We start from the raw sequence: 59314 nt of genomic DNA, 5'->3' as shown, positions 1-59314 counted from the left end.
CTGGCCCTTTGCACGGTAAGCCTTTACTTCCTTTGAATTTCCACCATCCCAGATCTTCACGAGTGTGTTCAAAGGGCCTTTGCACATAGGAGAGGCAGCTCAGCCTCGTGCAAAGAAATGTGGACCGAAACTAAGAAACCGTGTGCCTTTTCCAGACGAGCAAGGATCAAAAAAACATCAGACATCGCGACGTGCTGGTGGCAGGGGGAGGCGGGCAGTGCCGGGACTGCGAGCCGGTGCATCCTCCTTGGAAGACGACGTGGAAGTCACAGACTTTAAAATGCGAGCCCCCTCTGACTCAAACATTCCTCTTCCAGACCCGTCCCAAGCTACTCTTGCTCACGCAAAGGGGTGTTGCCATAGCCGTTTATAACAGCAAGACTAGAAACTACTTAAGTGCACCTCCACAGAGGGCTGGCCAAGTAAGTTAATTGCGGGCACATCACAGAGGGATACAAGAGAGCCGTTAAGAAAATGCGTGTGGACACGAAACGATGTCGAACAGATGACAAAGTCACAAAGCAACAGACACGGCAGGGCGGGTAGTGTGTGCTGTGTGTAAGGAAGCACAGGGTATGCGCACAGGGACACACGGGCAGGGGCGATCTCTGGAAAGAGTCAAACAAGAAACGGGAAACTCCAGGAGTCTTTGGAGAAGGGCAGTGGGTTTGGGCCTCAGGGGGGACTCTGCGGTATGTTTTGGACTTGCGTGAAGTCTTACAGGCTGCATGTGTCACTCTCCCGAGAGGAGTTAAAATGTCCTCGTTAGCGTCTTAAAAATACTGTAAGATGGAGAACCGTCCACCACTGTGAAAGACAGAAGTCGCCCCACCTCGCAGACTCGGAAGCCATCTACACCAGCCAGGACTCTGTATATACAATCAGTGACAAATGCCCCCCACCCCGCTCCCCCCAGGAAAGTGCAGGAATGCGTGCCTGGCCCCCATACTGAGTCTCCCTGGACCAGTTTCCTCATCAGTAAAATGAGGAAGTTGACCTAAGTCACCCCTTAAGTCGGCTCCCGTCACGCAAAGTATCTATGATTTTCCATTTACACGGATTTTATGTTCCTAAGAGTCGGTGAAAGAATAACGCGACGGGCTCTAGTGTGTTCTCTAAAGCATATCCGAATGCTCTTAAGCCATCCATTCAAAATAATTTTACACTGAAGCATCCTTTAAATATATTCAGAGCACAGAATTTATTGAACAGAATACGGAGACAGCTAGTACAAAAGTTTATGCCTCGGCCGGACAGGTCTCATCAGGCTGACACGGAACATGTAAGAACATGCTATGAATGGCTCCTTCGATCAGGGCACTGCAGAAATACATCTCCTTCCCTCCGGGAAACGTAAAGTCAGCCATAAAACCATGAATTTATTACATATCAGATAACCAAAATGTACGATGGGAAAGAGGCCTTTCCTGCACAAACTTTTAAAATGGATTCTATGTCAAAACAGGAAATAACAACTTAAAATACAGAAAAGAAACGTTAAGAACACGAAAGCATTCTAAGACGTCGCTTAAAATACTCGATTCCCAAGACGTTCCCGTACATCGAAGTCAGGGCAAAAACACACACCACACACTGCGGAGAGAAAGACGTAAGGCAGACCAGGGACGGCATGTGCCATCGAAATGACTCTTTGCTCACAGAGGAGAGGGGAAGGTGAAGGGGACCTTTAAACAGACCACTCTGAGTTTCTCATAGGAAGTTTCAAACGGCAGCAGTTTATAAATTCTTTAAGAAAGGAAATGCGAGCCGCAGAAACCAGAGCCAAATGCATCTTGCCGTCTTGCGTGCATACAGAAGCTTGCAGCACCTTACCGAGGCTGCTTACAAATGGAACACACAAAAACAAATCGCTCCCATTGATTACTTCCTCCGCATCTCCTACAGTATCTAACACACAGAAGGTAAACGGGTAAGTGTTTGCCAGATGAGTGACTGTTGGAAGCGGGCGGCTCTTGTACACATGGTCTCAGTGTCGCAGACAATAAATTCTGACCTTTGAATCCAAGTAAAAGAGTCAATGGGAAAAAATATCCTTCTATGAATGCCGCGGGAGAGGGTAACAGCTGAGTGTAGTTTACTTCTAAGATAACAAAAGAAAGATGGGAATGCAGGCATCCGGCTCTTAAAAAAAGAACCAGACCTTGTTCGTATCACATGGAAAACCACGGAGACGACGTTGAGAAACATGCATGCTAATCTACATTCGTTTTTAAATCACAAAAAGCGATGCATCCTTGTTAGCACTGAGCTGTAATGAAACCGTGCTGAGATATCTGCTGTGTCTACCCTAGCCGGTGTGCACTGAAGGGAAACGCGAAGTCAAAGGCAACCTGTTTGGCTGCGGCCGGCCAAGGCGTTGGGTGGGAGTCAAATGAAAGGCTGGGGCGGCAGCCGGGCCTGCAGAGGCCGGGCTGGGCTCCTGCCGCTCATCAGGATGCAGTGGGTGTCCGTCAGTCCTGCACCCACGTCCATTAGCCAAATGATTAAATATACGTCAACCCTGTGCTATAATAAAGTAATTCTAATAGGGCATTGTCACAGGATCAATGTTTCCTGGTTTAAAAATAAACATCAGCATTTATCTAGCAGCAGAAAACTATTATCCCAGGGTACTGTTTTATTCAACTGACATCTTTTAATCAAAGCAATCCATATTGTGGCAACATTCCAAGGTATCGTAATTGCAAATATCTACGGCAAGTTAGGTAATAGCTGTATTTTGGTTGCTGGCTTTTTCTGCCTCTTCTACAGAGTCGATGCAGACATTCTGTGATGAATTAATTCCATTAGGGAAAACATCGGAAGTGACTGTATGACTCGAGACCACGTCTCACCTGCCTCCACGGGTTCCCTTCTAACTATCAGACGCAACCGTTCGTGTGCGTTCGTGTCTCCTAGATGTTTCTGTAATGAAAGCGAGTAAAACGAAACCTTGTTTTTCAGTGGCACCGATGTAGCTGAACACCCCCACGGAGGGAGGTCTGGATCCCCCCCGGCAAGGGGCGGGAGGCCTCGTGCACCTCAGTTAACACCCGGGGAGTCGGAGTCCCGTGGACTAGGGGTGCGGCGGACGGGACTCGGGCGCAGGGGTGAGCGGGCTGGGGGGGGGGGTCTCGCTGGAGACGCATGCTCACAGCCTTCCGGGCCTGCCTCTGGGCTGCTGCCCCCCGATCAGGGTCTGCTGTGACTCGCTCCCTTCTGTGACTTCCCGGAGAAGGGCAGCGCTGATTCGGGGAGAGGTCTGAGCCTGGCAGCTCGGTGGTTTTCAAACCCCGGCGGGCCACTTCCGGGATACCAATTTTAATGAACTGCCCTCGCTCCGCATTTAATTTACAAGTTATGTAAAGCCTCCGCAGAAAAGCATCCTCGCCACTGCCTCGCCGAGACAGACTGGCAATTTTCTTTCTACGGCCCCCCAATTCATTCCCCAGGAGCATCAGGCAGAGATCTTCAGGCGATGAGAAAATGGAAACACGCGCATTTCTGCACCGCCTGAAGTGTGTTTAGTTTCAAAAGGAAAAATGAAACGCATCTCGGCGAGGCTCGCTTCATCTTCAGAATGAGCGCACAAGCTATGGAGGCGAACACATCGAGGTGCGCGGCCGGTCGGGGCGGCCGGGGCAGGAGAGCTCGCTCACCAGCCTTACACACGACTGCTCCGAGTGGGACCTGCTCAGAGGCACCCTTGGTGCCAAATGAGAGGATCTAAGCACTTGCTCGATTCAACCTCTCGGAGGTTCCATTTCCTCGTGTGCGCAAAAGAGTCCCCGTGCCCCCTGGGTCACAGCAGTCGGGAGGATTCGGCTCAGTGACGGAATGTACCGGCAACACTCGGCACGGCACGGAGGGAGCGTCGCAACGGTGGCAACTTTCTCTAAAAGGCCCCTATCAAAGCGGCTCTGCGGAAGGCTAAAAAAAAAGGGGAGGGGGAAGCCACCTACAAATCCGATCGGGCCAGGGCCACCCTGAGGGACCCCACTTTACGTGCGGCACGTGTGGTCTCCGAGCTGCCCTTCGGGTACCAGAGAGTAATCGCAGGCCGCGTCAGATCTGTGCACGGGGACCAGGGACATCCGTCCACTGTTCGGGGGCTTTCTAAATACAAGTCCATTTCTGCTGATCTTTGGAAGCATTCGCTTCCAGCCAGCGGCACACACACCCAAGCTTAACCGAGACAGGGCTCCCCAGAGTGCTCCTGACAACTCCAGAGTTTGAGTCGGTCCGCCTCCAGCCGGATGGACTCAACAGAAAGGGGCCGGGGAGGCCGCCCTAGAGCACAGGCCGCGCGAGACGCCCTCAGTGAGCTGCCATCGCCAGCAGGGGGCGCAGCGGCCTCTTCACCTGAGAAGGGCTGGGAGAGGGGCGTTACTGAAGGGTTCAAGGTGACTGACGCCCAGGTCCCATCTCTCTCGTTTTTTCCGTTTCAAACCAAGAATTCCACAAACCGTAACCAGAAACTTGTAAATGGTCCAGTTCTTTAGAGAAAGGGACTGAAAATGACAAACGCTGTTGTATTTTGGCATGGATTCTGAGTTTGCAAATATAAAGATTTGTGAGTGCAAAAAATATAGGCACCATTTGAAAAATGTTAAGCTACTTACATATGGTACATATGCTACACACACACACGCACACGCGCGCGCGCGCGCACACACACACACACGAGTTTGTTTTCAAATTAATTTGAAAGGCTATTTAGCTCTGAGCCATCACTGCATTCAGTTATATCTGACTCAACACAGCCTGCAAGTCCGCGCTGATATCTTTCGATAGCAATTCTGTTCCTGGGATTTGTTTGAAAGCGTTTAGGTTTTCACGGATCACTGGAGGTTCCTCATTTTTCCCCCTTCTGTGTTATGTAGGTATAAGCCGTCTCTCTAGGCATAAACTGTCCACTGGTAAAAATCAATTTTGATTTTATCAGTATTTATTACTGCTGGTGCCAGCAATTTAGAAGACTAGGGAGGGAAACGAAACATGCAAACTAGGAGAAAGAAAAAAATTAAAGCCAGGTCCTCATACCTACAAATAACACAGCCTGCTGTCTTCAAGAGGTATTTTGGTACTGTGCGGAGAGAGCTTAAATTATCAATTTAAAAATTCAATCAATAAAAATTTAGAGGACTCTCTTATTGCTTACATTGCTTATGTATTTGTGGGCTTGGTGGCAGGTCCCTACGAGGGCACCGCTCCCAGAGGGGCTGGAAAGTGGTGCCCGAGGGCAGGCGGGGGGGGGGGAGGGGTGGCTTCCTTCCGGGCTGGCACCCTGGCCGGCATCAGCCCTGCCCGCGCCAGGCCAGTTTGTTCTGATTACCTCCTCTTGGGGCAGGACAGACCCACGTCAGGGGAACACACATCCACCTCTTTGCCTTTCCTCTCATTCCTTCTCTTCTGTCATTCTCATCTGAGCAAAAGACACTCAAAAGGTGCGTACTCCTCCAGGTTCAAGATCTTGACTGTCTGTGGCTCCCGCAACAGTCCCAGACCCTTGGCAGTGCTTGCCCCCCACACACTCACCCTCGCCTGACACGCCCTTCACCGACTGCACGGTTCCATGACATCCAGTCTGCCCACCATCACCCTCCGTCTCTCCCCGGGGAGTTCCCTTCTTCTGCTCAGAAAGTTCCATAAACTAACATGCGCTCACCAAATCTTAACCTCCAAAGAAGAGAGATTTTATAGGATGATTAGTCAGAAAGAAGACAACTCTGGATCTCAAATTCAGATTTTCAGCTGTGAGCAAAATGCCCTCAACTTTGAGAAGCTGAATGCCGGCTCCTACATATACATGAGACACTAAATCGCTTTGCAAGACCCAAAACAGAACGGATATCCGAGGCACTCTTTTCAAGAACTCACTCGCCCCAGGATAGGCACGGGCAGACTCCAGCCTCACCGGCCAAATCCCACCAGCCGTTCTTGTGAGTGAGGTTTTGTGGGAACGCACAGCCACGCCCTTCGAGAACAAGTCTGCAGCTCTCTGCTCTAGAGAAACGGGAACAGCTGGAGACCCTGCTGGTCACTTCCCGTCAAGGCCATCGGGTGCTGCCAGCCACGAAGAGTGGTTCGCTGCAGCTCCCACACCTGGACTGGAGTCTGCTTACAGAAAATTCATGGCAGAAAGCGTCTCATTCTGTTCCAGAAGCCCCCAGATCCGCAAGCACGAGAGAAGACTGGACACTAACTTCTACTTGGGTGGCCCTCCACGTCGGGCGCTCTCAACACGGTCTGACCGACAGGTGTGTGGCTGAGAAGCAGGGCCACTCCGTGTTCACCGTGAGCACTCGGGACGCACAGAACTTCTCGTGAAGACAGAAGCTACTTACTTACTCAGCCTACAGGCATCCAGCTGCCAGGCTTTAGGTCCCTGACCAGACCCCCAGAGCCACAGCCAAGGCCCTTGTGCCCCAGCCAAGTTCAGGAGCAATGTGACTCAAGTGAATGACTTCTAACGACCTTCTTCCTTTTGATGGATCTGTCTTTTCAAACCCACCCACTCCCTGGAGCCGCACTCAGCCTGCCGTTCACTAATCTTTCCTGCCTGGCTCCTTGACCCAAAGGAGAGTTCTTTTCCTACTGAAGGGCAAGGTAATGGAAGGGCGAGGGTGACCAGTTGCTTAAGATTTTCAACAGTTTTATTTTTATACTTTCAGTTGAAGCCAACGCCACACACACACACACACACACACACACACACACGTATATAGCTATATCTATATTTAAATCATTAAACATGTATTTTCATTGATAGGGCTCATTTTAAAGCCAACCTTCCAATAACAAAATAATAACGAGGATCATAAAAATAATAATTTCCCCTCTACAGCAAAGGTGACAAAATGACAAAAGAACTCTTAATTCTGGGGCTTTATTTTAATTTTTTTTCTTTTTAAGATGCTACATAGTCGAACAGAATTGGATTGGTCTTTTATGGCATAAAATTAATTTACAGTCAAACTCCCAATAACTACTTGACGACTATCTGAAGAGCCTGTGGCCCCTCTCCCCGCCCCCACCCAGCTGGCTCCCTCTCCGCCACCACCCTGCCGCCCCATCTCGGGCCAGGGCCACACGGGAAAGGTCAGGACCAGACTCGGGGCGCACGTGCTGGAAGTGTAAGTGGTGGCTGAGGGACAACGAAGGAACAAGAAAGAACGTCAGCTACTCTTCTCCATCAGAAAGGGTGACAGAGTTGACCGCTGATACTAAGAAAAATTCCCTCTCGATGACGACTGTCGTTCGTCTACACAGAGAAACACTTCGTGGCAGCTGTTCCCAACGTTCACAGCACCCCCACCTGCATCGACGCGCAGAGCCCAGAGCCTCGGGGTGGGGGAGGAGCCCGCAGCCCTCCGGCAGCACAGGTGTGATTTGGAGGCCACAGCATTAATCATGATCTCGTGGCAATAAGGAAACATGAGAGGAAATACATTAAATAAGTTAAATATGCGTTACACATCTCTGAAGAACAATTCCATCTCACTACATGAACCAACAGTAATTCAGCTTGGTCCCTTTAAGAGAACAAAGCATTGACTTTAATTTCCAAAGTGGTGGGTCAGTGGGTCACCGTCCGCCTCCCGCTCCCGACGGGCAGATCTGACGCTGCCACAGCACAATTCTTCTGGCTTCTGACCCTGTTCGTCAGTCCCAGGGAACCGACGGCCAGGGCAGAACGTGGAGAAGCAGCCCGGGGAGTGAGGGGGCGGGTGGGGGGTTGCTCTGGGGAGGGGACGGCCCTCCCCACCCCCACCGCACCGGGCTCCGGCTCCCCTGAGGGCCAGCACCAACCGGCAGGAAGACTGTCTCGTTCTAAGAGAGGTAATCAGTCCAGCCACACGTACCAAGGCTACAATGTTTAAAATGACACTTCCAACATGCCATTATGGTTTAATCACGGTTTCCCTTGTCATTCACAAAGATCATTATGTTCCCCCGATCACTTACTATACATTTTTAACTTTCTAAAAGATTGTTACGTTATAATTTGTGTGTGTGTGTGTGTGTGTGTGTGTGTGTGTGTGTGTGTATGTGTGTGTGTATGTGCACGCGTGCGCACGCGTGGGGAGGGGGTAATTTAAAGGCAAGACCTGTGAGATGTCATCATACATTAACTTCTTTTGACACATGGTTATGATAAATTCAAACCCCACAGAATGGCGGGCCCGTCAACGCAGTGTGCCACCCTCCGCCTGCCGCGTCTACAAGGCGATCTTCCCTATGATCACACCGACAATGAAGAACAAAACCACGAGAGCAAGGAGCCGGGCGCTGAGGCCCTCCTCCTTCCCAGCTGTGGCTGACACGGGGACGGGGCTGTGGCTCTGCACCGTCTTCCTCATGCGAAGTCCGTCTTCTTCCTACGGAAGCAAATGCACATTTTCAAAGACAACCCAAGGCCCCAGAAGCAGACGTCAGCTGTACAGTTTAGCAGAGCAGGGTGGGCTTTTAAGCACAGACTTGGATCACGTGGTGTGGTCCAGCCTCCTCACTTCTCAAAGGGAGAAACTGAATCCCACAGAGAAGAAGGCACTGGCTTGAGGCCAGGGAGAAAACGCTGCCAGCAGCCGGCCCCTCTTTCCTTCTGCCCACCTACACGAGGCTGCCAGTGCACCTTTTTATACCACACATCTAAAGCAGGGCCTCGGTTCCCCATGACTTACAGAGAAAAAGCTCCCGACGGGGTCCGCCAGGCACATGTGAGACCTGGGACCACCCACCGTCCTGGCCGCGTCTCCGGGCCACCCTTCTACACCCGACTCCAACCCTCTCTGTCCTTCTTCCTCTGATGAGCAGTCTTCCCTGCTCAGGGCATCAAAGTGTGAACGACAGGCATTTCCCGAAGCACAAATCTAAAAAAATCACAAGAAGCTACACAGGTAGGGGGCCCACAAGTTTTCCAGTGCAGAGCTCTGTAGTTGATGAGTTACATGGAGACTGCTGGATAGAAAACAATGGTACCTGGAATACTATTAAAATGTGACACAGTTTGATCAATGCATCTCAAATATTTTCGACTTAAAGCAAGGAATTCCCGCCAAAGGAGCAACATCCTTTTTCACATCTCTACAGACATTCGGCCACACTTTTCCCTCAACTACATAGATATGCACAGAATAGAAACCCTTTCTTTCTTCGCTGATCCCAAGGCCCAGTGCACATTCCTCAACAGGGCATGCGTCTCTCTACATGGTCCCGGGCGTGCCTCCGGCTAACGACCCCGTCTGCTCATCCCCAGACTCGTAGGTCCTGGAGACAACAGGCAGCCAGCCCGCCAAGCTGACTCTCCAGGCACTTGGGCCCATCTCTGTGGGACCACTCATCGGTCGGGTCTCCGGGACCCGTGTCTGTGTCTCCCCAGCGACCCCGGTCAACGGGGAGCTCCTCCACGGCAAGGACAGCTCACGTATGCGCCCGCAGTGCCAGGTGCAAGGGAGGGCCTCGAGAGGCGTGTTGGCCAAATGAAAGAGTGAAAGGACACAAAACAAGAAATCAGTGTTTGGCAGGGATAAAGAATCTTCTAACGTCAAGACTGGTCTGCTAGTATTGTGAACATGTTCTGCTCACGGGCACGGCCAACACCACGGCACAGTGATGAATGAGCGGCGTCGTTCGATTAACTTGAAAAAAAAAAAAAATGGGCACAGCAAACTACAGCATTCATTTTCCTGGGTTTATATAGAAGCTATTTCCACCTATTTATCACTTTAAACGTTTCTGAAGAGAAGTACACTCAAGGAGAAGCTTCAGGCAGATCTTAGATTTTTCGCCAAAAAGCAAAGTGTCAGCTTCATAATTTACTCCATACTAAAAGTTACTGAATGAGGCAAAGCAAGATTACTGCAAAGAAAGAAGATGATGCCACTTTCCAGACACTGTCAGTTCTCCTGTATCCACTACACTGTCAGCATGAAAGAAGGAAAAGTCAGCTGAACTGAATTTCTCGTGTGCATCTGGTGCCATGGTAGTTAAAGAGCGACAGTCCAGGGCCTGGTGGGGCAGCAGGACCGAGAAGAAGACAACAGGCCGGCCTCATACTTAAGCTGCAACAGAAGTTCCTAGGATCAGATGTTCAGAAACCTCTTCAAGACCCAAGACCCCGTCTGAAACACACATACTCTTAAAGCTGGAAGGGGCCTCAGACACGTTCTGTGAGTGGAGGCCCAGGAGACGCCGTGACCACCACAGATTCAGAGCGGGTCAAGTGTAAGCAGTCACTACCACAACACGCGAGGGCTCCGGGGCCAAATGAGGGACGCCCCGCCCCCCCCTCCCCCACCCGTGCAGCCTGACCCTCTAACGCCAGTGCCGACCCCTCCGTCAGCATCCGCCCACCGGAGACTCGGGGGCCTCCTTCTGTGGGCTCCACCTGTCTGCCGTGACAACTTCCTGTCTCCGAGCTCCTCACCACATTAGTAGTTTGTTGAGACCCTACTGCCCAGACCCACCTAGAATCTCCAAAATCCAGAATGACGCCTGTGTTAGAGTACAGGTCAGTATTTACCCTCCTAAAAAAGGACTCTCATCCAGTGGGGATGGAGTAGGATTTGAAAATGTGAAGTCAGGATACCCACTGCGGTTTTGTTTTTAATCTCAGAATTGATCTTCAATTTATACTAGTGGGAAGATGACAGAGGCTTTGTTTCTCAACACGAGGACAGGAGTCTGCAGGCTGAAGCGGGAGAATGGGAAAGATGGGGACTCTGGGGCACACAGCCCGGGTTCTCATCTCACTGACCGTGTGATCTCAGGCAAGTCACTTAACCTCTCTGTTCCTCAGTTTCCTCATCTGTAAAGTGGGGATGATGATAATCCCTACACTTCACCAAAGGCTTTAGAAGATCCAATAAATTATAACACACAAAGTACAAGGGAACAAGAATTTGAATAGCTGAGAAACTTCTGCTCAAGGGACGCTGGTTAATTAGAGGGCAGGGGGTTGTTCAGAGCTCTTTTGAGAACCTGATGAAAGCCACAGACCTCTCTCCCTGAGGAAAGAATGTGCAAATACAAAACAACTCTACAAATTCAGGGATTCATCAACTTCACCACCCAAGATCACAGGAGGAAAGCCCTTGTTTTCTGCAGATTGTCAGGAATAAAATACCACTGGGGCACCTGGCTGGCTCAGTCGGTACAGCATGCGACTCTTGGTCTTGGGGTGGTTGAGTTCGAGCCCCATGTTGGGTGTGGAGATTACTTAAAAGACTTATAAACTCTTTAAAAAAACAAGAAAGAAAAGAAAAGGAAAGGAAAGGAAAGGAAAGGAAAGGAAAGGAAAGAAAAGAGAAAAGAAAAGAAAAAAACAAGAAAAGACAAGAAAAAAGAAGAAAAAGCCATTACCTTGAATTGCTTGTTCTCCTCCCGCAGCCTCTGAACTTCACCTTGCAGCCTCTTACACTCCTCCATGACCTTCTTAACCTCAGTGTCATCCAAAGAGGAGCTCAGAGCTTTAGACACCGTTGGTGTTTCTGTCTTTGATGCGGTTGTGGGTATGATTTTATTTATTTCTACATCATGCTGTTCAGAAATAAATGAAAGCCCAAGTGTCACCAACTATGTAATAAAGGACTTTTTTATGCAAAGTAAAGTAGTTCTCAGCAAACACCACACGTGGTAGTGTTTCATCCACACTGTAAAATGTCACATTTATTTTAAAAACGGATCACTTTATCTAGTATCTTAATAATCTAAAGCAACGGGGCCCCAGAAATTATGGATAAGGGCAAATAATGAAGTTCGGCTGAGACTAATACTTCAAAGAAAGAGAAAAAGGGCCGTGCATACCGCACTAGCAAATCCCCGCCATGCAAACAGTAGCATATTGTAATCGTACAAGCTCAGGAGTTACTAGCCACGAGTTACTGTCACCAGGAAGCCCTGAACATCCCCAGGATGGGCTGGGACGGGGGAGGGGGGACGGGGGAGGCCAAGGAGAACGTGACCCCGAGGGCGATTTATGTCACGAACTCAGAACTCTGAAGCTGCGTTGCAGGTGAAACAAGCTCAGCGTCTGTGATATTTCAATCCAGGGACGTGCGCGTCCCCCACGTCCCGGCCAAGACGGTCACGACGGCCTCTGGAGAGTGCCCGGGGCGGGGATGTTCAGGTGTGCTGGGGAAAATAGAACAGGCAGGGACCAGCGTGCTGAGGGCTCCGTGAGGCCCCCGGAAAACGACTAGCTCTCCCTATCGCACCCTCGGGCTCGACCCCTCGTCTTCCAGAGGAGAGGAGGGGTTCCTGCCAGGGCGCCCCCCACCCCCGCCTCCACAAAGCTGGCTCGGCACAGGGCCGGGAGCCGAACAGCGATGCCGACCTTACCGGGATGTGCAGCGGGAAGAGAAAAAAGCAAAAACAAAACAGCCCACTACCCATCCGAGAAACAGGATAACGACAGCGGTCAGTCACTGAGCAGGAAGAAAATACTAGGCAGTGGTGACACATTATCAACAGCATCCCTGGACGCTGCTGTGGACGATGTTAACAATGTGAGCGCTTCGATTTCCCAACTCCAGCTATTAACAGCCAGGGTAGTTGAATATTCTGTGTGTTTCAAACAGTGCTTTTAATACAATTGAAGCTTTTCTGACTAGGTTGAAGGAAGGAAGGTCCAAATCAGCACTTCGGATACAGTCTTCTCTCTTCAACTGGCCACAGGCAAGGGCCATGACAGGCTTGTCCCTTGGCTTCCCAGAGAAAAGCCAGTCGACAGCTTGGAGGAAGCCGGTCCTTTCGGCGACCCCCTCCGGCAACACGAGGTGGGGGAGGGGGGGTGACTCCCAATGGAGGCGATGATTCCGCCCCCACCCATGCACAACGGGCAATGTCTGGAGACACCTTTGGTTGTCACACGAGAGGGGGGACTGTTCGTATCTAGTGAGCAGAGGCCAGGGGTGCTGCTGAACAGCCTACAAGGGCCAGGATGGGCCCCCAGCAGAGAATGACCCAGCCCCGATGTTAATAGTGCTGAGGTTGAGAAACCCTAAAGAGGCAGGAGGGGGAAGGGGAAAGAGCGGACGGACAGGGAGACCCGCGACGGAGGTCTGTGGAACAGAACCCGAGAGCCTGTCCGTCAAGCACCATGATCAACGGCAAATTATTCCCTGTTTCAGACTCACCCACTGTTTTACAGCAACCTATAACTTTGCCAAGTCAAAGAAGCGCTTTAGGATTTAGGACATTCCAACAGCCAACAGGCTGCACTTTTTAAGAAAAAAAAAATTGTTTCAATTAGGTGTCTTTCTGCAAGCCTCTCAAAGGCTGATTTCCTGGAGGCCCGCTTACTTGTTGACTTCAGCTTATTTTTTTCATCACACGTCAGAGGAAGGAAAATAATTTGCCAACTTAAATCTTGGTTTTGTAGGAGATGGTATGCAAATATGTATCAGCTTGCAACATTCAATTATTGTTAACCATAAACATACTTACTGGTTTATCATTTTCTGCTGGCAATTCAAACACACATCTAAGTTTTGAATCCATAAGGTCTTCCGGTTTTGCCTCCTTCCACTAAAACAATTTAAATTTAATAATCAAGATATTACAAAGCTGCCGGAGGAATAATTTTCTTCCTATAACTGACAATTTCAGAAAAACACTCTTAATGAGAAAGCCCTGATGTATATCAAATAAAGAACTTACGTCTGTAGAGATTTCAGTAGCTTTAACGACAAGACTAAACACACTAGCTTTCCCGAATACTTATCACGCTTCACAAGCCCAGTCCCGCCGCCTGATCCCTCCACACCAACCAATGTCCTCCCTGCTGCTAGTCTATGGGAAGCACATGGAACAGAGACGACTGACCATCACCGGAGGAAGAGGAATTGTCTAAATTATGTCCGAAGGACCAGAGGCAACTTTGGCTCTCCTTAGGAAAATAAAACGGACTTTGCGGGATACGCCCTTCTTAGAGAGAGGAAACGTACACTACCTGGGAGTGGATTCAGAACCACACTGCCCACTACCAATGGGGCACAGCTAGCAAGCCAGTGTCCGGGTGGCCCCCCCACTCCCTCCAGCCTGCTGGCGGGAACAACTTGCCGGCTAAATCAGATCCATGCTCTGGGATGATGTGCTCCTGGCTCAATCCCCCTCCTTCTGGCAGTGAGGACAGGAATCCCAGGGCATGCTGAGAAGTGCAGACCAGCACGGCAGGAAGTTTACAATACTCCCCCCTCCCCCGGGACCATGCAGGAGGCAGCCAGAGCAACCGTGGTCGCAAGAGCCAGGAACGCGCCAAACATCAGAGCGGCCAGATGCATCGGGGCAGGTCCATTCAGTGGAACCGCACGCCATTCAAATGCTACCAAAGAGTGTTTGCTTGCACCGAACGCTAAGTGAAGAAGCTAGAAACAAGATCTGAAGTTTGTTCCTCTGTACGCACACACGAGCACACGTGTGTGTGCGTGTGTGTGCATGCGTGTGTCAAAAGAGCATCAAGCAAGGATCACCGCTGGACGCTACAACCACCGGGTGAGGGCGAGACTGCTGGCGAGCAGGACGTTCACATGGTCTCCAAGTACCTGATTACTCAAGGGTATCACAGATTACCTATTCCCCAAGGGGCAACTGCGCTTGGACCGGGGAACGTTGGCAGTCACCTCACCATCGTAACCAAGGGAGGGACGAGCCAGTACTCCGTGCCTTCTGGCACGGTGCATACAGGACGTTACTTACGGCATATTCTTGCCAAAACGCATTTAACCTGAATGTGATCGTGAGGAAATAACCGAACAAGTCCAGAATGTGGGGCGTACAACAAGCTAACTGGCCTGGACTCTAAAAACTGCAAAGCCACGAAAACAAAAAAGGTTGAGAGTACTCTACTAGACTAACAACAACTCAAGGCCAGTCTGGAGTAACTGGAAAATGCTGCATCAGGGTCTTTCTGCTAGATAATGTGACTGAATGAACGCCAATTTTCTCAGCCAGGGGGACAGTGCTGTGGCTACGCCAGAGCACTGTCCCTGCCCTGAAGCACGCACGACCGAAGAGTCGTGAAGCCTGCGTCTTACAACCAAGCGGTTCAGCGAAAAAAAGTCTACAACAGAAATGAAGCAAATGTGGCCAAGTGTTAGGTGGTAAATCTAGGCAAAGTTTATGTGAGTAGTCACGATATAATTTTTTCTACTTCCTGTACATCAAACCACACACAAAAAAATAGTTTAAAGAAATGGCACAAGGCTCTCAAAAACAGTGGTTAGGTCGAGCATAAACAAATCTTTTAGTTTTAGTTACTTTTGGTTTTATTTTTGCTTACGTGTGTATTTCCACAGCTTCCTACAATGGACATTCCCTAGAAGAATTTTTAACTCTTATAAAAATCATCCTAAAGGGAGCGAAACGGGGGCCTGGCCTACGACGGCCCTCAGACACGGCAACTCTGGACTCCGTGCCCGGTGTCGGAGACACACAGCACGCTGGGTCCCACGGCAACGGAGTCACTTGGGTTTTTAGCCCCCTTTTACAGGTGACCAGACCCTAGGGAGAGTTAATGAAAACTGCCCGCAGCCACAACGGTAGGAAAAGGCAGGACTCAGCTCCACACCACAGACGCCCAAGCCCACGCTCTGGTCTCTGAGCCATGCAGCCAAAGCCAAGCAGAACGCACTCTTGGGAGTCCCCAGTGTCCCATCTGCCGTGTATCTCCTCGCTCACACAAATCAACGTGAAGTGACACATCACGTTGTGGGAAACAGAAGAGAAAGTAGCAAATGCCCCAATAATCATTCTTAGGAAAAGGGGAAGATCGCCTATTATCACCGATCTCTCTCGAACCTCAAAGTATCTGGCTTCCCCTTTATTTCCTGCCCCAAACGTGAACATCCACCGAGATGGCCAGTAATGCTTTTCTAAGACTGACCGAAAAGGCCGAGCGGTGACACTGGGACGAGGCGGGAAGCTGTGCATAAAAAGCCCTCGGCACAGAGTTTTGAAAGAGAAAAACCACAGTGCCGTGTGAGCCACCGCAGTCTCACGTCTGCAGGCACACCTCAGGCGACCAGTCTCCTAGCCTGGGCCGGCGAGCTGGAAAGTGATGGAAACGTTGAGAGAACCCTGCCCTTCTCTCCCATCCGTGAGGACTGGCCAGTCCGGCCTAGCTGGGGCGGTGGCCCAGGAGGTTATCCACACATGATTCCCGTGGCATCAGAATGCCTGCTGATTCATTTAAATGTGTAAGGAGCCTATTTTCAGGAGAATTCCCATTATAATCTTTTTCCAGAAAAACCAATAATATAGTATCACTTATTTGTTTTATAAAAACAAAGCCATCTTATTTTTACCAAAATTAGAGACAGTTTAACACGTATTGAAGCAGAGAAAAATAAAATGAGGGAAACGAGGGAGGCAGGGGGGAAATCCATGCTTACCAGAAACAAGCAAAAACTAAACCCTTAAGCATCGAAGGACATTTAGCATCCCACTCTCTCACGTCCCTCTGGGTTCTCGGGGGAGTGATGGGGAGGACACGGTAAGAAACATCCCGTATAATGAGAGGTATCCTTTTCTGTGGGGGATGGGAGGGGAGACACAAAAAGGGGAGGGAATCCTCAAACATTTAAGATACCATCCATCAGAGCAAGGAAGTGCTGAAGCTAACGGATATGAAAGTCAGAAGAGTATTCTGGAAAGTTACATAAAATGTGAAAATCAAAGTTTGAGAAAAACCACAAAGGTAGTCAAAGTACAAACCTCCTTGAAAACAACACTCCCCGTTAAAAACAATGTTGACACATTTTGAAATGCATGCACCCAAACTTCTGTACCTAATCATTTTCTTTTAATTACTAAAAAAAAAAAAACAACAAACAAGTAAGAAGCATTCAGTACTTACTACTGCTTCCATATCAGAAGTGTCAGTTGGAGCAAACATAGACTGAACCATAAACTTGTGTTTACTTTTCTCATTGGGATCATAATCGAAAGGCTGTAACATCACTGGGAAAGAAAATATTTCATTAGGAGGGTCAGAGCTTGGTTATCAGCAGCCATTTGTCACGTTCAAACTCGTATTCTGGTCGTACAGCAGCTTACCAGGGCTCTCGCCCGAGCCTCCTAACGCCCAGGTGAGGTTAAGCAGGGCAAGACGACCAGCGTCTTCTCGGCTTTTCAGGGCTCAAGCCTGAGGTCCAGAAAGGCCGGGGGCCTTGCCCCACGCCAGACAGCAGGTGGTGGCAGAGCTGACTGGGGCGGAGGATTCAGGCCCCCCGATCCCCAGCCGCCCTTTCACCACCGTGCGCCTGACGCCACGTCTGCCACAGCCCTGGCGGGACAGGTAAACCGGGCGGAAACAGCACTTGCCGGGTGTGCTCCAGAGAACACGCCCAAACAATCTCTTCAGGAAGTAAAACGATAATCCGAGACATTTAAGTGACTGTTTAGTTTTAGCTTTTCTCTGTCCCATTTCCCATATAAGACATTCAAGGGAGTGCTTCAAATACGATTTTGCCTATAGGACGTTAGGAAATGTTCACAGCCTGCACACTCTCAGCGAGGGGAAAACACCACCTGGGTACAGCCCACATTTTCTCCCCAAACCTGGAGGGGCCTCCCAGAAAGGCTCCCTTGGCTAAGTCACGCCCACTGCACTGAGGAGGCCCCTTCCCGTTCCCACTGGCTTCCTTAGAACCCACCCTCGTTAAATGGTGGCAGCTTTATTTTTGTTTTAATTTTTCTTTTATGTTTATTTTTGAGAGACAGGGAGACAGAGAGACAGAACGTGAGCGAGGGAGGGAGACGCAGAATCCCAAACAGGCTCTGACAGCACAGAGCCCGACGCGGGGCTCGAACCCATGAGCCGTGAGATCATGAGCAGAGACGAAGTCAGATGCTTAACCGACAGAGCCACCCAGGCACCCCAAATAGTAGCTGCTTTAAAATACGGCATCTGCTACAAGGCTCTGGCCAAAGCACACACCTGGCTAAGTTCTCTGACACACAACGTCTTCACACGCAGGAAAAGGCGTCCCGACCATGCTAAGAGCCGACGTGGACTCGGCATCTCCCACGTGCAGGAACCGGGCTGTACTTCAGGTCTACTATTAGCTCATTTAGTCTTTGCGAGGTAGGTACTGCTCCGGAAGTTATTTTAATGCCCGTTGCAGGCGAAAAAACCGAAGCACAGAAAGGTTAACCGACTCGCCCGAGGTCACAGCGCGAAGGAGCGGATGCTCAGAGCGGGCGGGCATCCGCCAGCAACCGAGTCCCCGCCCACTAAGGGCTCAAGCCGCGTCGTTCTCCACCCGCACCTCTGCCGCGCAACGCTCCCCAGTGTCCTCCTGCCTCTGAGCCCCCCTCTAAACCGCCCCTGCAGCCCGAGAGGGGGCCCGCGTCCTCCACCCTAGCTTACAAATGATGAGCAACACACGGAAGCGACTTCCTCAAAGCCACGGTGCCAGGAAGCGGCCCAACTTCTCCGAGGAGCCAAGTGCAAGCCAGCACCCCCTTCGGCCACACCGGTCGCTCCAACATGAGGCAGACGCACACTCTGCACCCCAGGAGCACCGCCACGGACCTCGCGAAGGACCGCGATGGACAGGAGAAACGCAAACAGCTCGGCCATTCAGGCTGCGGAGGCAGAGTCCCCTCCCTCTTGGGGACACAGAAAGTCCACTGCAGTCTGACAGCACGGCACGTTCAAACGCTTCCGTACGGGCGGTCACCCGGGCGGTCCCGTGGCCTGCATCACCCATCTGAGTGCTCTGAGCGACAGGAGGCGTTACCGGGAAACTTCTTCAGGACAAAAATCGATAAACGTGCAAACCTTTTTAAAAGTCAGGGCTTATGCACACACGACATCAAGTCTAGAGCCAACAAAGTTGTCCCGAGTACCCCAAATTCAGCATGACCATCAGCGGGGAGAACAAAAGGTCACTTAAAACACAGGCCACTGAGGTGTAGGCGCACGGTTCCCTCCCGAAAGAGCAGTCCTCACTGGTGGCTTTGGGCCCGGATGCAGCTAACTCCCACCCTGGCACCACTGAGCCGGCAAGAGCTCTCCTGAGGACAGACCTGGGGGGTCAGTCCACACGTGGGCTTGACATTTAACCTAAGGGACAAGTGACCAGACCAACGGGTCAACAGCACAGACTCTTCTTTTCAAAGTTCAGTTCCCATCATGCTTTTTCCACCCCCAAGACCACAATGAGGAAAACCCACATTATAAACTAAGGAGCCAATGTCTCCACAGGTACCGTCATCCTTCTTGGACGGGGGCTGTCAACCTTTTTTGAAGCTGGGTCAGTCTGCAAACTACTGTCAGATGTTCATTGTTAAAAAGTAATGTGAATCAGGTTTTGAGAATTTACGGTTTCACTTGGCTGTGACAATGTCATGCTTTGCTATTCTGTCAGGACAGGAAGGGAGAGAACTGTGTCCTAGACCACACTCAGATTTCCAGCAGCTCACAGGCTCCAGGAGCAAAAACTGCCTCGCCCTTGAGACGGCACTTTCTCAGCTGTGAACGGCCCCCCATCGTCCTCCACCGTGGAGACCGATGAGGCTGAACCAGAATGATCTGTAAAGAGCCCCCAGTGCTCAGGAGACGACAGCAATCAGAAGACACTGCTCACCTCAGAGAAGCTGGCCTTTTAGTTCAAGCTACGGTGGATCACATGTACACAACGGACAGACGGGTCCAGAGAACCTGAGAATGCCCTTCCACCCACAAACAGCCTCAGAGAGACCTGCTGTTCCCTTTCCTTCTTGTCCCCAATCCTGGAAACAGGGCAAGTGAGAAGTAAGAGCCAAGAGACCCACATGTGGATTCTAGGCCTGCGCTAGGGCAAGACTGACCTTTCCACCTCCCCGCCCCCACCGCTCCGGTGGCGTCACAAGGTCCCAGGAAGGAAAGAAAGACGGCCGCGCCGGTGCCTACTCCCTACCAGGCACCGCAGAAGGCACGCTTTCATTACTTCTCCCATTTGGTCCTCGCGACAACCCACCCAACAAGCCCGTGCTTCCCCCCAGACAAGGGCTGAGAAAGGCTGACTGGTCTCCCTCGGACCCCACGGCCGGCATGCCAACACTGGCCTCGCTTCCAGAGTCAGATTCCACACCCGGCTGCTCAAAGCACTTCCACAGACCGAAGCCCCCCCCCCCCCCCCCACCACCACCACCCAACCCAAGAGGTGATCCAGCAGGTCAACGGCGTGGTCGTGGTAATCCCAAGACGTTCGTCCCCGTGCCGGTGCGGGGATGCTGAGATCCGCAGGGCCGGCCGGCCAAAAAGCAGAGCAGAAGCAGCACGGGGCGGGGTCTCCGTGTCAGGTGTCCTGCACACCGGCAGGGTTTTTTAAAGGCCATTTTCACTTATTAATATCCTGGACGAAGCCATAACCATCACTAATTTTACTAAACCTCGACCCCTGACGACACATCCGAACACTCGGCGCAATGAAATGCGAATGCGCGCACGGCACCTGCTGTCCCAGGAAAGCGGCTGTACAACTGTCTGGGTCGTGAGCAGAGCTAGGACTTTCTCACGGAACACCACTTTCTCGAAAGAACAATCGACAGAAAAGCCACGGCCACGCAGACCTGGCTGGACGGCAGACATCGTCTCGAAAACGAAGCGTGCCTGTCCCTTCAAGGAAAACGACTTTCAATAGCTGGTGCCAACGAGAAAATCCAAGCTTTGTACCAAAGATGAGGCTCTTGGAAAGCTGGTATCTGCCATCAAGAGCTCAGTTTCCCAAATACTTCAAGACTTTTCTGATGAGATCAGCAACTTTTTGATGCTGTGTCATGAAGTATGTCAGCATTTGGAAGATCTGCATGACTCTGCTGATATTCGGCATTCAAAAGCCCATTCCAAGTGCAAGGAGAGACCAACACATTTTAGTGAAGCAAAGTTCAAGTAGCTCACTGACATGGCTTCAGATGCCACACTATACCAAACTTGAAGAAAAGTGCCCCTTGTCAAGTTTTGGTGTAGTATTAAAAGCACAATGTCCAGAATTATCTGGAAAGGCTGCTGAAGATACTCCTCCCTTCCTGAACCACACATGTGTGTAAAGTGGTTTCTCTTCACATACATTCGCCAGAACAACACGCTGTAACACACTAACTGCAAAAGCAGATGGGAGAGTTCAGCCCGCCCTCTACCGAGCCAGACATGAAGGAGAGTTACAAAACATGCCGGATAATGCCAGGCTTTTCACTAAATTTTTGAAGTTATTTTTCATTGAAAATGTCACTGTTGGCATGTAAGTGACTTACTAATGTTATTAAATGAATGAGTACGCTTAAAATGTCTCACTTCAATGTATAATATGATAAATACTGATACAACCCACAAATGAAAGTTCTTTGGGTCTTCAGTTCCTAGGAGTATAAAAGAGTCTTGAGACCAAAAGGCTGAGTGCCATTATTCCTAACAAGCTGCCTCACGTGCCCCTCCAGCAGGAAAATGATCTGGCTAAATCATTCCAGTGAGGCACCGGCAGCTTTGTGTCGTGCCTCTTGGGAGAAAGTGCGGTTTAAAAGAGAGAAGCAACCCGGGTGCCTGGCTGGCTCAGCGGGCGGAGCATGCGAGTCCTGATCTCCAGGTTGTGAGTTCGAGCCCCAGGCTGGGTGTAGAGATTACTTAAAAGTAAATACATACAAGAGAAAGTCACTTCACACAAACCGAGCCGTGAGCTCCAGCACGTACCCAGGCCTTGGGTGAAGACAGGAGCGCCCACGCGAGCACACCCACCACGGGAAGGGGTCCGGGGCCCCCCGTGCTCCGCTAACCAAACCTCCTCGCGGCTGCTCGCTCCACCTCTGCGGAAGGGTGCGGAGATCCCCTGCCACCCTCAGACGTCACAGACGTCACCAGCACAACCGCAGGCCTAGAGAACATCCTACCTCCCAGGCTGCCACGGTGCGGTCTGAAAGAAGCGCTACGAGGTATCCCTGACGTTCGGACCCGAGTTCAACACGAACGAGACAACAAACGCAGCGGGGACAGGCGGTGAGCAAATCACCTCGAAAGAGCACAGGGAGACAGCCGCAGGTGGCAGGCCAGATGACCCCTCCGAAGGGTGGGACTCGTGAAATGGAAACACACGTGCCCCACGCGCTAGCGAGGCCAGCGAGCTGGAAGCGCGACACCGTGAGTGAAAACCACGGCCTGCTGGCGGGCCTCCAGGAGACTCGGGGTCCAAGCGGCGCTCAGCCCCTCCCCCCCGGCAACGGTCCCCCTTCCACCTGCCACCGACCAGCTCTCCTTTCCTCGTGGGTTCGCAATCAGCAGCTGGAGAGGACAGCAAGTGTCCACCCAGACCTCGAGAAGCTTCGTGAACCCTCGCTGTGCCCAGAACCCACAGCCTGTCCACCACCGCCCCCAACTCACGCCAGAAAGTTTGTATTTCTCAGCTACCACCATGTCCTGCCCGGTTCAATTTGCTGTTCCCTATTAGCTGGAACTTTATGAGAACATGACAGAATAAATGTTGTTAATCGTTTGTTCTTTCAGCTCCATACATGCAAATGGTGACAGGAATTATGTACTTTTTTCCGTGACAGGCTATAAAAGAGCTTCCCATTAACTTAATTTATTTCACTTGAACATCGGAGACACTGATGATAAAACCCTCTTAAACGAACCATCTATCCTACTTTTAAAATGTATGTGCTGATACTACATTAAAAAGAAGCCGGTTACCAGGAGACCGCTCACCATTCACCAACATTAACGCTTTATGAAACAATGTCGGCCGTGTCACAGATGGCAAAAGCGGGGTCCTGCTGGGAAAGGGCCTTCGGGGGTCATAAAAGAGAGGGTCAGTAAGATCAGACTTTCTTCAGAAGAGAAGAAATGCAGAATATATGCCACTTACCACACACACCCCTCAGAGAAGTGACGAGCTGACTGAGCACAGGACAAAAGCTTCCCGGGAGAAGCCAGGCAAGTTACACATTCACTTTCGTCTGCATCACGGTGCGAACAGAGCAAGCGAATGAAAGTCTTGCAAGCACCACGGCACATGCTTTATTATTTTTTAATCTCAGAATCTTTTCTTTTTTCTTTTTTTCTTTTTTACTTTAGAGAGAGAAGAGTGCAAGCGGGGAAGAGGGGCAGAGAGGGACAGAAAGAGAGAAAGAGAGAGAGAGAGAGAGAGGATGAATGAATCCCAAGCAGGCTCCGTCCTCACTGCCATCATGACCCGACCTGAAACCAAGAGTCAGACGCTCAACCGCCTAAGCCACCCAGGCACCCCTGATCTCATCATCTTACCATCAAGATGTCTCTCTCCTCATTTATGTGACCAAATCTCAGCTCAGGCCTCCACGGACATCTAGATTTCTCCACCTAAGAGATCTTCTCCCTTCCTCCCAGTTTCTCTTCCAAATCAAGTCACCCTGCACAGCCCCTATAACCCTACAAATGTAATCTCCCCCCTACACACCCTACTCACCCTCACCATATTCCTCAGACCAAAACCCTCCTACAGAACAACCCTCTCTCCCAAGTAAGAGACAATCAGTTCAACTCCTCCCGGTCTCCTCAGATTTCCTGGTCTGAACCCACAACACGGATGCACGTGTGTTGGCCATGTGCCCACACCCACACAGGGTGCTCTGTCATGACCCAAGCCTCTTCTTATCACGTTGGCCGCACCTGGCATGTCTCTCTGGGTCTTCCTGCCCTACTCACACCTCAATACACCAACGTGCCAGGGCTGAACCCACTAATCTGACTTGGCAATGAGGGGGTCTCAAGGTTCAGCATACATCAGAATCACCTGGAGTTCTTGTTACAACACAGGTGGCAGGACCCCACCTCCAGAGCTTCTGATTCAACGGACTTGGGGTGGGGCCGTGAACGTGCGTTTCCAACATGGTACTGATTCTGCCGGCCCAGGGACCACACCCCGAGAACGCATGTTCGATACATCGCCTAACACTGGGGCTGCCACCAGAATGCTATCTCACACCCTCATTCTTATTTGGGAACCTTATCCTACCAGTGGACATTGTTGACGTGAAGATGCCTAAGCTCCTTCCCACGCGTCTGCCCCTCTACCCAATCAGACCGGGAGCAGGACTCCCTGTTCCGGTGTCTCACGCTCCGGGTGTGCACCTTCTTCCCTTCCAACATTCAAAGCACACCTGAATCACGTTCCCTCTAGAAACCTCATTGGGGCAGCACGAAGAGAGAAAGCCCTTTTCAACCCTCAACCGTCTGGCTTCCCATCTCTTCTACCTCCCGGAGCCAGTCACCCTCGTACCCATGGGTTAGGACATAGTTTCCAATCTCCCCATCGCCTCTCCTTCTCCCTCTCTCCCTCCTTTCGTATCACCTGTACACAAACAAGGCTATTCTCTCCCAAACCGCATTTGTGGCGTAGTAAAGTGGTCACCGCTCTGCTTTTCTAAGCTAATCAGAAACAAGTCAGAGCTCACGATCAGCTTAAGAGACTTAAGCACCCTTATCATGAGTCAATGTATCCTTCTGTTAGGATTCTCAAAGTGTTGAAACCATAACTGCTTTCTGGGACTCTGCCTATCCACAGATAGGATGGAACTACTGATGGAACTAGGAATCTAGCAGACAAATAATTTTATCTATTTATAAATAAGTTAACACTGAATTGTCTCTGTGTTCTCTATAGGATTTTCCAACTCAGCACAGCGCATCTTAGATAACAAACTCCCATTGTCTCGTTAATTTATTTGTGCAGAGACTAGTACAAATGTACCTCGGCGTCACTAGAAGATGAGATGTGCCAGATGCAGGCACTGGCCAAAACACAGGGCTCATTCACTCTTTTTTACAAATATCCTTTAAAATACACATGGTTTTACAAACTCCAACATGCTTTCCTGTCTCCTATAATACTTCACGACGGAATACGACATAGCCTTTTCATGATTACTCTGGAGATTACGAACACCCATCATACACAATCTGGGAAAGACCTAGAAGCTATGGCTCCTGAGATGGATTAAGTGAAATATGGAGAACGGTCTGCCCTGAAGCTTAAGTAATCCCAGATCCCGGCTGTGGTCTCCAATCCTCTTCCCCACTTGCTCTTTGTGGTATTCCTGTCCAGCCCTTCACTGTGGCCACTTCCCAAAGCCCTCTGACCTCATTCCAGCCTGTGATGGGCTGAACACGAGGACAAGGCTAACGGCGAGTTTAAAGTAAGAGTAAACAAGAGAGTCCAGTCGAGGCGCTCAAGGGTATAAATATCCAAGAAACTATCATGAGTAAAAAGAACGTTACTTTTGGCTGCTCGTTAATTTTTTGCTCCTCAGTGACTCTGCAGAAAGCTGAAGCTGCCTTCCACGAAGTGAGGCAGACTCAGTGTCCCTGACAGGTCCTCTTGATCCTGCTCTTTGAAAATGTAAAGAATAAATAAATCGTGTCATACTCCTAAAAAGAGAAACACAGGATTCTTCTTAAGAAACTTCAATATTACAGTAAACTTTGAAAAACAAATCTTAAAAAACATAATTAGGCTGAATTTTTGTTTATTTCCTTTTGTAAAACACCAGAATCTCTCATCTGGTGAAAAAGATTAAAGACATCTTTTAAGTATAAATGTGAGCTGTTCTTATCTGAGAGCAATAAACTTGGTTCATGAAAACCATTTATAAAAGAGTTCGCTTATCAGAGACTTCCAAAGCAAGTGATCAAACGAAGAAGAATGCTGCTGTTAAGATGCCCAAACCCCCCAAATTTAGCTCCTACTATCAGCACTTGACAGATGAATGGCTGACTTCTCTCTCTAAGGGCAGTGCACTTATATGCTGGTGCTAATCACCTAAAAGCCGCAGCCCAAGGTTGACTGGTCCAGGGCAAGCAAGCAGCCCCGTGAAACTGAGTCAGCAAAACCTTAAAAGGATTAATTATCAATGGCAATACTACCCAATTACATTAATTGACCAATGTTTCCATCCAAGAAGAGTTGCTGATATTCATTCTCTCTCCCTCCTTAGGATTTTACTGGAAGAACTTTATGCTTTAAAATGTGATTGAAATAAGTGCTGAAAAGGGCTATATGTCAGGAGTGAATACTGCTCCTTAATTCTTTGAATTTTAATTTAAAATACAGATGCAGACACTAAATTTCTGTTTGTCTTTAATCCATTTTCAATTCCCAGGGTACACTTAGTAAAGTGTATCTGTACCTAAATATTGGTATCTTTAATGACTCTTTCCAACCGCCCCCCCCCCCACAGATATTTTGCATTTCTAATTTGCTTGGTACAAAGGCAACCAATGTGCATAATTGAACTGCAAATGGAAGCATGCTCGCTACTTTAGTGGAATTAGAATTCAGTGAAGGTTATAAAAATATTAAACTTAATATCATATTACAGGAAGCATAAGTATTTTTGATGGGCCCATAATTTTACCACTTCACCTGCTGTATCCGCTGGCAAACATGGTTTGGAATATTAATGGAAAACTCCCTCATTATTAAACTGCAGTATTAAAAAAAAAATTCACAACCACTAACAGCTTACCACAAAGACATTTTCAGAAATTATCTCCCTTAAAAATATTTTCCCACCAGACAGTTCAGAAAATAGATTTAATTTTGTAAAGCTAGAACAAATGGGGAGACCCCCCACTGCTTCAAACAATTCATTAATTCAAAAAGTTCTATTTTCCTTGCATTTAAAATCTCAGGGGGGGAAAAAAAATCCAATCTCCTCTTCTGCAATCTCCATTTAAGTGTAGCTATTTTGCTGAGGTCCAGATTTGAATAATTCAAAACCATCTCTAGTAGATGGTGTGTATCGAGGAGCAAGGGCCAAAACCACGGCACTCGGGGCCAATTCACGCCAACAGAAAGCTCTCCGCACCCCTCGCCTGCCACACTGCCTCGTCCGGCAGGCACAGATCCCAGAACGGGCCTCGAGAAGAATGGGCTGAGACGAGCATCTACAGAAGGACAAAGAAAAGGACTCCCACCCTAGACCCAGGTGACCAGACCACAGATCATCCCTTTGAGAAATCCACACATCTGTTATGTGTGTTTCCAACACATTCCAAAATATTTGTTATGCCTGTTTCCAACCATTACTTTCCCACCTAGGTTTATAAAACAGAACTGTTATTTTTTCAGGACTCAATAAGTAATTTGCCATCTTCTGAAGACAATAACGTGATAGGTCAGAGTGTGGAGTTCTGACGCACAGTGTAAGCTTCCTTGAGTATCCAGCCTACCTGAAAGCTGAGAAGAGCTTCACAGGGTGTGTTGGGAAGACATCTGACAACTACAAAGTCTCGCCTCCTCCCCCGATACAGCCCTGATTTGTGTGCCTTCAAAACCTCGCTCCCTCTGGCCAGCTACCTGGGTGGACATCCTCCTCCTCCTCCTCTTTCCTTCCCGCCCCACTCTCTCAAAGAATGATTTATAACCTTCCCTAAGAGCGCATGCCAAGAGTTTTCAGAAATGGGAGAGAAATCTTGCACTAGGCATGCCCTCTCCAGGCGTGCTGTGACACTCCGTGTGGTACACGGGGCAATACTGGTAGTAATGTTTGAAGCTGATGTGACGACCACCTTTCTAAAGACTATATCTGAGATTTCACTAGAAGACAAATGCGTACCATAGAAAGAAAAAAAACACGTCTCTCTTCTGAAAATTAGAAAAACTCCATTAATTAATAAAACGTATGGAATGAATTTATTTCTAAAAAGGTATCATTCAAATAGGTACAATCCCCCTTCAACAAAAACCAGCCAGTTGTCATCAAAACTAGGGGGAAGATAATGCCATCACACTCTCGCACCATGCACTCAGTTAACACAGCCCTGGGAAACACTCTGTGCGATAGATACTAGTCCTTCCGTTTTACCAATGAGAAAATTACCAACTAGAGACAGGAGTGGAGCAGCCAAAGATCAGCCAACAGGCTAAACAGCACCGCCACGCTTTCTGCTCAGGTTCCCAGCTCCCAAATCTAGTGAGCTTTGAAGAGAGCGGGTGGCACCAAGCCCGGCCATGTGCACACCTGGGGAAAAGGGAAGGCGGGCCTTTGGACACTCTGCACTGCCTGTCCGCAGGGGTCTTTCTGGTCCCGAGGATGGTTCCTCTCCCAAAGGAACCCAGAAACTCTAGGTACTCACTGAGGTGTCATCATATAGCTGCATTTTAAGAGGACCCTGGAGGAGCCCAGGGCTTTTCACCTCAAGATACGAAGGTGCGATAGATGACACAATGGCTCCTCAACACACAAAACTGCAGCGGACGGCCCAAGCCTCCTTTGCCAACTGGAGACGCCGACCCAGAGATGCGATGACATCTGCTTTCACCCACGGGCACCTCAAGCACTGAATAAACACACACCGAACAAAAACAAGGGAGCCCTTTCTCGTGTGCGGACATCATCTTGATTCATCTAGGAGTAAGGCCTGCAGACACATGGGGATTTCAGGACTCAGTAACGTCCCCCCAGATACATTCCGTGTTGAGAACCCATGACGACGCTGTGGAGGCAGCTGCCCATCACAGAAGCGTCACCGAATCAGGAGCGAGGCTGGTTTCGAACACCAACTGTGCCACTAATCACCCACGTGACGCTAGATAATCACACCCACTCTCCATACCTTACCTTCTTGTGTGCAAGAGAAAGCCCACGACCACAGAATCTTGGGTTTTCCTTAAGCAGGTAATTTTAAATCAAAACAAATGCCCAGGGTTATCACTCTAAAAAACATTCCTGTGATGGGGGAAGGAGGACTCTTTCTGAAATACACACACACACACACACACACACACACACACACACACACACACACACTTATATTTAATACTGGAAAGCACACCTACGCTGTACAACCACCCGTTGAGGCTATTTTATTGAGAAACCATGTTGCTGCCCCCTTATTTACTGTGAAAATTGGTAATTCTCATCTACTGACAACCTGGCTCAAATCTGATACGGGCAAAGAAATGAAGAGGAAAAAAGTCAGTCAATAAAAAGGAATAAAAGATTTCAGCTACCCTGGATTTCAACAGACCAACTGAAACCATATGGATCCAAGGGGTACAGAAATGCCAACATCTCAGACCCCTTCCTTTCCCCAGCATGCTCAAGTCCAGTCTGGGCTGCAGAGCCAGACAGAATGATCCACACCTTGGCTCTGTCCCTTGCTAGCTTCATGAGCCTACAGCCACTGGTCTCTTTCTCAGTACAAGGCAGGTAATGATGCATTCCTCACAGGGCAGACAACAGAAACTATGTGAGATAACGTGTGTGCTGGCCCAGCACAAAGGAGACCCTCGATAAAACCTGGCTCTCACCCTCCTGACTTCCTGGATAACAACCCAATTCAAGAGTCCAGATCAGGTCTTGCAGCCTCAGAGAGAAGCACACAGGGAGAGACAGCTGGCGTTGGAGCACCATAATGAGAAAGACCAAAGGATGTGGGGAGTTAAGAGTTTGCAGAAATGATCAGATAATGAAACACCTTGTATCTTTCCAAAGAGGCGAACTGTTTTCTTTTAGGTATCAAATGAATAGCCAAATGCATCACAATCAAAATCTGTTGTGGAAAGAGCCAGTCAGGTACCCATTTCAAACGAGCAGCAGCCTCTAATGATGCAGAAGCCTCTGTGACACAAAGTCTCCTGCAACGTACAGGATAACCACCCCCCGCCACAAAGACAGAAGGCATGCTGGATCCAGAAGTTCTGATGCGCTCACTGCAAGTTTATTCCATTTCTAAAAGACATTTATACTCAAATCCATCGCTCCCATCTCCTTAATTCTCAATCCGGGCACTTTACCAGCATCTTTTCCGAAGTTGGACTTTGGAAAAGATATGCATCCTCAGACAGGAAAAGAAACACCCATCAGACGCGCACAAAACTTATGCCCTTGAATATATTCCAGTCTCCTCGGCGCTCATCTCCCCGAGCTTTTCACAATCAGTAAAGTGCAGTTACCGATCATCGGGAATGACATGAGCCTAATGTCAGAAACCATTCAGCCTAAATAAGAAAATAACTCCATTTAGCGTTCCCCCACAAAGTAAAATTAAGTTTGTTGAGCCCTTTTTTATTTATTGCCAAAGGGCAGATTGAATTGCAAGGGAGTGGAAACCAAACTCATACTGAAGTCAAGTCCGAAGTTACCACTTTAATTCTGCTCTAACCACTGAGGCGCAGAAGGCTGTAAGCATTAAAGCAAAGAGGCATTAATTATGGAAAAACCAACAGGTGAGTGGGACCCACTAAGCTTTTCAATCAGAGGGTGGACAGTTGAGGGAGACGGCTATCACCTGGTTTTGCTAGACCAAGGGCAAACTTTTAAGAACTCCCGCTGGCTTTAGGGGGACTTTTAGGCCACCCTATTGGCCTCCGGCCTCAGGACTTACCAGATACATTAATCGAGGCCCCTGCATCGATGATCCCACTGTTGGGTCTCACACAGTACCTACGTGGTGCCGTGGTCTTCACTTTAAAACACACATTTCGGTCTGTTGGGTTGCCAAGCTTCAGGTTGGTGGTGACGACATCGGTGAAGGGACCTGTGGAATGAGACAGAGCCACATTGGAGATCTTGTGAGGGAAGTTCAGAAGACTGACCGATTTATGCTCCGGGCTGGGAAGGGCTATGGAATGGGCCAAGGGAAGATTCAAGATCCCAAACCAGCTCACCCTCTTGGATGGGAGAAAGGAACTGAGGTCAACGCACCAGCAGTAGCAACTAAAATCCAGCACGTTCTCACCACGCCACCAGGCAACCTAGGGAAGCGTGCTACCATCCAGGCTCTCCTTGAAATCACACGCTACGGTCACTGCAGCTTTACAGACGAGAAAATGGAGGCTCAGGAACGCGCATTTCCCGTCTAAGTGTTCACGCTAGTTAGCGGTAAGTGGTCAGAATCTGAACGAGGCAGCCTGAATCCAAGGCCGGTTCTTAACCAACCTGTGTTAAATACTGATTTCCACGATAGTAAGATGAACTCTAATGAGGAGAATGTGAAGGACCAGACTGGAGTCCAAAATGATTATCGAGGGCAGAGTGTGCCAAGGGTAGCAGATGTAGGAAAGACTGTGAGGTGTTAATGGTCCATAAACACAGAACCCCCTAACAATATGGTGTTGCTGCCAGGAAAGGTAACGGCGTCTTAGGCTACAGCAAGTTCAGAGTCCTGCCAGGCAGCCCACACCTAAAACGTCACGTTCAGTTTATAACTACTTGGGCTACTGGGAAGATTGAAACAAAGCTCAGTGCCCTGAGGATATTCTTTATTATTATTATTTATTCATTTTCTACTTTATTAGATTTTTTAATTAAAAAAGTAAAACATGCTTCTTAAAACAAGACAAACAATAAAAGATGTATAAAGAGGAAGTTAATAAGCTTTCCCTTGTCCCCCGAGGTAACTAATACGGGAGATCTTTTCACATCATCTATGCTGATACAAACAGGACGTACACACATGCACAGAGAGGGGAACTACCAAAGGGGATCTTACCATTCACATGACTCTGAAGCCTGTTTTTTTCCCATTTACCACTCACCACTCCACCATGGACACCTGACCACTAGGTTTACTAAGGAGTCTAGTGGGAGGGTTGACTCTGAGACCTCTTCGGTCCTTTTCAACCCTTTTTTCAATTGCCACCTTTTCGCCATGTAAATCAAGGGTATCTTTGTGTTTCTTCCAAGCAAGCTCTTGACTCCCATCTCTGTGTCTGCAAAGAAGTTAGGCGATGGGGTGGAAAGGTCTGTGTGCTCCTATGCTCGAAAACCAAGAAAATACATAATGTTGGTCCATCTGTTCTCTACGGAGACCCAACCAAGGCCTTCTGTGCCTTTTAAAATTCTGTGAGACTCTGAGCTCCTGAAGATTCAGGATGATACCTTACCAGTTTTCTCAATTCCAGAATACAGAATATGTTCTGCATTTCCAGGCACTGTGCCTGGCATCTAGTAAACGTCTCAGGGTCGTTATCTAGACAGACAGACAGAGAGACAGGCAGGCAGGCAGGCAGGCAAGCATATCCACCAAGGAGAAAACTACCTGGTGGATAAGCACTAGCAAAATTAAAATCTCAGGCTGCTTTCTCTCCTTCAGAAGTGCTCAGGGTATAAAAAATCAATTCGATAGGGGCTTAACTTAAATATAAATTAAGAAATCAATAATGATGGAAAGGAAGAAAGAAAAAGGGACTCAATTCCAAAATCAAATAAACTACAGCCAGTTCTGCTATAAAGCTTATTTTGAAAACGTGAATTTGTTCCAATGTGATTGATGTGCATATTAGGGAGACAATCTGAGCATAAAACAAATTTCACATTTGCTTAGGCATGATTTTGTCTGCAAGAAATGCTATGTGAACACAGAAAACTGCAGCCAGCTGAACCAAGCTGCCTAGAAATACATAAAATACACCCCTACTCACACCTCGACCCCCTAGCAGCTACCTCAGTTCACCTGGGGGCTAGCAGCCACACCCACCCGAACCTGGTGTTACACCTGCCGTCCTTCCTCCACCCAACGAACAGCGACTCACGAACACCACGTCTTCCTACGGCTGCTTCCAGAGGCAAACTCCACGTCTTTTTCGAGGTGAAGTGCCATGTTTACTGAAGTATTAATGTGTTTCCCACCCATTTAATGTGTGAAAAACCATGTTACTTCACTTATTAGGTTCCGATCCGTGTGTGTGTGTGACCCACAAAGTTTTTGAATGCTGTGCACTTAACCTCACTTCCCTCTTGTGACCCGTGTCGTTTTTATCGTGCTACTTTATATAGTACGGTGATTTTTAGGCATGCATATGTTGCACTACAGCAGAATCAACTACACTCCTGGATCATCTACTGTCTGTAGCTACTTATACTAGAAGTTACGCTCATTCCATGGGCAGTGACACACCTTCAAGAATGAAAGGCCTCAAGAGAATTCTTCCATTTGATTACCTTTCCAATAAGCCATGTCTCTGGCCCTCTGGAAGTCAAGCACCAGCTGTAGCCAGGTGTGGGCAAAAACACCTTCGCCAGTGCAACTCCCCTCCTGACCCCCATCACAAACGACCCTCTCACTACGCCCCAGTCATCTCCTTACTGAAAACTAAAAGCTTACCCAAGAGGGCAGGTACCCTGTGGCCTAAGATTTTCAGCTACAGTGAGAGGGAGCCACATGCTGACAACGCTCCATCCTTGCACCAAGTTTTTGGCATCAAGGGAGAAACAGGAAACCTGGTGCTGAGACAGTGTTTGGGGGATTATGGAGGCAGCAGCTCTCTGTGGCTCCACCCCCCACAAAGCGCACAATCTGACTCATGATGAAGACGGAGAAAGTCTCATCCCTCATAAATAGGCCTCTCTGCTTGCCCGAAAGTGGAGATCACTGCAGCAATGATAAAAGGAAAAAAGAAAAGCTAATAAACGCCACTCTGCTTTTCTGGGGTCTAAGAAAGCAACTAAATACACACACACACACACACACACACACACACACACACACACACACACACCCCTACATGGGCATAATCACCACATATGCACATTCCCTGGCCTTTACCAGGACTGCCAATCACAAAACCTCCACATGAGCACGGCTCCCGCCCCGACGCTGCCGCTGGGCCAAAGGAGGAGAAAACAGACAAGACACAGGTCAACACAGGGACACACCCGAAAAGGGGTGAGCTTTCAAATATAAAGCCTGGGGCCGGGAGCGGGGAGGCAGCGACAATTTGAAGGTGATTTATAAAACTATCAGGCCTTCACATCTTCCGGACAGAAGCTTGAAGTTATTAGTTCCAATAAAATTCTGTCTCAAGAACATGGGAGCATCTTCACGTCAGAATGCCAAGAATTCATAACGGGCCACAATCTCATCCAAAAAAAGAGTGACTTTCCTAAGGTGGTCTGAAGTATACTGAGCAGAACACAGGGCTGCCGGCAAAATTTCGCTGTGATGAAACTAAGAATATTTACTCTTTCCGCCTCAGTTTGTAGCGTCTCTTCCTACGTGCCCTACCTCATGAAGTTGGGGGTGGGGGAGGGAGCACCAAAATTTAAGTATTTGTTTATCCCTTACACTGACCTTTTCTTCTAGGTGTCCCACAAAATAAACCAGATTTAACTGCAAACACTAAATGATTTTTGGAAATTCCCCCAGTTTATTAAATGTTTCAACCCATATGAATCACATAAAAGGTAGCCTTATTAAAAGACAAATCCTATTTATAGTAATAAGCAGGATAAAATAAATAACCCAGATTTCTCTCTCAACACTCAATGTTGGGCCTTTAAGTGTTTGGGATTTCTTGGGCTTACATAGGTTTTTATCTGTAGAAATCTAGAGGGAACTATGCCAAAAATACATGCGAGTGAACAACATCGTTAAAACAGCGAAGTCTCACGAGTAAAAATCCAGACATTTTGTAAAACCACGCCAGCCCTCCTCTCCCCACCCTGGGCAATGTACTCTAAGAATTTTATTGAAAATAAATTATATTCAATTTGAGTAATTATAGGAAATAAACCATGTTAGTGATCTCCTTTTCCCCTGTATTAATGAATTAGAATATACAAAAACCTCAATAAAAATGATGTAAGGGCTTATGAGCATCATTCAGATTTTTCCTAGTCACTTTCATTTCATAAAACTGCCATTTCCATTAAAGCATTATGTAAAAACTGGGATTTTACTGTCCCAACATGCACATTTATCACCAAACGAATTTAAACATTGCTTATAAAGTACAGAGTCAAGCCTACAAATGAAATCTCCTTCCAAAGTTAGACTTTTTTCTTACAAAAAATGAAAAAATGATTTGGTATCTCTAGGGCCACAGCAAATACTTTTAATCATTTTTCTTTCCGGTTTTCTATTCTTTATTTCAAATAATGTTTATATAAAACTAGGAACTAAGGATCTGAAATGTGAGATGAAGGTCAAATAAATAAAGCAATAAGAATTTGGGAGAAAACAGGAATGATCTTTAACATTTTTTCCCTTTTTAACAATTTGAATAATAATCTTAACATCCTATATTATGTATAGTCATCTGTGAAAAGTCTTGGGTCTGGACATGCTCACGAGTGAGTATGGACTCCCTGACACGTTCTCAATGGTGTTTAGATGAAGCTGGCACAGTGTAAACGATTTCATCCACCAAGGCGTGACTTACAGTCATTCCCAAGTGTACATTCTCAGACAGTAAGGAGATCTGGAACTCACCTGTCTTAGAATGCAAATACAACAAAGACTACATTGCGAGCAGAAGTATGCATGGCATCGAAAGTGAAAGGAGAAACAGTTCATTTTTCAGTCTTAGAAAAATGGAGCCTTGGAATTATAAAGCGCTTGTTTAAAGGTCAAGGAAAGGAGGTCACAATCCAGCAAACTTCTCAACAGTAAGAAGTCAGGTTCCAAGTATTGAAAATTTCATCGGGCACCTGGGTGGCTCAGACGGTTAAGCATCCAACTCTTGGTTTCGGCTCAGGTCATGATCTCAGGGTTCATGGGTTCAAGTCCAGCTTGGGACTCTCTTTCTCCCTCTCTCTGCCCCTCCCCTGCTCGCTCTCTCTGTCTCTCTCTCTCTCTGTCTCTCTCTCTCTCTCTCTCTCTCAGAAATAAACTTCAAACAAGTTTTTTTTAATTTGGAAATCTCATCAAAAATGTCTGGATAAACTTATCAAGCAGGAAACACAGGAGCATTTTGTAGAAAAAGTATTCCATTAAATCTTTAAACCTTTTACCAATCTATGTACAGTACAAGAATTTGCACCTCTTTCCTGTAATCATTCGTTCATTCATTCAGAGACCCAGAGAAAAAACGACCAATAAAACTCTTCCTTTCAGGAAATGCAAATACCATTTTTATAAAAGATAACTTGAGAGTTCAGGTCCCAACAACCGTGTAAGGTAAGAGTGAAAGCTCCAAGTGAACTCAAAACTCCATCTGTGCCTTACTTATCTGTGTAACCTCCAGCACATCTTATCACCCCATCTGTAAAGAGCAACATGGAATTTTTTAAGGGGTAAATGTATCATTTCATTTTTACTTGGCAATTCAACTAGAACACATATAGATAGATGGATAGATGGATAGATCAATCTACAGATACAGACATCGCAAGAAACTGTAAGAAGACAACACAGAAGAAAATCTAGATGGCCTTGGGTCTGACGGTGACTTTTCAGACACAGAAGCACAGCCCATGGGAGAAATCACTGATGAGCCGGGCTTCACGAAAAGGAAAAATACCTGCTTTGCAACAGGCAGTGTCGAGACAGTAAGAAGACGAGCAAGCCAGACCAGGAGGAAACACGTGCAGAAGACACACTTCATCCAAACATACAAAGAACTCTGGGAATTCAGCAAGAAAACGAACAACACGAGAAATGGGCCGAAGATCTGAACAGATACCACACCAAAGATCTACAGATGGAAAGACAAACAAATGGAAAAAACATACAAATAAAAACATGTTCTACATGTCATTAAGGAACAGCAAATTGAAAGAAAGAAAGAAAAGAAAAGAAAAGAAAAGAAAAGAAAAGAAAGAAAGAAAGAAAGAAAGAAAGAAAGAAAGAAAGAAAGAAACTGCCAATTACAACAATGATCAAACAGTGACACATCCATACACACCTATCAGAAGGGCCGAAATGTAAAGCGCTGACATCACCAAGCGCTGGCCAGGCTGTGGAGCAGTAGGAACTCTCACTCATTGCTGGTGGGAATGCAACAATGGTACAGCCTCTTTGGAAGACAGCTTGGCTGTTTCTTACAAAAACTAAACATATTCCTGCCATACAATCCAGCAACTGCATGCCCTGGTTTTCACTAGAAGAGTCAAAAACTCATGTCCACACAAAAACCTGCACGTAGATGTTCATAGCAGCTTTATTCATACTGTCAAAACTTGGAAGCAATGAAGATGTCTTTCAGTAAGTGAATGGATAAACTGTAGTCCGTCCGGACAATGGAACAGTATTCAGCACTAAAATGAGCTATCACACCAAAATTCACACATGGAAGAATCTTAAATGCATATTGCTAAGTTAAAGAAGCCAATCTATAAAGACTTCACCCTGTATGTTTTCAATTATATAGCATTCTAGAATAGGCAAAACTATGGAAACAACATGGAAACTAAGAGATCAGTGGTTGCCAGGAACAGGGAGAAGGACTGAACAGAGGGAGTAGCGGGTTAGTTAGGGCAGTGAAACTATCATCCGTGACACTGTAAGGGCAGATGCTTATCACTATATATAGACTTGTCAAAACCCACAGAAAGTACAACACCGAGCCCGGACCCTGATGGAGACTATGGGCTTTGGGTGATAATGACATGCCAATGTAGTTTATCAGTTTTGACAAACGTATCACTCGTGTGCTGGATGCCGATAGTTGAGCAGGCTGGGTACCTGTGGTGCCAGGGGTATATGGAAACTCTATACCTTCTGCTCAAATTTACTGTGAACTTGAAACTGCTTTAAAAAATAAAGGTTTTTTTTATTTTTTCCAAAAAAAAAAAAACAAGAGAGAGGAAAAAAGTATTTGGACTTGGACTTTCTATCAGTTCACTTTCGGTAGCACTCCCAACATTTCTGATATGAAATATTAATGTGACTTTGAAATATTTATGTATGTTACATGTATACACATAAATGAATAAAGTGTGTGTACACACACACACGTATACATGAAGAAAGATGCTTTGCTTTGCAAATAAATTGCTTTTCTTCCTTTTTCTGGAGTTCATGAAATTCTGGTGTTAGAAATACACATCCTTCCTTTGTAATATGTTCCTGATGTAGCTACAATACTTTGAAATTCAAACTGTATGTTGTTGCCAGATAACTTATATACCAAACTGGTATATAATCTATCGAGTCTCAGCTTTCCAGATATAAACTTAAAGTTATTAGCTCCAAAACAGCTTTTTTTTCACTCTGCATAAAAAGAGCTGTATTATTTTATATTTTTGCAAACACAATTTAGGTACTGTATCTCTCCTTTCTTCAACCCTTCCAAAAAACAACTTACCATATTTCACTTCCACTCTGAAAAGATTACCTTCTGGGAAGGTAATAATCTGTCTCCAGAAGCCTAGGACTGATGATAGATTTTGTTAAGACAATAAAATCATGCTTGAGGTTTCGATACAATAGACCCTGTGCCTGGGAAAAGTATATTAAAATGGGGAGAAATGGACACTCTAAAGTACAGTCTGTTGGACATCTTATAGATGTCTTTAAAATTTACCCTCTGACAGTGTATTTTCCTTAAAGCACCCTACTGCTTCCTGCTCTCCCTAACCATCTGCAGTGCACCAATCCTCGTGGTTTTTCCCTGGTTTATGTAAGTCTTCCCCTTCCAAAATGGAAACTCCATGAAAACAGAGACATTTCTGTCCCTCTTGTTCACTACTGATGATCAGCATCTAGAATACTTCCAGACACAGAGCAAAATACTCAGTAAATTTTCTGCATGAATGGTCACACCATGACCCTAGCTTTGTTTTAAGTATATCTATTTATTTCAGAGAGAGAGCGAGAGCGCACAAACAGGGCAGAGAGAGTGAGAGTGAGAGAGAGAGAATTCCAAGCAGGCTCCACACTGTCAGTGTAGAGCCCCAGGTGGGGCTCGAACCCACAGACCCGAGCTGAAATCAAGAGTCAGACATTTAACCGACGGAGCCATGCAGGTGCCCCGAGACTAGCTATTTTAAGCAAAGGTTTACTCTGCACACATGCCTCCCCTGTATGCACAACCAGGCTCCAGGTGAATGAAGGTCGAGACGGATGCTGCTCCCTTCCCAGCACTATCACCCTTTTCACCGTCAGCACAGGACTGTGCTGTTCCCGGTCACCCGATGGTTACATTTGTTCCTCTCCTGACTGCTTCCTACCTAGAGTAAACACCCCTTTGTGAGAGGAAGCTGAGTCTGTCCTATTCATCACTGGATGCCCTGAGCCTAGAACAGTCATCCCAAGTAGTAAAGGGGTTCAATAAATGTGTACAACATGAATGAATGCCAGACTTCCTTAGGGGCAACTCGACTCTGATCCTGGCATGTTTCCTATAAACAGATGCCTACTCCATAACTGGGATCTGAAGTCATGATGAATTTGTGCTGTTCACATACAGGGTGAAGGTATTAAAAATGTTGACTTGAGTCAATAATGTTTTCATCATTATTATTCTATGATAATTTTGTTTAAAGTCACCCCCTCTAAAAAAATGAAAAAAAGGTATCATAGTAACAGGTACTCAAAGAGGGTAGGCTCTTAAATAACTATGAATTCAACAGTAAGGACACTGGGAGAAAATGTTTTTTTAATCTATTTTCTTGATTGAATTGTTAGCTCTCGCATTAAATCGATGCTTTAGAAACAAAAATAAAGCTTTGCAACCAAGATATTTTTAATGCAGATACTGGATTCCAACGTATCAACAGAAAGCCTAACTGCGTAGGTCTTATTTTGAAATAACCACACAGAAAGAACGCTGCACAGACACATCCCTTTCCTGAAGAAACCTTAGAATGCACAGTGTTCTAAATTAATAAATTAACCTTTAAATTCATAAAGTAAATAAAATAAAATATCCTCCGGAGACAAACACATCACACCCGTTATTAGAGCAAGAGAAATCAACACCAAGAATACTAATGATGCCATCAAAGGCACGCCAGAAGCCAGCCTGACTGAAACAGACTCTAGCAGCCTTTCAGGCTGTTTATTCAACTCACTAGTTTCCTAGCTCCTCTGGAGCAGAAAGAACTAAAAGTCAGTCTGCCACCAACTCCATGGGTGGGAAAAAGAGACCACAAACAAGGCAGTCTGCCATAGTGTAAGAATTCAATGGAGAAAAGTATTGTGGAAGGCCTGAGATCAAACTCAGGAAAGCTACCCGAAAAAGACACACGGCTAGACAGCAAGGAACAGCTTAGGAAACTGAAAACTATTTGTAGCCGACGTGAAAAGATAACCAGCTATTATTCAGACTACACAAAGGACTCATTAATAAATACGCTACATTCTTATGAAGGAACACTGTAGGACAACTGAAAAGAATGAACCGGACCTGGATTTCAACAGGAGATGGTTCTCAAAAGCACGCTCAGTGATACTTGCGCCATGATGCCACGGAAAAGAACACAGACAAAAATGGAGGCGGTTCACACTAAACTCCTCTGGAGAATAAAGAAAAGAGAGGAGCATGAATGGGCAGGAGTGTCTTCAAATTCTTAGGAAAGTTTACTTATTAAACAAAGGAAGATTTAAAGCAACTGGAACAGACTGTTAACATTTTGCTGTATTTGGCTGTTTACTACATTATCCGTATTTTTCTGTATTTAAGTTTTTCTCCACATAAAGAAAGCTACCTTTGGTTTACATCAGATCTAGGCAATGTTTGAAATCATTTTCTTCTTGCCCAGGATGCCTTGTATATATAAGAATACTGGCATCCTGAATTGTGGAGTTGCTGAAAACCAAAATACCTGTATCAACAGCCATTCTTGTGTCATTTATAAAAATCAAGGCTGGGGGTGCCTGGGTGGCTCAGTCAGTTAAGCATCTGACTCTTGATTTCGGCTCAGGTCATTATGTCACAGATTGTGGGTTCGAGCCCTGCATCAGGCTCCACGCTCACAGCACAGAGCCTGCCTGGGATTCTCTCTCCCTCTCTCTCTGCTCCTCACACACACTCACTTTCTCTCTCTCTCTCAAAATAAGTAAACTTAAAAAAAAATCAAGGTTATCATTTAAAAATATGGTTAATGTAGCAGTGGTCTCATTAATTCAAGACAAAGATGCAAACCTAAAATGTTGACGAAATCTATTATTAGAACTGTGAAGACTGGAAGCCTTGACCCATCTAGAGATTAAGTACTATCACTACTTTCCATTAATGCAACACTTTTTTTTTCTAAATAGAAAAAGAGCTAAAAGTCTTACATAAGGGCTGAAGCTTTATAATCCTATCTATACTCAGTACTGAGACAAGAGCAGACAGTTGAAGAGTATTTTAAGGTAATAACACCACACCTGACTAGTATGAATTTTATGTATCAGTTCTAAGTGTCTCAGGCCATTAATGGTCTAATTTAACTGAATTTTTTCAAAGCACAATCTTTATGCATTGACTAACAAACATCTAGTCACTTTTCTCCTACCAGAAGACCAAAATTTGTGATTACAGTGATTTCAAAAATAAGAAGATAAGCAATATGCCACTCCAAATAAAATTCTACCTCAACAGGAGAGTGGCGAAATGGGACTCATTTTTTTCACACAAAGCAATAAGAGTCAAGACAGACGTTATGGGGGCACCTTGGGTGGCTCAGTTGGTTGAGCATCTGACTCTTGATTTCAGCTCAGGTCATGATCTCACAGTTCACGGGATGGGGCTCTGTGCTGATGGTACTGAGCCTATTTGGAATTCTCTCTCTTGTCCCTCCCCCACTAGCATTCTCTCAAAATAAAGAAACTTTAAAAAAAGAAAAGACAGACATTATGCCCAAGTGAGGGATATTAAATTTTTTTTTTTTCAACGTTTATTTATTTTGGGGACAGAGAGAGACAGAGCATGAACGGGGGAGGGGCAGAGAGAGAGGGAGACACAGAATCGGAAACAGGCTCCAGGCTCTGAGCCATTGGCCCAGAGCCCGACGCGGGGCTCGAACTCACGGACCGCGAGATCGTGATCTGGCTGAAGTCGGACGCCCAACCGACTGCGCCACCCAGGCGCCCCAACCAAGTGAGGGATATTAAGTGGTGAGGGAACAAAGGGTCCCAATTTCTCATGGTTGTAGTTGCGGTTTTAATTTGAGTAAGTTAAAAATTAGAAGTTCAAGGGGGGGGGGGAGGGGAGGGGAGGGGAGGGGAGGGGAGGGGAGGGGAGGGGAGGGGAGGGGAGGGGAGGGGAGGGGAGGGGAGGGGAGGGAAGGGAAGGGAAGGGAAGGGAAGGGAATCAGACTCTTGCTCAGAACCCTCCATGGTGTCTCGAGCACTCACAACGAAATCCCAAGTCCCTGCTGTGGCTGGCCTACCAGAGGGCTCCTCCTTCCTCTCTGAGCCCCTCCTCTACTGTCCACTAGAGAACTCCTTTTCTGCGGGCACCTGAGCTTCCTGCTCCTTGAACACTCCAAGCTCGGTGCCTTCTGGGGCCCTGCACTTGCCCCTGCCCTTGCCGGTCTGGAATGCTCTTCCCTCAGATGTGTGTATGGCTTGCACACTCATTTCAAACAGGTCTCACCTCAAATATCACCTTCTCAGGAACACAGCCTTCTCCAGTCACTGCTTGCTTGCTTGCTTTCCTTCTTTCCTTCCTTTTCTCTCTCTCTTTCCTTCTTTCTTTCCTTCTCTTTCTCTTTCTTTCTTTCTTTATTTTATTTTGTTAACGCTTATTTATTTTTGAAGGAGAGAGAGACAGAGCATGATCAGGGAAGGGGCAGAGAGAGAGGGAGACAGAGAATCTGAAGCAGGCTCCAGGCTCTGAGCCGTCAGCATAGAGCCCAACAAGGGGCTCGAACTCACAAGCCATGAGATTAAGACCTGAGCCAAAGTCAGATGCTTCACCGACTGAGCCACCCAGGTGCCCCTCCAGTCAGCCTCTTGAAAAGAAAACCCACTGCCAAACCCCTTTAACCTGTGCACAACACCTCCCTTCCCACTGCCCCACTCAGCAGCTACTATTATCTGGCACCAAGTTATACACATTTCCTGTTTGTTTATTTATTTAGTGCCCATCGTCCCTACTGGAAGATGAGCTCACTAAGGCAAGGGTTTGTCAGTTTTTCACCTCGGTCTCTCAAGTATCGAGAACGATACTTAGCACGTTCTAGGCATTCAAACAGGAACTGATGAATGAACTGCCCGGCAGCTGTGCTAAGCCCCCAGCCACAGACATGGCTCTGCTGCTCCTACCCAAACCCTGGGGAGACCTGAAGCATGCTGGGAGGACCATTCCAGGACCCATCCAGAATTAGGAAGCAGGAATGTGAGATTGAGGCTCTAGGACGATATATCTGCAGGGGGAGGGGGAAGAAATGATCAGACACCAGTTAACATTCAGTCGTGCCAGGTCCGGGATGCCTGGCTGGCTCGTCAGTAGAGCATGCGACTCTTGGACCTCGGGGTTGTAAGTCAAGCCCCGTGTTGTGGGTAGAGATAACATTAAAAATCTAAGACAGGAAATCTTCTTAAAAATGAATAAATAGGGGCACCTGGGTGGCTCAGTCGAGCGTCCAACTTTGGCTCAGGTCATGATCTTGCAGTTCATGAGTTCAAGCCCCACATCGGGCTGGCTGCTGTCAGTGCAGTGCCCGCTTCCGGTCCTCTATCCCCCCTCTCTGCCCCTCCCCCACTTGCACAAACACTCGCGCGCGCTCTCTCTCTCTCTCTCAAAAATAAACATTTAAAAATAAATAAATAAAGAAATAAATGTATGTATGTATGTATGTATCTACGTGCCAGGTCTATTTCAAACACTTCACCTGTATTAACTCATTTAACCCTAACATGCCCCATAGTGAAGAATATGAGGCACAGGGAAGTTAAATACTTTACCAAAGATCTTATGACCCATATGACATAGGGCCCAAGATTCACATCCAAGCAGTTTGGCCCCAGAGTTCACACTCTTTTAACTCAAGGGTTTTATATCACCACTCACTGCACTGAATACTATATTAAAGGTAATACGTAACATCTTTCGTAAACACGGGAGGGTGGGGAGAGTGGGGGGCTGAACGCTGAGGGAAGGGCTGGAGTCTGAAAAGATGAACCGACACGCTTTCGGGGCTGGAGGAAAGCCCTGGTGAAAGCAGTGTGAAGCGACTGAAGTGGGGTCTTTACGGAGGAAAACAGAGGGTCACAGCCGAGGCGGCACGAGGGAAGTGGACGAAGCTGACAAATGCTCTTTAAAAAGTTTACAGTTCAGGGCACCTGGGTGGTTCAGTCGGTGGAGCTTCCAGCTCTCAGTCTCGGCTCAGGACCTGATCTCATGGTTCGTGGAACTGAGTCCCCGCACCGGACTCTTTGCTGACAGCACAGAGCCAGCTCGGGATTCTCTCGGTCTCTCTCGCTCTCGCTCTTGCTCTCTCTCTCTCGCTCCCCACCCCCCACCCCCGCTCAATCTCTAAATCGCAACATAAATAAACTTTAAAAAAATACAAAACAAAATAAAAACCTTACAGTTTAAGTAAAAATAAACTGTAAAAACTAATTACCTTAACCCTATGCAAGTATGACAATGAGCTCTGCATGAGGAAATGAAAGGAAGAATATTAAAATAATTCCGGGGGGGGGGCGCCTGGGTGGCTCAGTTGCTTGAATGTCCAACTTCAGCTCAGGTCATGATCTCACAGTATATGAGTTCGAGCCCTGTCCTGGGCTCTGTGCTGAAAGCTTGGGGCCTGGAGCCTTCTTTGGATTCTGTGTCTCCCCTTCTCTCTCTCCCTCCCCCACAGATAGACTCTGTGTGTCTCTCTCTCAAAAATAAACACTAAAAAAAATTTTTTAATAAAAAATTAAAAAAAAATAATTCTAGGAAGGTAAGTGTGAAGAAAAAAAATGGGCTTCTCTTTTCTGACAGGGGCTCTGAAAGTTTCCATTGCCTCTACAGCATTTAGTATAAACCAGAAATAAGAAGGTATGTATCTGCACATATTTGACTATGTATATGAGTGTGAGCGCATGTGTGCATGCGTGTGTGTGTGTGTGTGTGTCTGAGGGCTTCTTATTCTGAACAGCATATAAATACTATAGTTGTTAACATGGAAAATAAAAGCTGACACTGTTTAAAAAAAGGAAAACAAAAGCCCAATTTTGAAAGGCTTTGATCCTGGCCTAGGAATTCTGAACACTAACCCATGTGATCTAGGGAGCCAATGAATGCTTTAAAATAAAGAAATGACATGATCAAATTTCAATTTTAGAAAAATAACTCTGAAAACTGTATACAGGATAGTTTGAAGGGTGAGGGAAGTAGGGAGAATCAGGAACGGAGCTGGCACAGGGGGAAGAATCCGGAAGGGAAGGGGCCTATCCTCAGGATGTGGCAGTGGAGATCAAAGCAGCAAAGGGGTGCATGTGGTGCTGAATACAATGGCTTGAGCGGGTGTCAGGTGTCGGGTGTCGGGTGTCGGAGGTGGAGCCTCGGGGCGACAGGAGTTTGGGACTTCTGGATCACCCAGCAGACTGGAGGGGCCATTCCCAAGACGTGAAAGACCTGCTGGACGGGAACACGTGGATGAACTCTGCACGCAGAGTACAGGACACGTGGAGTCTGGGGCACTTGCGTGACAACCCGACAGGCAGGGATGGCAGGAGGCACACCGCAGAGATCAGAAGACCTGCTTGGAGATACAAATTTGGAAGTTTTCTGTGTAGAAGGGACAGCTGAAGGCGCTGTTAATGAGAAAGCAGAAAGAAAACGGTTAAATGGAGAAGACGGAGGACAGAGACTGGGTAATGTCAACACCCAGTAAAAGAAACGATGAAGAGGTGGGCAGTTCACCGGAAAAGTCAAAGATAAATGTCGCAGAGAGAAACCCGGTGAAGCACAAGAGGTTTCAGTGGAGCGGTGAGGCCTGAGAAGTGACAGGGAAGTGAAGGCGTAAGCCAGTGACTGAGAGTCAGTGTTTCCAGAAATGTAGCTGTGATGGAAGACCGGGCGTCCGCGTCCGCAGGGGAAGATCTGGGGTACGCGACTTCTTTTCAGGAAGGGAAACGGAAGCACGTCTGCAGGCACCGGGCAGGAGGTAAGTAGAGGAGAAACGTGAGACACCGGACGGGCTGGCTAACGGAGCAAGATACCATCTGCGACGGGAAAGGAGCGGGCAAAGGATACAGGGTGAGGGAGCAGTTCGGACTCTGAAACGGCGGGGGAGGACGGGTGGGAAGAGAAGCGTGCAGACAGACGGAAGTGCCAGCACGGTAGGAAACCTTAAATACTTCTGAGCGGAGGGCACGGGGTCCACACGGGGTCCACACAGAATGGACCCATTCTGCGTGGCGGAAGACAACCTCTGCAAAGCCCCAGCACCGGGGAGAAGGCACGGCTGGAACCTGAGTGGAGGAGAGAAGACGCCGGAGACCAAGGGCGACAGGCACGGACCATTTTCCGGGTCTTGTTAGAAAACGTACACTTCACTCTTTTGACAACGGGGAGACACTCAATGATTTCAGGCAAGCAAGAGAGGAGCTGGACCTGCGCATGTGAAAGCGTCACCAGGACGGAGACAAGACAGAGGACTCAGACAGGAAGGCCAGCGAAGAGGTAGGACAGTCACCCGGGGGAAGCGAGGCAGCCACGGAGGAGCAAGGAAGAAGGGGCAGATCTGAGCCACGGGCTTTCTGAGTCACCGAACTGGTCAACCGCGCGGACGTGGGCCCCACTCACACAGCAGTCTCTGTGGGACGAGGAGCTGGGAGGAGAAAAAGACAAGGGAGCGAGGGGTGCGGTTTGGCACCCACTGCACCCCCCGCCCCCGCAGCCCCGTGTACGGGCTCGGGTCAGGCCTGCGGTCCTCTGGCGGTCACCGGGTCACCCGCAAGTGCCAAGGAAGACCTCCCCAGCGGGGACGAGGGAGGACAGTGAGGGACGCTGAGAAGGAAAAGCAAGAAGAGGCGGAGAAAACCTATCGCCCTGAGCATTCGCAGCAGGACTCCAGGGGGAGCGGGCAAAAGTGGGCCCCTGGGTGGGAGAAGCCCGCGGGGACGAGGCTGGGGACAGAAGCAGGGCTCGGGAGCAGAGGGGCGCGTGCTGAGGCAGCAACAGGGGGGTGCCCGGGTGCCGGGGAAATGGCCATTAGGACCGCTACATCCAGGAGCTTGTGAGGAAAAGAAGGAACGTGAAGGGGGAACCAGTAAGGAGGGCAACCAAGACTGAGGTGGACGAGATGACGCTCAGGTGCGTACCGAAAACGACTAAGCCGCCAGCACCCAGCACCGCGCTCCGCGTTGGACAGTAAAGAAAGAGAGAAACTATCTCTGCGGGAGAAAGGCAGCAAACGCATTCATTTAAAAAAATGAGAGGAGAAAATAAAAAGACCCAAATGAACTGACGAAGTTCCTCGGGACTTCTCCAGATGACCTCGCATGTTTCTCCCCCTCCGCCATTCTCTGACACCGGAGGTCAACGAGACACCCACGGGAACTGCGATCCTTCTGTCCCCAAATTACACGAGAAGTTCTGAACGAATACACCTGCAGATTCTCTAAGGAGTGATTCATGGCTTTCCTTCATCCAATTAGTAAAGCAGTGTCTGACTTTAAGAAGGTCAAAAAGCATGGACTTAGATTTTCAGAGCAGTCCATCAGGATACATTTATATGCCAACAAATCAATTCAACCAACAGAATGAGAATTCAAATAAGCCTCCACAAGGACAAACCTTTGGCTTTTCAGCAAGTCCCTCTTTCTAGTCTTAGGTATGCTTCTATTTCAAATGGTCCTACGGAATACTAAAAAGATGACCGTGTCCAGGGTTGTGTCCTTTCTTTGGGGTTAGTGGAAGAAAACCATAGGAAAAGAATATATTCATTGCTAAGTGAAAGAAATCAATCTGAAAAGGCTACATACTCTATGATTCCAACTCCACGATATTCTGAAAAAGATAAAACTATGGAGACAGTAAAAAGATCAGTAGTTGCCAGGGGCTGGAGAGAAGAGAGGGATGAGTAGGTTGAAAAACAGGATTTTTAGGGCAATGAAATCACTCTTCATAATATTATTATGGTAGATACGTATCATTGTACATTGTCCAAACCCAAAGTGTGAACCATAATACAAGCTGTGGGCTTTAGGAGATTATAATGTAGCCATGTAGGTTCATAAATTGTGACAAATGTGCTATTCCCATGGGCGGCGTTGGTAACGGGGGAGGCTATGCCTGTGGGAACAAAGGGTATATTCAAAATCTCTGTACCTTCCTGTTACCTTTACCGGGAATCTAAACCTGCTCCAAAAAAAAGAAGAAAACAAAACAAAACAAAACAAAACAAAACAAAACAAAAAAAAAAACAAAAAAGGAAAGGTGAGGGTCTTAAAAAGTACCTGGAGAAAAAGAAGGCATGTTCTATTAGTCATTGCTGGAAAAACTAAAGAAACAAAACCCACAGGAGTTTGCATTCTAGAAGAGAAAATAAAGCAGTTAGAAAATGAAGCACCCAAGAGTAAGACATAAAATATGCAAACGATATACAATCTGTGCAATCTGAGGAGATGCAGAAAAAAGCTAGGTGAGAAAAGGTCTAAGAATACTCAGGAAAGGTTGACAGAATCCTGACACTGACTGAACTTTCAAACAGGACCAAGAGGGTTTGTTAATTACATACCCGGGCGCCCACGAAGGCACTAGCAGGTTCTATGGGAAACACAAGCCCCAGTTTCTGCCCTCAAGGGGCTTTCCATCTTCCTGCTTCAGCTAAAATAAACTTGAATGTCCCGCTCTCAAGGCTAGAGCTGGATGGAACAGCCAGTGATGTTCAGGTCAAGCCCCCTCACCCAACAGAAGAGGGAATCAAAGCCAGTGACATTAGCAGAGGGTCTCCCAAGTGACAGCGCCAGAGGGAACGAAGCCCCCACCCTTCGTAATGCAAAACACACACGCTGTGCCGCTGAGAGACTGGTGCAAATTATACCTCTTCAGAGTCCAGGCCTAGGTCCTCTCACTTCTAAACCGGAGATGACGATGATACTGACTTCTCAGACAGGTGCCATTCCTTTCCTCCCCTTCTTTCTACTCTACCATAGCTGCTGAATGATGCGGCCGAAGGAAAATAGCAGCAGCTAAGCGACAATCACATGGGGGTCGCAGGCACTAGAAAAGAAAGGGCCTCACGTAGGCCGACGGGTGGCAGAAGGGAAGATGCGGTGACGATACCAGGACACAATTTTTAACACTAACACATTAATGACATGGTCAGAAGTGATCGAGTTAGAACGTGAGTTCTTAGGGGGAGAAAAGAATTGGAAGAAAGGTATGTTTAACGTCAGTCAGGCGCTCCAAGGTTCCAGAACAACTCTGCGCTTCATGCCAGCATTCGAGGAGGCCATCACGGGCCGAGATTACAAGGAAGCACCTTTCCTTCCTTTTTCTCTCGTTTCTCTTTCAATTCTTCTCGAGGCCCACTGTCCTACTTCCAGACCCCCTTTCATCTTCCTAACAACATAATATATAAGAAAACCTAGGGCCTTCCTACTCAGCCACACGCCCACTGGTCGCGAAGGGAAGAGATACAGCCAACGTAAGGATAAAGGACACGGGCTTTGCGGGCAGATCTCGTTCAAATCCCAGCTGCACCCCTAATTCAGGTTCCTGAACCTGAACATCCTAACTGTTTCCACTTCCTAAGCTGTTGTAAGAACTACATGAATGAGCAGGTACAGAAAAATGCCTCGCACACAGTAAGAGCCCAGCAAGTCACAAATCTCAGATGCCCCCTTCCCTGTGAGATCGAAACCCCGAAGAGGAACCCGCACAGCTTCGTCTAAGCTCCCAGGTGGAGACGGCCCGTAAGTGCGCTGTCTCCAGGGTCTGCCCTGCCCTCTACCACCTACAGGCTGGGAACCTTGCGAGCCAGGACTCCTCAGTCCCCGACCCAATGCCTGGTCCACAGAAGCTTTCGCTATGTGGTGGTGGAACCCACCCTCCATCAGCCACATGTTCTGTTCCTTCCACCAGACAAGAAGGCGCGGTCTGTCCATGAAGAAAACCTCAAAGGATGAGCTGTGGAAAAGGAAGACACCCAAAATGTTCACAACTGGACGACCGTCTGTTACGCACACAGTCATCATATCCGTGCAGGTCTCCAAACTTCTCTCCAGCTGGACGTGTATGCGTGTAGGTCATCACGCGGGGGAGCGAGGCTTCCCAAAGCACAGCTCATGCAGAATAAAAGGACACTTTCTGTTACTATACCCCGTGAAGTAGTCTCTTTCGGCAGTCGAGAAACCTCTGGTTATCTACTAACTTACCCTTTTCGCTTCCGGCTGAAGGCAGGGGCCTAGCAGGAGCATCGGGACTAACGGGTTTATAGCCCCACCAGCAGAGCCGAAGGTGGCACCTGAACGGTCATTTATGTTAGATATTCCTATCTTACCTTCTACGATACCCACTTCGCAAAACTGCAAACCTGTGACTTCCCTATCACGCACACATTTCACACCACCGTCCAAAGACTCAATAACACAGCTGCAAATTACTCGAAAGCTAATGTTTTCTACACACACAGAATCATTAAGTACCATCAAGATCTGATATGAAAAGTGAATATTCACAAGGTAAACCAAAGAATGCTACACAGTCATCGACATGAACTTTTTAAATAAAAAGTACGGTCCAGAATCCTTCATAAAAAACTCCACGAAGAATAATTTTTAATTAACATTCTTAAGAAATTATCCTGACAGCTACTAACACTTCCTTAACGGTTACGAATCCTCTGCATTCCTCCCCCAGGAATGAATCCCTTTATGAGTTCGTTCTAAAGAGCTGACGGGGACGTACCGAAAAGAAATGGGCTTTAGCGCCAGGCACACCAGGGTGAAATCCCTGCACCACCATTTACCACCGCAGCCTCCTTCAGGGGCCCGCTGTCTAACCCCCGAGTAACTGACCTCACAGGACTGTGGCGCGGGGTAAACGAGATAGAAAACAGAAAGCATCTATGGACAGTCCTTACACTCTGTGCACTATTTCCTGGAAATTAAACATCCATCTTCCAGAAATGTTCGTCCTTCCCCCAACTTTGCTCTTCCAAATGAACATCCGCATACAGTCACTGCTTTTAACTCCACGCCCAACCCAGAGGGGAAGCAGGGGGAGTCGCCCACTCAGCTCCTTACAAGTAAATATGCCCTCTGCTCCTAGCTCGCTAGGTTCAGCTTTCCGTTCCACCCTTCTCTGGCGCTCTCCAAGCCTTAGACAGTCCAAGCAACTCAGAGTTGTAAAGGTTCCAAGCCGCATCACGAGCAATTTACATGTAGGTAAATGGTCCCGGGGTCCATCCCATTGCCTTAGAGAACAATCCAAAACGCACAAACAACAGTCTCTCTCTCTCCCCCAAATACGTATTTCCCTAACCACCCTTCCCAGATAGGCTGACGCTGCAGGAGCCTACTGAACTGCCAACTGTATACAAACTCAAACATTATCACAGGTTATCTGTAACAATGTGGACCCACTAGCAACACTGGCTGCCCACGCAGACGTGGACACACACCCATAAACCACAAAGTCTGACTAAAGACATTATCTAACACTGATGAAAAGAAAAACTAACCTACTAGTCAAAGACTGATGATAACCCTCTGAAAGGATAAAGGAAAACTCTAAGGTGGTGTTGCTACAGCTTTACAGTTCTGTCTAAAACGTTATTAAAAGAAAGCACTTCAGGAGTGCTTCCCATGGAACCATGCCATTTTCTCAATGATTTTTTTCCCATGCGAGGCAAGAAAGGCTAAAGCACTTTAAGTTGTATCTAAGGGGCGCCTGGGTGGCGCAGTCGGTTGGGCGTCCGACTTCAGCCAGGTCACGATCTCGCGGTCCGTGAGTTCGAGCCCCGCGTCAGGCTCTGGGCTGATGGCTCAGAGCCTGGAGCCTGTTTCCGATTCTGTGTCTCCCTCTCTCTCTGCCCCTGCCCCGTTCATGCTCTGTCTCTCTCTGTCCCAAAAATAAATAAACGTTAAAAAAAAAAAAAAAAAATTTAAAAAAAAAGTTGTATCTAAACATCAACAGCTTCTGTTAACACATTTAACATTTTGAAAAATAGATATTCTAGAGATACTTTTCTGCCGCGCTGATTTAAAAAAAAAAAAAAAATCTTAAAATGTCTGTCAAGTCCGGTAACTTTGTTTCCATAAACAAAGCTTCCTTAAACGACTCTTGTTTTTGTAAAGCCAGCAGCCCAGGTCTGTCAGGTAGAAACTTCAAAGAAGGCACACAGCCACTGAGCAAGGGCCAGAGCAAGTGCAGATACGCTATGCTGATGACAGCCTGAAAGGGGCCTAAAAGGATAGAAAACGAGGAAGCGAGCCTAGAAAGCATAATGTAACTTTGTTTTTAACACAATCCCTGCTGCAAAATTACTGCGCGGAAGGCTTTTATTTTATTTTATTAAAGACACTCTATGGCAACCTTGTCTTGACTAATGGAACTCAGCACTCTTTCTTGTCACCTTGCTGAAAGCTGCGCTCATTTGTTCCAAATCATGGTCAGCCTTCGGATGGCAAATTTTTCAAATACAGACGGGGAGTGGATGAGGCGATCTTTGGAGATGATTCCTTATGTAAAAATTCAAGTTTCAGATTTTAAAAATCGAGCCTCAGGGGAGTACCAACATAGTTTACATGGAGTTACACGGAGTATCCAAGGAGTTATATGCAGTTTATTATGGTTTGCATGGAGTTACCAGGAGTAACCAACATAGTTTACTCCCTTGACTCTTCCCCTAATTTTCAACCATGCAGTGGTCATATCGCAGGGTCAAAGTTCTCAGTATTTTGTCCTCAGCATTAGAAAAAAAGATGCTATCCCACTGTAATAAATAACAGACAGTGACAATAATGTTTAGGAGTTCATGTCTTTTTAAATTTTTTTTTTCAACGTTTATTTATTTTTGGGACAGAGAGAGACACAGCATGAACGGGGGAGGGGCAGAGAGAGAGGGAGACACAGAATCGGAAACAGGCTCCAGGCTCCGAGCCATCAGCCCAGAGCCCGACGCGGGGCTCGAACTCACGGACCGCGAGATCGTGACCTGGCTGAAGTTGGACGCTTAACCGACTGCGCCACCCAGGCGCCCCAGGAGTTCATGTCTTTAATAAGCATCAGCTCAGACTAATTATTTTAATAAATCCACACACAGATGCAAAGCTACCAGGTAATTACGAAGAGAACTATGATGCAAGTTACAACCACACACATCTAGGAACTATCACCATTTTCCAGATACGAGGACATGGCCAAGTCTACCCATTTTTTCCACTTAAGGAGTTAAGCACGAAGATGGCAAGTAAGCGAATAAAAGAAAGTTAACTTCTGGTTCACATTCTTCCCCAGGAACATAAAGTCAGAAGTAAACAGTACAATCTAAGAAGACTGAAGTTTGATTAAAGCTTAGTAAGTTTAATGCCACTTGCTTTTGATGAGCAAGCTGGTTAATAATTAAATAAATGAAGATAATCTATTCAGGATGGATTGAAACCACGACCATAAAGAATCTTAAGCACACTGTTGACATTTTGTCGTGCTGTAAAACACAGCCTGTTCTACGTGATCAAGAAATGTTAAGGAAATCAGTGCTATACTAAAGCAAAAGAACTCACGTTGTACTTAGCATCTGAAAGATAGTTACTGCATTGAACTGACTATATCTACAAGGTTTTATATTTTTTGGCTTCCTAAACAATATTAAATGACACATTAACTTAAGGGGATGGACTAGTGATTCCAAGCATGCTTTCTTCACACACAAGACAGGGTCACGCACCGACCTTGCATCCACAGTGCCCAGGTTCCTATTTTCTCCCCAAGGTGGTAATTAACCACACCAATCTACCGGCGCCAACCCTACTGACCAACAGCGAGACTTCTTGAAGGCCAGTGGTTTAGTCTCAGACTAAAGCAAAGATCCACAGCGGGTTTAAACCTTAACTAATCACCCATGAGGACGGTTAACAGACCACTCTCATGTGCCTGTGTCATCAGCTAGGATGTGAAGAAGGATTAAGAGTCCTGGACAATGACCAAAAAAACACAAGACATACTATTTACCGCAGACAGAATCTGATAGAAGGGGACAGAGAACAGAAAGAAAATAAGAGACCAAAACGCCCTGAAAGTGACTTGTTCAGAAAGCTGCCTCTGAGCTGGGCAACAAGTGGGACCTCAGAGTTGGGAGCCGCAAAGGAAAGTAGTTAGGCCTTGAAAGAAATGAGATCAACAGAAAGAGCCACAAGGCAAAGCACACACTTCACAGGTTTCCAAAGACCCTTAACTCTTTCAGAAAGGTCCTCCAGTCCAAATGAGCCTCTACTATTTCAACACGGCAGATGTCACGGTGCCATGCTTCTTCCAGGAAGCCTGCAGTCCTTCTCCTTCTAATACTTAACACCGGCAGCCCGGCACTTTCTGGAAGTCTGAACAACAAGTCACATAAGTCTATGTTCTTTTCCTCCGTAACATCCTTAACTTCAACATAATCACACAGATGTCCGAGATGTGGGGCTCCTGGATGGCTCAGTCGGTTAAGCGTCCAACTCTTGGTTTTAGCTCAGGTCATCATCTCACAGTTCTTGAGTTCAAGCCCCACATCAGGCTCTGCACTGACAACCTGGAGCCTGCTTGGGATTCTCCCTCTCTGCCCCTCCCCTACACACACACACACACACACACACACACAAACACACACACACACACCCACTCTCTCTCTCTCTCTCTCTCAAAATAAACTCAAGAAAAAAAAAAAGAAACAAAAAGAAAAAAAATGTCCAAAATGAAAAAGATTCAAACATATATAATCCCATATCATCTAAGGCTGAATCTGAAAGATGGTTCCTGGGGGGACTCAGTCGCTTAAAGCCTCCAACTTTGGCTCAGGTCATAATCTCACGGTTCATGAGTTCCGGCCCCACATCAGACTCTATGTTGACAGCTCAGAGCCAGGATCCTGCTTTGGATTCTGTGTCTCCCTCTCTCTCTCTGCCCCTCCTCCGCTTGCGCACTCTCTCTCTCAAAACTAAACATGAAAAATTTAAAAAAAGAAAAAAAAAGATGACTCTTGGGGCACCTGGGGGCTCAGTTGGTTAGATGTCAGACTCCTAATTTCGGCTCAGGTCATGATCTCATGGTTTGTGGGTTCGAGCCCCACACTGGGCTCTGTGCTGACAGTACGGAGCCTGCTTGGGATTCTCTCTCCCTCTCTCTGCTCCTCCCCACTCATGCACATGTGTGCACATGTTCTCTCTCTCTAAGATAATTAAGTAAATAGATATTTTTAAAAAAATAAATAAAAGATGATTCTTTTATTCCTTTAAAAGATAATTAACTTTTAGGGCACCTGGATGGCTCAGTCAGTTAAGCGCCCAACTCTTGGTTTCCACCTAGGTCATGATCTCACAGTTCATGGGCGTGAACCCCACATTGGGCTCTGTGCTGACAGCCTAGGATTCTCTCTCTCCCTCTGTCTCTCTGTCCCTCCCCTGCTCTCCTATGCCTGGTCTCTCTCCTTGTCGCTCTCAAAATAAACTTTAAAAAAATAAAAATAAATAAAAGATAATTAACTGTTTTCCTTTGGATGATAATTTGTGTTATTTTAGGCATTTTAATTAATGCCTTATTAAGTGAGCTTGCAGGTTTGATTCTTCGAAGTAAATCACCTGAAGTCAGAGTCATCACCCTAAGTAACTTGGAAGACATCTGTTAAAAGTGGCAATTCTCATCCTGAAATGAATGAACTGTATACAGCAAGCCAGAAGACAGAGTCTCTATTCTAAATTGTCTTAGCCCTCAGCTTAAAGCAAATAAACCAATCTCATAAAGCAGTATCTACATATGACTGCAGATGCCTTTTCTGAAGTCATGAGCCAACAGCTTTTTCAACAATCTGACACCCTGACTTTTCTTGGACCACTCTCCTAGCACAAATATCCAGTGACTGGCCATCATGACTTTGGCCAACCTAGGGCCAGAAGGGTCATTGTTTCTCTAGCTACACCTCGCAGGTAAAGAAGTTGAAATGAGGAAACCAGTTGTCTAAATACAACCACCAAGCTCTGTAAAATACTGTGCATTTACAAAGCTGCTGAACAGCCATGACATCACTCCAAAGCAACAACACAACTTTCTACGGGAGGCTAGGTAGATATGAGTTCCATCCCATGGACTGAGTTCACCCCAGACTTCGTGCAGTGAAGTTGCCAGCCCAATATCAAACATCTCTAACTGAAAGAACCAGAACAAAAACTTCAATTTTCTCAAATCAGTGCCTCTTTCCATAACACAACATTGGAGGAGTGTTATGTACTGGGGGCAGGTTCGGGGCGTGGGAATCAATCAAGGGACTACCTAAGGAGAAGCAACACAATTTGAATTTGGATACTGGCTGAGTCTGCGCACAGGCCTCGAGCCTTACTCCTGTCTCCTAGCTAGCCTCACGCCCTACCTTGCCTTGCAACCCCAGCGAACACTGCTTGCTGCTGTCACTCAGAACTACCAGTGGCACCCCAAAGGGGCTCACTCAGCCTTCCTGCCTCCAGACATGGCATTCCCTCTGCCTGACGTACTCCCCACCCACTTCTTCTAGTTTGCTTCCAGCTGACCTTTAAACTCCGCTCAAATGACATCTTTTTCAGGAGCGGACCTCCCTGGTGCTCTCGGAGCTCTACGATCACCTTAGATCATGGCACTGTCCTGGTTGATTCTGTCATCTGCCCCCTTCCCTTCCCTTAAGTCCTGGAGTGAGGGGTTGAGGGAGAAGGGGACTCATCTCCCCTGGTTTCTGACACGTGGAACAGGCACTCAGTAAACGTGTGTGAACAAAATGAACGAAAGTGCCAATACTCAGGAGTAGCCAGGCCCTGCTTCTGGGGTGCAGAACCTCAGACAATTCAAGTGGAAACCATCGCCCTCGACACTCACTGTAGCTACTCGGGTTCCCTTCCCAGCCTGGCTGCTCTAGAATGAGGCCGTGAGAACATCACGCAAGCCGAAGCACTGTCACCGAATGACAATCCACATTAGGTTCGTGGGGCTTTTTTGTTTTTGTTTGATGTTCATTCCAACCGGAAACTCTTTGGTTCTTTACATATTTAGAATCGTTTGCGATTGTTATTTTGGGAGGCAAAGTGACAGCCACAGTTCTGGAGTATTTCCCAGGGGTCAGACAGCATAATCGTGAAGGACTGTGAGCTCTGGGGGGCACCGGGGTGGCTCAGCTGGGTAAGGGTCCAACTCTTGATTTCCACTCAGGTCATCTCATGGTTTGTGGGTTCAAGCCCCACGTCGGGCTCTGCGCTGGCAGTGCGAAGCCTGCTTGGAATGCTCTCTCTCTCTCTCTTTGCCCCTCCCCTGCGTGCTCTCCCTCTAAATAAATAAATAAATAAATAAATAAATAAATAAATAAATCAAGAAAGGAATCTAAGCTCTGAAGTCTGAGTTCACATGTGTCACATGCCAACAGGGTAACTCTGGGTAAGTCAGAGTGACCCTAAACCACCTCCTGCCAACACACAGGAAGCAGGGTGCCTCTGTTCAGCATTCGCTCCAGGAACACCGCCTGAGCTCCGACCGCGGGCCGAGAGTGCTGGCGCTCCAGCCGCGCCCCCGCCACCCCGCACAAGGTGTCCTCTCACCGTATCACCCGCTGGATCTCCTTCCCAGACCTCAGCACTACCTGAAAAGAGTTTTTGCTTGCGGCTTCGTCTCCCCTCGCGAGAAGGTAAGCACTATGACAGCTGGGGACCTGTCTGAGGTCCATTCCTGGTCTCTCCAGGGCTCAGCACGGAGCGAGCACACGGTTTACTCAACACATCTGAAAAGTAGGAACGGGCAAGCCTGACGCGGCCCCCTCTGCCCCACGACGCTTACACTTCAGTGGAGAAAACACACGGGCGGCGTGAAGCCTGGCGATCCAAAGGGCCCTGGTTGGCCATAGGCACACGTGGCGCACTAGGCTTCCTCCGGCTCGCCCCTGCCCCCCCCACCCCACCCCCGCCCCCCACTGCACGGACGTGAGCCCCGGGCACGGGCACGAGGAAGGCAGAGGCAGGCAAGTTGGGCCACGTCCCATCAGAACCGCCGAGGGCCTTTTCATTCATTGGCGCAGCAGACGTCCCCCGGGCTCCCGACAAGCGCCGGGCACGCAGCAGAGAAACGGCCAAGTCCTGTCCTCATGGAGTTTCCCTTCTAGCGTGGGAGCGCAGCACACAAGTGCGTAAAACTGCCCTTGGAGATGGTGTGAGCGCCGTGCAGACGCGGAGCAGGGGTGTGACGGGGAACGGCTGCAGGTGTCCGCCGCGGGGCGGGGGAAGGGGGCGTCGGCGCGGGGCCTCTCGGGGGCGGCGACAAGTGGGCGAACCCCGGACAGGTCGGCCCCGCGGGAGGGGTGTGGGGGGGGGGGGGAACAGCTGACCCTCGGCCGGAAGAGCCCCTGACCGGACGGCGTGCACGGGGAGGCCCCGGCTGCCCGACGGGCTCGGTGCGCGGGGCGGACGCGCCGTCGGGCGGGGCGGGGACCGCGGGCCGCGCGGGGACCCACGTCACCGCCGCGCCGCCGGGGCCTGCGGGCGGGGGCGCGGGGCGGCGGGGCCGGGCCCGCGGCCGAACATGGCGGGCCTCCGGCTTACCTCGGAATTTGAGCTCGTGCTGCGGCTCGAGGCTCAGGACCTGCTCCACCTTCGCCATGTTCCTCAGCGGCGGGGCACCTCTGGCGGGGAGACCCCTAAGAGGTCACCTGAGGCGGGAGGCGTTAATGCTGCGCCCCCTTTAAATTTGGAAAGGGGGGGCCGGCCGGGATGCGGGCGGGGGTCGTCTACGGGGTGCGCGCGGGGGGGGGGGCGGCCTACGCGGTGCAGGCGCAGGGGCGGAGGGCGAGGGCGAGGCCGCGGTGCCCGGCGAGCGCACGGCACGCACGCACGCACGCAGCGACGCACGCACGCAGGCACGCAGCGGGCTGGCCGGTTCGGCCCTGCGCGCGCTCGGGCGGCGGGAAGCTGCGCGCGCGGAGCCCCTCCCGGGGTTGTGCGCAGGCGCGGCGTTGGCCGCGGGGCGGGGCCACCGGGAGCCAGGGGGCGGGGCCTCGTGCAGGTCTGGAGGCGGGGCCGGGCCGGGACACTCAGCCCTGAGAACAGTCATCCCGGAGGTTGTTTATTCGGGACCCGTGGGAGCCAGCCATTGTGTGAAGTGCTTTAGTCCATAAGAAGAAACTTCCACTTTTCCCTTGCTTATGTAGTGCCAGGCACTGGTAGAGACTTTGAATAATAACGAAAGTATTATTTATTCTTATTATAAACATGTTTATAAGTGAATGGTGTGTTCTAGGCGCTGCGACATATGGCAGGCAATAAATATACAGTGAGCTACCACCGTTGCTTGCTTCTTTTGTGCCACTCTGCTGAGCGCCTTCAATAACAGCAGCATCGAATGTGATGAAAACTACTCTCCATTAAATGTTTACCATGTTACAAGCACTGTGCTGCATCCTTTCTTAATAGACGCAACCAATATTTACAAATACAATGATCGGAGAAATTGACCTGGTCCCTACCCTCCAACTAGAGTCTGTTGGAAGGACAGCCTTTGGAAAGATAACCACGCAAATAAACTATGCTATTAAAGATTGCTGGGAACCCAGA

General features: G+C 47.9%; 1 protein-coding gene across 1 annotated transcript; it reads right to left on the bottom strand.

Annotated features, from left to right (window-relative positions):
- Positions 1–1176: 1176 nt before the first annotated feature.
- On the bottom strand, positions 1177–58513 carry VAPB (VAMP associated protein B and C). The gene is made up of 6 exons (XM_086702576.1): positions 58307–58513; positions 30350–30502; positions 16859–16962; positions 13450–13530; positions 11365–11541; positions 1177–8381 (listed from the first exon to the last, which is right to left on the bottom strand). The coding sequence occupies exons 1-6, from the start codon at positions 58362–58364 to the stop codon at positions 8223–8225; spliced, it is 732 nt and encodes a 243-aa protein (XP_086558702.1). The 5' UTR covers positions 58365–58513; the 3' UTR covers positions 1177–8222.
- Between the last annotated feature and the right edge of the window lie 801 nt (positions 58514–59314).

Source organism: Puma concolor, chromosome A3, assembly GCF_028749965.1.
Source record: "Puma concolor isolate L17-30 chromosome A3, mPumCon1.1.hap2, whole genome shotgun sequence".
In the NCBI taxonomy this organism is placed as follows: Eukaryota; Metazoa; Chordata; class Mammalia; order Carnivora; family Felidae; genus Puma; species Puma concolor.
Note: the sequence above shows the minus strand (reverse complement) of the source record. Positions and strands in the feature narration are given on the sequence as shown.

Excerpts from the sequence above, each read along its gene's own strand:
- VAPB (XM_086702576.1), bottom strand. The coding sequence starts at position 58,364 with ATGGCGAAGGTGGAGCAGGTCCTGAGCCTCGAGCCGCAGCACGAGCTC. Across the intron at positions 11,542-13,449 it reads CAGCAGAAAATGATAAACCA|CATGATGTAGAAATAAATAA; the intron begins GTAAGTATGTTT and ends ATTTCTGAACAG. Across the intron at positions 8,382-11,364 it reads AGGAGAACAAGCAATTCAAG|GAAGAAGACGGACTTCGCAT; the intron begins GTAATGGCTTTT and ends TTGCTTCCGTAG.